Raw genomic sequence first — 70,482 nt, forward strand, 5'->3', positions numbered from 1 at the left:
GAAAGGGAGAACGAGAGGTTTTCTAATCGTACGTTCTATCTGTCAGCTACTTCAAGCTTAAGTAACCTCAAATAAAACCTAGTGCTCGGGGTCCCGAAAATACCCCTAGGGACATTATAGTGAAAACCTCTGAAATTTCACCCTGATCTCAAATATTCCCAATTTATCATCAAATAAACATTTCTATTACCCCAAAATTGACCCCGTTATGACAAAACCGCTAATCCATTATATATGACTGTCTCATGCCGAATAGCTCGAATATATCTCCATAATAATGGAATCTCATTCACAAATCACATTATGCACCCAAATACACATATTCACCCTCAATGGGCCAATTATCAAAATAGCATAATTATTCAAATGTGGACCCACATGCACGCATATAACATCATATCATAATATATTCACATATACATGCATAATATCATTTAATGGCATAATTAAACAAGTATGGCCCTCCCGGCCTACTAATCCCGCCATTAAACCATATCGGAGAATTCGAGGCATTACATTCACGTCCCGTTCAGCTTCGGCACCAGAACGGGGTTGGCCAGCCACACGGGGTACATAGCCTCACGAATGAAGTTGATTGATGACAGCTTCTCTACCTCCAGCTTGAGGGCCTCGGCCCTCTCCGTTCCCAAGGGCCTTCATCTTTTACGGACCGGGGTCACATTCGGGTTGATGTTCAATGCATGGCAGATGACGTTGCGATCGATCCTCATCATATCTGAGTGAGACCAGGTCAGAATATCATGGTTCTCCTTAACTTAGGCGATTATGGCGGCTCGGACCTCTGCCGGCAGATTTTTTCCGACTTGGATTACCCTGGTCGGATCGGTATCACTAATGCACACCTCCTCAATCTCGTCCATGGGCTCTAGGACGTGATCATCTCCTATCCTCGGGTCCAAATCATCTTCTTCCCAGATCACTCTCCCAATGGGGGGAGGAAGAACCGGGTCGATGACTTCCTCGAAGGGTTCTTCCCAGACCATGTATATTGGTCGGGCGGACACGTGGTAGCACTTTCGGGCGCTCTTCTGATCCCCTCGGACTGTCCCCACCCCTCTGTTGTCGCAAGGGAACTTCATGCAAAGATGACGGATGGAGGTGATCGCCCCGAACTCGACTAGTGCGGGCCGGCAGAAAATGACATTGTAAGCAGTGGGGCAATCCACCACTACGAATGTGTAGAACTTGAACGAGTGCTGCAACTCGCTCAACAATGTTACGGGCAACTGGATCTTTCCCATGGGGAGTAACGCGTCTCCGTTGAAGTCGTAGATCTAGGTTGGACACGATGCCAGATCTGCTTCGGTCAGGCCAATCGCGGCAAAGGCGGGTTTGAACAAGATGTTGACGGAGCTTCTGTCGTCCACCAGCACCTGGGACACCAGCTTGTTAGCGATCTGGGCGTCTATGACCAGCGGGTCATGGTGCGGGAAATGGACGTTGCGAGCATTGTCCTCCGTGAAGGTGATAAGGAGGTTCATCAGTTTCGGGCGCTGAGCCGGGGCCTGGACCAGAGTGCTTACCTCCTGATCGTGGTCGAGCTCGCTCAGGTAGCGCTTCTGATCATTCCTGGATGGCCCTCCCAGGTGAGGCTCGCCCGAAATGATGGCCATATGCCCATCCACGCGAGGGGGTGCCGTCTCGCATGGATAGGGAATTCCGGGGCCAGGTGTTTGCGTGATGAGGACCCCCTAAGGGGTTTGCACCGCCGGGCCCTGTGCATATCCTCCCTGATGCGGATATGCTCTGGCGGCACCCGAGACCGCGGGTTGTCCGGGACCTTCTGACAGGCCCGGGACTCCCACGGGCATCCTGACCCACTGGTGGAGATGCCCAGCTTGATCAGATTCTTGATCTCATCTTTGAGCTACCGGCACTCGTCAGTCGTGTGGCCCACGTCCTTGTGGTAAGCGCACCGTTTGTTGGTATCTCGCGGATTCCTCCCTCCTTTGAACATGGGGGCAGGCTTCCAGTAGTGAACCGCCATTTCTGTGGCCAAGAAGATGTTCTCCATGGTGTCCACTAGATTGGTGTATTCTAAATATTGGGGTTCGTAGCCCCTTTTGCCTTTCTTAGCCGGCTCAGAGCGATTTTGGCCTTTGCCAGATCTCTTCCCTCGGGAGGGGTTTACACTTGCCTATGTTCCCCCCCCCCCCCCGCCTGCGACTGCTGGGCCCTGACGGGGGCAACGCTGTGACCCGCTAGCGCGGCTCCATATCCGGAGAAGGGAGCGGACTGGACCGTGGCATACCCTGAAGAGGCAGGACCGTACACCGTAGGGGTGTAGGTAACCCCGGGCGTAACCGCCAAACCTGGGACAACCGGGGGAGTGACGTAGGGCTGCGCTGGGAATTGCACCCCGTACCCCGGGAACGCGTGGGTACTGGGCTGAGGCACCAGAGGCCATCCGAACGCCTGGATCTGAGCCTCCTCCCAGTTGATAAAACCCTGGGCCCTCCTTATGAATTCTTCTAAAGTAGCCGCCTTGCTACGCTGCATGTCATCCTAGAGGGGGGACCCGGCCCAGATCCCAGATTGCAATGCCACCAGGCGCTGCCCATCGTCCACCTTGGTTTTGGAGGCCTCCTCGATAAAACGTTGGATGTAGGCCCTCAGTGTCTCTGTGGAGAGCTGTTTAAGGTTAGCGAGGGCACTGATTTGCATGTCCTTCCTCATGGCGGCCACGAACTATTTGCGAAACGCCGACTGTAGCCCTGACCAGGATTGGATGGATCCGGGCTTAAGTATTTTCCACCATTCCTCGGCGGGACCCCCTAGGGTGATCGAAAAACAGAGGCACTTGCCGTTATCACTAACGTGGGCCACGGTCATAAGCCGGTTGTACCAGGACAGATGATCCCTGGGGTCGGTGTTCCCGGTATAGGCAGTGAGGCTCGGCATCTTGAACCCCTTGGGGAGCACAGCGTCCAGGATGTGCCTCGCATAGGGCTCTTTGTCCTCTTCGTTGGAGTCGGTATCCGCTCCTTCCTGCTTGCGGACCAAATGGTCCGTGACCTTTTTCAAAGCGGCCAGCTGCTCCATGAGTTGCCTGGCCGTGCCATCCTCCAGGGGGATTCTTTCGTTCCTCCTGTCGTTGATGTTGTTCCTATGGTCGCCACCCCGAGGGAGGATCTTCTCCTTACGGGCCCGTTCTTTTTTAGCGTTCAGTCCGTCGCGCAGGTCTACCCGGGATGTGTCGTCCCCGAAACTAAGGGCGTGATGCTCCTCGCTACGTGGGCATTCGCGGCGATTTTTGTTAACTGAGGCACTGGGGTGCAAAGACCTTTCCCGTCCATCTTGCCCTGGGGCATACCGGGACCTAGCGTCCCGCGGCCGCGTCCCTTACGGATTGGTCGGGTGGCCCTGTCCTGGGACGGGGCGCACCTTCCCTTTCCTAGGGAGCGGCCGTGGACGGGTCCCGATTTTCGGAACGGGGGTATGTTTTTCTCGGTTCTTTCCCCCGACCTTCATTTTCTCCCGGTCCGGGTTTCCTGGGACTGGCTCAGTAAATTGCTCCGGGGGAGGGGCCGACCTCACATCTTCGGGGGCTCCGGTTCTGGCCTGCGGAGCGGGCTGTTGCGCTCCCGGAAGTGGGCCAGTGGGGAGATTGGTCACCAGACCCTGCGCGACTATGAATGCCTGCAAGGCTTGGAGGGACTCATGCATCCGCCGAGATGCCTCTGCCTGCTCAGCGATCCTGGCCTCCTGGTCTAGGACTTGCTGCCTCAGTCTAGTCACCTCCAGATCCTCCTCGTTGGGGTCCACTCCGGGGATCTCAGGATCCGCAGCTTCGTCGCGGTATTCCCCCTCATTCCCCTCCTCCTCTTCTTCGTAATAGTCCTCCTCGTATTATGTTCCGCCTTCGTAGTCTTGTGACTCGTCAGGGTGGGACGTCTGATGAGGGGTGGCCTTAGGTGGACTTTAAGGAAGAGGTTAGGAGGGCAGGCAGTGGCTCTCCATTGCCTTGCTCTGAGTTAGTAGGGTCGAAAGTGGTGTGTCTTGTGATAGACCCAAAATGGGTATGTTTTAAACATTTATAACTCGCAAGTGCACGAATCGTATATGGAATATAGTGTTCGTGTAAGCACGAGGTCGAACCCAAAGGAGTTGTCTAAAATCGAAAAGGAAACTATTTTAAACCAAAATTAATAAATTCTAGCCTAGCTCCAAAGATTGATGCAAATTTGTAACAAAAAAAATAAAATAAAAGACAATAATAAATATATTAAAGACAATATATATAACATAGATTAATAATAGAAATGAAGATAGTAAAATAAGATTATTAAGGATTAGAATCCACATAATATAAGTTCAATAATATTTATAAGTACATTGATTCCCAAGTTTTAGTGATAGTTAAGATAAATCAAACTATCATTTTCTAAATAGATTTATAATTTTAAGCACAAATTTCTTCCAAAAAGATAAGATTTTTCTTCACTTTTCAAAGTTATAATTTCAAAGCATTTAGTGTAAATCAATCTAATGAAATAACAAATAAATCAATGAACATTATTTATAAGGCAAAACATAATATTTTTGTTCTAAGCATGGATGTGTACAATTTAATGACACATCTTACACAAAGAATATTATGTTTTTGCACTAATGAAGAACAAAGTGTAAATATGTGCTAACAATCCAAAATACATGATATTTAAGACGAAAGAAGATATTTGAAGAAGAAAATTCCATAAACTTTGTTGCACAAAATGGGAAATCAACATACAAAATAAATACTATCTAGTTACAAATTGTTTCGTCATCACCTTAATAATCTTAAAAAGATTAGAAACACATAACTAGAATAGCAAATACACACTAAAAATTACAAACATAAATAGGAAAATTTGGAGGAGAAACCCCCAAATTTTTCCTCTAAAAATACATAGAAAATAACCAAAAAGAAAAAGAAGATGAAGAGAATTGAGAGGTTTTGAAATGTGTAGAATTTTGTGTAGTGTGGTAACCTCTCCCCTTTAAAATGACACCCCAAATCCCTTATTTATAGCCAAAAATGATGATTAAAATAATCAATTTAAATTAATTAAATTGATTAAATTAATTATAATATAGCAAATAGGGGTAAAATATAGGGTGTAATAATGATGTTTTGGGGTAAAATGTGTAGAAAGTGGGGTAAAAATGTGGTATTTTTGGACAATGGGACAAAGGGTACACTTAAGTTATTTATGGGCTCAAGAAAAAATTCAAAGGTGGCTATGGGGGCTCGGAGAGGAGAGTTGTGGGCGGTTGGCATATGTGGCTGAAGAGGGAAAGGAAGATGGGCTGGTGACTTCGTGGGCCTGGCTTGATGAAGCAGGCGGCCCAGATGGCTGGGCAGGCGTGGGCCATGGCATAATGGGCTGAGGAGAATTGGCCATGGCTGTGAGGGAGATGCTTGGGGCGTGAGGTGGCAGGAGCTTCATTGATGCTGGAGGCTGGTGGAGTTGAACGTGCTGGGTGATTGGCATATGTGGCTGTTAGAGGCAGCTGGGTGCAAGGCATTAGGCCTGGGCCGAATTGGTGGGCTGGCTGTGGGCCTTTGAAAAATGCCAAAATCTCTTTGCTTTTTCTACAAAAATGCCACAAATGAAATAATTCTCCTACAAAATAAATTATAAACTAAATTAAAATTAAATATTTTCATTAATAAAATATACCATATAACTCCCATGAAAACATTAATTAAAATTTAATTTACATAACATTCACTTTTCAATAAAATCATATTTTTAACATTCAAACTAACAATACTAATTTTAACTAATTCAATTACAACATAACACAATAAAATATCTATAAAAACATATAAAAATCTAGAAAATTACAATAAGACTAATAAATTCAAAATTACTTAAAAACTTAATAAATCAATTAAGAACTCAAGAACTAAGCAACAATTAGCACATAAAAAGTGGTAAAATAACTCTATTTTGTAGAGTTATCATCTTGTATTCACCATTGTTGTAGAGGTTTGATGTTAGCACTAGCTTTCTCATGCTCTCAATGAAAGCACCAAAATGTTTACCGAGATTTTCGGAAACTATATTAATGAAAATTAAGCGAGATTAATGATAAGGGATTTAGAAGATATAAACAAGATTTTTTCGTGGTTGGGGCGTTAATGAGCCTTAGTCCACGAGACAGTTGTATTAGAGCTTGGAAAGTCTATAACAATGGAGTTTTTCTCTTTGTTTTAGCAGAGTAACTGTATACAAGCCAAAAAGAGATCCCTTCCCCAATACTCTGTCACATGTACTTATAGGCTCACAGGAGCACTGGGCTTGGGTCGAGCTGACCGGGGCCCAACAAAGGTATAAATACCACTGGCTTCTCTATCGAAAGCACAATACAAAGGATAAAAACATAAAAGACAATCAGTAACTGGAGCCCACTGGACCAGCCCAAAGCCCATTCGTCACCCGACAAATTGGGGCTTTTGGTCTGGGCACTTCGAGTTACGAGGCAGATTCAGGGGACAAGATCGGTCAAAGTAATGGCGGCGCAGGTTTGAACCAGCGGCGTACAATCCCGAGGTGGCCTTTTCCGTAGGCGAGACGTGGGGACAACTCCCACGCTTCATGGGGCGGAGTCAGGGTCACGGATGCTTTATCCTGCCAACCCTGATGACTTGACCCGGGTTCGTTTACCTCTGTCCCTCTTCGTTTATCGTAAGCCCGGATCATCTACCTAGAGCCTGGATCGTTTACCAGGCTCCGGGACCGTTTGCATACATCTCGACCGTAACTCCAAACAGCTATACGTCTCCCGGATGATCGTCCCGGATCATTCTTCCAGGACACCGTCCGGGTCTGGACCCACACTTAGGCCGTCGATGTCAATCACTTCCTGCCAAACGGGCCTGGGCTTGGCCCAAACCCAATTGCCCAGTTAGTGCGCCTGGACCACCGTCCCGGGCCCAAGGCAGGAAATGGGGATAACAATATATATATATAGAAAAAGTCTAGAATGAATCATCTATATTTAATTCAGCCAAAATGAATATTTTGGTATCATCCCATTTTCTTAATCTTCCAAAAAAGAAGATTTCATAGAGACTGATTGTTTGGTTTTAGTCTCTCATTTCTCTAAGAGATCATATTGTATGCTAATGAGTTAGGTTCTTTGTTAGAGCATATAGCACGTTTATTATTCAGTTTTCCTGAGGCATCCTTAATTCATGTTCACCGTTCGACTAATAAGGTCGCTCAATGATTAGCTGCACAAACTTCAGGGTGGATGGTGAACTTGTATGAATGGAATTGTATTACACTCTAATTATTTTCAACTAAATGTTTCATTATTAAAAAAAAATCTTCCAAAAGGAGTACAAATAATATAAAAATGGGTAAAAAAAATAATACTTTAATACATAAAGGAGATAAAGTCTTACTACTACAATCTGGACATCAGACATCGGCCATGAGAGGTCGGTTCCGCTTAAACTGACTTACTGCATGTTTATAAGTCGGTTTACACAGAACCGACCTATCATGTATAACAAAGGTAGGCATGGGAGGCCGGTTACACAGGAACCGACCTCCCATGCTTGAAGATGTCATGGTAGGTCGGTTCCTGCAAAACCGACCTCCCATGTTAATCATGGCAGGTTAATTCTTTGTGGACCGACTTACCATGTCCTACATTTCTAACACGGTAGGTCGGTACTATATGAACCGACTTATCATGTCACATTTTTATTTATTTTACATTATTTGAATTTTAAAATAAAATAATTTATTTAGTAGTGTATGAAATAAATGTAAAAATTTTATATTTATTAATCTACATTATAATAGTTTGAAATATAAATAGATTAATCAAATTACTCAATTATTTATAATATAAAAAAATAATTATATTTTATAATGAAAAAATATTTTAATTGAATAGTATTTATAATTTAAAATAAAAAACTTTATAAATATTTTAATGTATTTAATTAATATTTTTTTAAATGACATGGTAGGTCGGTTGTATGGGAACTGACTTTTCATGTGATATGGATCAAATTAATCAATTATTTATAATATAAAAAAATAATTATATTTTATAATGAAAAAATATTTTAATTGAATAGTACGTATTTATAATTTAAAATAAAAAGGTTTATAAATATTTTAATGTATTTAATTAATATTTTTTTAAATGACATGGTAGGTCGGTTGTGTGGGAACTGACTTTTCATGTGACATGGTAGGTCGGTTCTATGGACTGACCTATCATGTCATAAAAATATATTGTTAAAGATAGTCTAATTTGTTTTTGTATTATTTGAATTTTAAAATATATTACTTTATTAAACATTACATATATAATTGATTTGTGAATGCAATAAGTATAAAAAAAAAATTATTAATACTATATATATTATAATTTTAAAATATTAATTAATTAATTATTCGGAATTAAAAAATAATAATTTAGTTTTTAATAAGAAAATATTTTAATTTATACATGACATATTTATAAATATTAGAAAAAAAATAAACTAAATAAGTTGGAGATTTATAATTTTAAAATAAAATATCAACATATTAAAGTTATATATTTTTTAATTTTAACATCATAAGTCGGTTCTAGAACAGACATATCATGCTGCATCATAGTTCGATTGCTAATAAACTGACTTACCATGTTAAAATTATATATATTTAGTTTTAACAGCATAAGTCAGTTCTAGAAATGACTTATGATGCTACATCATATGTCAGTTGCTATTAGACTGACATATCATGTTAGGTAAAAAAAAAGCACAAATAAAATGAAGTATCCGCGCATTCTTTTATTCTTTACTGTACAAATAATATAAAACAGGGTAAAAAAAAATTATACTATATATAATACCTGAAGGAGATAAAGTCTATTACTTTAATACAACTTTGATATCAAGGCTTTCCCTCATTAACATAATGCTGGTCGAATTCCCTCCTTAAAATGAATATTTTGTTATCATCCCATTTTCTTAATAATAATAGAAAAATGTGTTAAAAAATGAAAGAAGACAAAGTTTATTACTTGCTGACCAAGTTCTAATACTTTTATTATAGTCTCACTCACTGACATAAGTTCTAGTTGAATTCCCACTAGCATTTATCTTATTATAATAATACTATGTCAAACCATGTGTATTAGATCTAACATCTTCTGCAATCTAAGAACTTGTTTAGTAATCAAATCAAAATATGTCTCTCTTGCCCCAAAATTCTCCTTACATTCCCATATTGATTTCCATCTTTCTGATCATCATTATAGCTTTTTCAAGGAAGAAATTCAAAGCCTCCCAAAACAACATAGCTCCAGGACCATGGAAGCTGCCAATAATAGGAAACTTACACCAGTTGATAGGTCCATTACCCCATCGATTGTTATCAAACTTGGCCAACCAATATGGTCCCATTATGCATCTTCAACTAGGAGAGGTATCAGCCATTGTAATCTCTTCCCCAGAAGCAGCCAAAGAAATCCTCAAAACTCACGATCTCAGCTTTGCAAACCGGCCTAATGTCGTTGCTGCTGATATCATGTCGTATGGTAATTTAGGCATCGGTTTCACACCTTATGGAGACTACTGGAGACAGATGAGGAAGATTTGTATGTTGGAGCTTTTGAGTGGTAAGCGAGTCATGTCGTTTAGATCAATAAGAGAAGAAGAGGTGTGGAGTTTCGTTGACTCTTTAACTCAGTCATCTCATCTTGGTGTTGCTGTAAATCTCAGCCAGAAGCTATTTTCATTGACAAACGACATCGTAGCTAGAGCAGCGTTTGGGAAGAAGTGTAAAGATCAAGACGAGTTGATGTCGTTGGTGAACGAGGTGAGGAAGGTCTCTGGTGGGTTTGATATTCCTGATGTGTTCCCTTCACTTAAGTTTCTTGGCTTTGTGACTGGGATGGTCCCGGCCCTGAAAAAGATTCATAGGAAACTTGACAAGAATCTTGACAACATTGTAAATGATCACAAAGCTGCTAAACTACTACTGAGCTCGGATTGTTCCACTTCCCCCAATGGTGTTGAGGAGGACATAATCGATTTACTTCTCAAGCTTGGGGAGTCTGGTGAGATTGAGTTCGACATCACAACCACTCACATCAAAGCTGTTGCTATGGTAAGTAACATTCGGATGTCGGTCTTATTATATAACTTTGTTTTATAATAATTGTATGCAAAGTAGTATTATTTGAGTATAAGGCTATTCTTGAGGTTTGTTTCAGTAGAGTATTGCTAAGGGGCACTAGTGGTGTCCAACACCACAAAGAGGTGAAATACTGTTATTAGTGCAATTTATGAGGTACTGCTAACTAATCATAGGATGTTATGTCACAATTTGTTTAGTTCTTACCCAGGGTTAGGGTTGTAACTTATTTCATGACTGGGTTGGGGTCTGGTTATGATTATAATATAGCTGAGGCCTCATTTTGGGAGCTTTGAGCTTTGGGGATCCTATCTAAGTACTGACGCCGACCCTGTCAAGTGTAGAATACAATATCGAGTAAAATCATTTTGTAAAATAACATTGAAAAATACATAGATTGCCAAAAGCTCATGTATAATAATTATTATGTTATTTTACAAGAATTACGGGTTTCGTCTATAAACCAATTTGTCGAGTTACACATGTTCTTATTAATGATTCAATATTTTTATACTTATTCCATATGGGACACCATAGTCTAATATCCCTTCAAGATGGTAGCGATTTTTCGCTTACTAATCTTGAATCACCTTATCACAATTGGCCATTTTCATCAGCTCGTTTATTTTTTTGGATCTCAAGTGTCTTTTCGCACGCGTGCGATCTGACTTACTCTTTGGATCAGTGTTGATCGAATACTCGCTAGGGAATTGACTTATGACACTGTGAGAAAAACCAAAAACAGAAGAAGAAATTAATAGCTACAGATTCAAAGAATATATAGAAGATTTATATATACAAGTCTGTTACAAAACATAACCAACTGATTCAACAAACTCTATAACAGAGAACAAATCTGTATAAGTAACTAACTCTCAACATTATTTAATATTGCCGAGTTTGGAACAATATGTTGTGCTATGTAATATTGTGGTCTGTTTTTCCAGGATATATTTTCAGCTGGGAGTGAGACTTCAGCAACCACAATAGAATGGGCAATAACAGAGTTGTTAAGACACCCAAGAGTGATAAAAAAGGCACAAGCAGAGGTCAGAAAAGTCATGCAAGGAAAGAGCAAACTGGAAGAGAAGGAGATAGAGAATAAGCTAACTTATTTGAAATCAGTCATCAAAGAAACTCTAAGGATTCACCCTCCAGTGACTTTGATCCCAAGAGAGTCAAGAGAAGAATGTGAAATCAATGGATACAAAATACCCAATAAAACAAAACTACTAATCAATGCATGGGCAATTGGGAGAGACCCTAGTCACTGGGGTGAAGATGTTGAGTCATTTAGGCCAGAGAGATTTGAAAGCAACTCCATTGATTTCAAAGGGAATAGCTTTGAGTTGGTCCCATTTGGAGGAGGTAGGAGAATATGCCCTGGCATTTCATTTGGTGTGGCTGTGGTTGAGCTTGTTCTTTCTCAATTGATTTATCATTTTGATTGGGAGGTAGTGGAAAGTAATAAACAAGTTGATGCTGTTGAGTCTTTTGGAATAACTTGTAGAAGAAAGAATGATTTGATTTTGATTCCCACCATTCCATTCTCTGTAGATATATAGAGAAAGAAAATGGTACTTATTAATTAGTACAATATTGTATTCTATTTTGGGATAAGATTTTAATGATAAATTGTACTTATTTAAAGACATTTCTTTACCTAATTTTGTAATTTTATTTCCCATTATTCATCTAAAAAATCGGCAGAAAATATAAACATAAACTGTGCAAATATAGAAGTTAAGATTAATGCCTCTAGCTATATATATATATATATATATATATATGCAAAGATATTCATAGTAAAAAAAATTGAAAGGGATATTTATAATAATTTATTTTGTAAAGTTACAATTTGAGGTAAAATTGTTGGTATTAATCTATTTTTTTTTAAATTGTTGGCATTGAATGGTAAACACCAACTGATATAATACCTTTTATAACACACTGACAGTGGTTTCTCTATCTCATCATATTCATGCATAAATGTCGTGAAATGTGCCATTATTATTAAGATAAGACACTATGAAAATATATTTAAGACTACTTTACATTTTAAATAAATAAATAAATCCTTATAAATTTAACAAACTATATAAATTCATATGCATTTTCCTACCTAATTTTGTTTCTTCACACTAGAAAGAAAATGAGAGAAATTTTGTAAAAAAAAATATGAATTTACTAAATTAATTTTACATTTCAAATTTTAAGATAATAATTTAACAATAATAAAATAAGTTTAAATAAGTTAATTTTCTTTTCTCATCATATACTAAACAATTTAAAAACTTTTCTTTCATTTTTTTTCTTTCTCACTTTCTTTCTATCAAATTATCTTTATCGTTGAGATAATTTACTAATATAATAATAATTGAGATTGGACATATAATAAAAAGGAAAATTTTTGCATCCCAATTGAATTCTCATATGAGTTAATTTGATAATTTTTCATTGGTACAATAAATTAAAAAATTGTAGTTTGTTATATTTTTTTCAAAATATCCAATTGCAAAAAAGTCAGTTGGTCTATGATTGTGCTCGTCGTCGAGACGTATAGCACAACTCTAAACAGGAAAATATTTTGCATTTCGATTGAATTCTCACCCGAACTGATTTGGCAACTTTCCATTGGTACAATAAATTAAAAAATTGAAGAATTCTTTTTCAAATTATCCAATTGTAAAGGGGGCAGTTGCCCACAATTGTCCTCGTCGTCGCGACGAATAGCATAGCTCAATGAACATGAAATATAACTAAGTAATTATCTTTTCCTAAACCATATCACTTTCACCAAACTAGACTTGTCTTCTATAATTTACCACAAATATTCATACCCATCATGTTATTAATTTAATAGTACACCTTTCATTAATTATTAGTCATATCACTATGAATGAAAATTATATTAAAAAAAAATGTTACATTAAATTTTTCTTTTTTTATTGGTTATACTTAACAAAAGCTAGAACCGGCATTGCTGACGTCAGCAGCCAGAGGAATGGCGAAATGCCAGAGCCTCCCGATTGCGTTAACTCTGAACTTCCCACATAGGAACTCCTCGGCGAACATCTTCTCCACCCTCCTATTCACGTCGTGAACGAACACGTGTGTCACTCCCGCCCCCACTCTCGCACGTGCCATAACCGCCGCAGAGTATATCGCCGCCATTCTTCCCGGCGCCGCGGGAAAATAACCCCTCGGCGCGTCGATCATTATCAAGTCCCACTCCGTATCGTACACCTCACTAGGCAGCTCCGTCAGCGCCAGTCTACATCGGCTATTGGGGCTGAGCCGCGCCGTCGACGGTGAGCAGTCCGGGTCGTCTTTGTAGCTCGAAATGAGCTCGTCGGCTTGGGATAACCGAGTCCGGTATTTGACCGGGTGGGCTCTTAGAATCGGGGCATCTCGGAGCACCGTTTTGACCCAACTCGGATCCTCCTCGAGGAACAAGGTGGCGCCACGTGGATTGAGCGAGGCCCACATCAGGGAGTCGCGTCCGACGCCGAAGACGAGGAAGTTGCAGGGTCCGACGGCGCGGAGCACGTCGAACGACACGCGGATCTCGTCGATCGACTGCTGCGGAACGACGGAGGACGTGGCGTAGTGGACTATGGCGAGGAGCTGAGTCGGCTTCGCCGCGAACTCGGCCGCCTTCGCAATCGCAACCGGGTCGGGCGGAGGGCAGGGCTTGAGGAATGATGAGACGTTGTTGTAGTTGAAGTTGGTCATGGTTTTGGTGATGGCGAGTGTGATGAACACGGTGGTGATGACGACGGCAAGTAGGCACGGCCGTAAGCGGTGGAGCCGGTGACTGTGACTGTGAGCAGTACCACTACTACTAGTACGCTTCATGGCTTCCTTCATGGAAAATTGATTTTGGGTTACATTTGATGAGTATTTATATAATTATGGGGTTATTTCCACGTGGCAGAAACGAGGATTGAGATGGTGTCCACGTGTGTAGTTTTATGGGCTCTTATCCAATGTACGAATGAAACATAAGGTTTTCTTTACTAAATGCCGACAGACAGTATATTTATATTTCATAATGTCAATAATAATAATAATAATAATAATAATAGTTTATACTTATTATAAATAAGAGTAAGAACAGATAGAGAAAGTTAAATTACATAGCAATAGGATTTTATTTATTTTTACTAAATTTATTATACTCTCTTCAATAGGGGTACACACGGGTCAAGTTTTCAGTTTCAAGTGCATCGGGTTCAGGTTTTACGGGTTTCGGGTAGAGGAAAGTAGTACCGAATTAAGTTCGAAATTTCGGGTTTTGAGGTGATTTTGGGTTTGGTCAAGTCAGGTTTGGTCAGGTTTCAAGTGGGATTGGGCCGAAAATTGGCCTTGGTAAAAAACTTTCAAAAATACAATTTTTGACACTTTTTTATTTTTTATTTTTTTGCTTTTCACATGTTTTTTTTAATTTTGTTGTTAGTTTGGTAATGTTGTTTTTGTTTTTACAAATTGGGCCTTAGTCATTTTTTTTTTTAAAATCATTAATTTTTTTGAAAATTATTATTTGTTTAATTATGTTCAGGATCGGGTGTCGGGTTCGGACCGGATTTCACTTGAAGTCGGCGGATTTCGCAAAAAAATTGGGTTTTTGGGTTGCAAGCCGAACGAATTTTTTGGTTTTTCGGGTCAAATGTTCACCCTAGTATTCAAATCAAATAGATAACTGCCACTTTCTTTGGATGAAATAAATGAAAAATAATGAGTAATGTTTAAAAGGAAGGGGAACTTAGGTTGAGCTCTAGTTGCATATCTATGTTAGGGGTGGCAATTGGGTCACGACACGACACGACACGGTTAAGGTAAACACGAACACGACACGTTTAATAATCGTGTCGTTTTCGTGTTTGAGTTTTTGACACGTTTAATAATCGTGTCGTGTTCGTGTTTACCTTAATCGTGTCGTGTCATAATCGTGTTGACCCATTTAATAATCGTGTCGTGTCATAATCGTGTCAGACACGATAACACGAATCATTTACATAGGTTTTATGATTTTTTTCATATATTTATGATTAATCGTGTCATAATCGTGTTCGTGTCGTGTTGACCCATTTAATAATCGTGTCGTGTTCGTGTTCGTATTTTTGACACGTTTAATAATCGTGTCGTGTTCGTGTTTACCTAATCGTGTTATCGTGTCATAATCGTGTCGACACGAATCTGACACGTTTACACGAATTGCCAGTCCTAATCTATGTAGGAAAAGAGAAATCATTGTCTAACATATTGGTGGCTTTTGGTAAAATTTTTGTTTTTAAGTAACTTAAATTTAAACTATTTAGAATTAAGTAATTTAAATTTAACTATGTCATAAGATTTGTTTTAGATATTTTCACATAATAGTCAAACTCAAATAAATTACATGTAGTACCCAAATTAAGTTAATCCCTTCTATTTTTACCCAAAACCTTAAAATTATTAATTAATACCTATTTTTTTAATCATAATGCCTATTTTATCCTCTATAGGTTTTGAAATGTAAATCACAATTAGTTGAAATGTAAACTAATTGACTTTGAAATGTAAACTACAAACCGAAAATATAAATCACACGTTCATAAGTATAAATTACAAACATAAAAATGTAAACAATGATATTTTAGTCACTCTGTTTCTAAATGTGGGTATTATTCATAAAAATAAAATATGTGGCTATTTATAGTTAATGAATGATAAAAGTGTTAGTTTTCAAAAAACCCCAATATTTATATCACTTCATTAAACATTTGTGATGCTAAGTCTCTACCACATATTTTCCCATAAAAAAAGGCCCTAATAGAGCTTAATTTTTTTCTCGCAGGGACTGAAATAGAGGGAGAACCTCCTCGCTAATTGCTCGCTTTGTTTCCATACCTAATCCCTATAGGTGCCAAGTTTGAATTTATCTCTTCATCTTAGATAGGTTAGTTGATAGCAGCCAACAAATCTGCAAGACTTTTGGCATGATGCATCTTTTCATCTCTACTAAACTAGGGGTAGACTAGTTTCAGTGTTTTGTTCCTAACTTAATCGATTCCTTGGAGAAGACAAACAAGCACTCATGAAGTGATCATTTTCAAGAACATACGTGGAAACAATCCTATTTCGAAAATTTCCATTTTCCCAATGATAGATGCATGGAAAGGCTAACTTTTCACATTAGAACAACTCTATTGGAGGTAATAAAAAGGAGACATTTTCTAGATCGCTGAAGAATGCCATTAGCTGAATGCATACTTCATACCAAACAAGTTTTCCTTTAAAAGGCTTGAAACACTTATTAGATCTTTTAACCAGAGATCATTGTTAACTCTTTGAAATAAAGTTATTTTCATTACTTTTTTTAAGGATTTTGATTAGTTTAGTGAGTTTTAGGTTTTTTTTTTTCTTATTTTGATTGTAAATAATTAATTTGATGTTAATGATGGAAAATCTAAGGAAAAATATGAAGTTTGAGGTTAATTTAAGATTTCAAGTTCAAGTATTGTATTAACTCAGTACGTGTTGCGTAAAATTGGAACTTCAACCTTGATTTTGGCCATTTCCTCGTCACTTTTTGGAGAAAAGCTCTTGAAATAAAAGTTATAGATTTCTTTCTCATCTTTCTAAATAGTTTTGAATCATCTCATTTAGAGTTCAGATGAGAAACTTATGCGAGTTTGTCTAAGAGGAGTCGAATCAAGAAAAATGTTTTAGCCAACTTGATTTCCAATTCTAATTTTGTATATGATTGAGATCACCCTGGTCATTAGTATTTAGCAAAAGCTTTATGTATGATGAGATAAGATGAAATTTTTTAAATTACCACTATAGAACTTATTTTGAAAATATATCGAGGCAAAATCATAGGTTACATAAAATTAGAGAGATGATTTAGGCCATTTTTTTATCGTTTAGGTCTTTCAATCTATTCTTGATCATTTTTATACGTAGTTACCCCTTTTGAGCCTAATAATTTATATACTTTTCTTTGTTTACCTATATGCCATATCTTAGCCTAAACTTAATAAAAAATTCTTTGTCCTATTTTAGACCATAAGCATATATTGAAAACTTAGTTGGATTGTGGTGTGAAAATGGGTAAAGAAAGTGACTTGTGATGCTATATGTTTTTTAAAGAAAAAAAAGTGTTTAGGAGAAAGAGAAAAATGGTAGCACGCCTTGTGAAAGAAGGGTAGGTAACCATTTGGTAACCTGTGTTTTTGCAAAGTATCATCTTGGTACCCTGTGTTTACAAATAATGCTCATTTGATACCCTGCATTTTGAAATCGTACATATTTGGTACCATGTATTATCTTGAGAAGGAAAAATCTGCATTGGAGTATTTCGAATTTTATGCAATCGAACAGGTTCCCCGAGAACGAAACTCAAATGCAGATGCCTTAGCTCGACTCGCCACCTCCGTCGAAAATGAAGAGCTGAATGTTGTACCCATAGAACACCTGTTAACACCCAGCATTACTGAGCCAGACGAGGAAGATGTGTGCATGATTGAGACGGAGCCGACCTGGATGAGTCCGATAGTTGACTATCTCGAGAATGGGATTCTTCCAAAAGATCGAAATCAGGCTCGAAAGTTGATGTATCAACTCCCTCGTTACACCATTTTGGACGGAAAGCTATACAGAAGAGGATATTCCATGCCGCTGCTTAGATGTGTAACCCCTCCCGAAGCAAAGAAGATCATTGAAGAAATTCATGAAGGGTTCTGCGGAGACGACACCGGGGGGCATAGCCTGTCCAAGAAGATCATACGACAAGGATATTTCTGGCCAACCATTAAAACAGATTCTTTCGAGTATGTGAAGAAGTGTGACAAATGCCAGAGATTCGCCACGATACCCCGAGCTCCACCATCCGAACTGACCATGTTGACATCCCCATGGCCTTTCGCAGTATGGGGCATCGACCTCATAGGCTCTCTCCCGACTGGCAAAGGCGGAGTAAAATATGTTGTAGTCGTCGTTGATTACTTCACGAAATGGACGGAGGCTGAACCATTGGCGACCATAACTTCAAAAAAGATCCTTGATTTCGTGGTAAAGAACATTGTATGCCGATACGGAGTGCCGAGAAAAATCGTATCCGATAACGGAACCCAGTTCGATTGCGACTTGTTCACCAGCTTTTGCGAAAAGAACGGCATAATAAAGAGTTTTTCATCTATGGCTCACCCTCAAGCGAATGGTCAGGTCGAGGCCGTTAACAAAACTCTCAAGAGTTCTCTGAAGAAAAAGTTGGAAGAAGCAAAGGGACGATGGCCTGAGGAATTACCCCAAGTCCTTTGGGGGTATAAGACCACAGCTCGGACCTCAACAGGGCATACCCCGTTCTCTTTAGCATACGGATGCGAGGCAATGTTGCCCATCGAGGTCGAAATCCCAACGATTCGAACTCAGATTTACGACCAAAGTTCCAATCACATTCAGCTCGAAGAAACCCTAGACTTGATTGAAGAAAAAAGAGAAGAGGCTCAGCTGAGGAATGCTGCTTACCAGCAACGAACTACAAGATATTTCAATAAGAGGGTTCGAGATCGAAAGTTCGGAATGGGAGATCTGGTATTGAGACGCATATTCTTGGCAACCCGAGATCCAGCAGCTGGAGTGCTCGGGCCAAACTGGGAAGGACCATACCAGATAGAGTTAGTCATCCAACCTGGTGTGTACAAACTTGCGAGATTGGATGGGAGCCTGATACCGCGAGCATGGAATGGCGAACACCTTAGACCTTACTATCAATAGTGTAGGAAAAGTTTTGCCTGTAACCATGATTTTCTATCTGTACTAGTTTGTTTGTTTTTGAATTTGATCAAATAAAAGGTCTATTTTGTTCACTATGTAATTCCTTTTTATTTTTGCAATCTCTCTTAATTTAATAACCTATGGTCACACTCATAGGATACTAAGGGGGCATCATTGGTATATATACCATCAGCTTAAAAAATAAAAATATATATATAAAGTATTTGGATATAACCAAGTATGCGAGCATAGATAGGTCGGACATAAACCGAATTATCAAAAATATATAAAGTATTTGGATGTAACCAAGTACGCGAGCATAGATAGGTCGGACATAACCGAACTATCAAAAACTTAAAACGTTTGGAGTTAACCAGATGTGCAAACTGAACAGGTTTGGAACAAACCAGCCAAAAAATTAATCGATGATAAGTTGGAACCTAAAACTACTTCGAGATGGGTCAACATCGAGGCTGGAATATCTTAAAGAAAATAGTTTCGAACTCTCAACCTCGGAGCAAAAACTGAGGATGAGGAAAAGTGACTAAGCAAAAAGATATAACCAAATCACTCACATTACATGCCATATAAGTACTTTTGAGTTCATGGTTAAAGTAATATCTGACCTTGATAAATAACGAGGTCGGAAGCGGATAATTCGAATAAACTATGCATGAATGCATCGAATTTCGAGCCTAAATCCAAACTATGTTTGTATGAATAAATAAACATAACTGGTTCATCAATATAAAAATATGCAAAATATTTCGAGCCAAGAAATGTAAAAGCATATAAAAGAATGGTAAAAGAAATTGTATCAGCCCCGTGGGCATAAGTTAAAATAATTACAAAATAGGGGGAAGCAGCCCCAATAAATGATCTCCCCGAGATCAGATTCAAGGAAGAGAATTCTCCTTGGCCTTCTCAGCATCAGCTGCACCGGACCCCCCAGGACGACTAGCATGACTATCCTCCAGAGCTTCCTTCGAAACGGTGCCCGGAGTAGCCTTTTCCTTCTCGAGCTGCTCAGCCTTCTCCTTCTCAAGCTGTTCAGCCTCTTCCTTCTCAAGCCGAGCATTCCATCGTTCAAGAAGCGGCGCCTCGTGGGGACCTAAGAAGCTGGTGTCCAGATCTTCATTATAAGCCCACATCCGGTACATGTCTGAGTCGACCGCCTTTTCCTTCTTTTCTTTGTACTCGGCAAGAAGGCGAGTTTTAGCATCCTCTATGATGTCGAAGGTGGCGGCCTTGTCCTCTTTGAGCTTCTTATTGGTCTCCCGAAGCTGGGTGTTATCTTTCTTTTGCTCCTCGAGTTCAGCTCTCAGTTTTCCGAGCTCCTTGGCCATGTCCTCACGCTCCTTAACCACTGCCTCGAGCTTAGCATTCGCCGTCTTCAGATCGTCGTTCGCTCTAAGGTGGAGGTCCTTCGCCTCTTGAGCATGAGTCCTGCTCGAATGGATCTCGTTGTTCAGCTCGTAAATGAGCTGGGCAGTGAAGGTAAGAGCCTGAAAAAAGGAAGAAACCACCATTAGCCTCAGGTCAGTATGAATGTAAGCAAAATGAATATAGAAGAATACTTGACGCAGCAGTGTGTTCGATACTCTTCTCGTAAAGAACAGTGCAGTCTCGGGTGCCGGTTAAGCACTGCCACTGGGGAGCTTCGAAACTGCCATAGCTCTGGCCGATCCGGGACATGACATCCGAGATCAGCGTAGATCCGTGAGGTCCAGCAGCATTGTCCACCACATATGAGTCCATATGGGTGGAGATTGTTAGCTTCTGAACTCGAGAAGCAGAAGACGTTTCACCCACCACAGGAGGTTGGGACTCAACAATGGCAGGGGCACCAACCAGCGAAGTCGGTGCAACCGCGGAGGCGACGGCCTGCGAGGATGGCATTGTCGTGGAGGCACTGGCTTGGACAGTTGACACAGCAACAGAGCTCGAAGCCGGCGGGGCAAGAGGAGGTGTCTTCTTGGATCTCTTGGAGCCTTTGCCCGGCTGGCCGGTCTTCAGTGACCCCGCCCTAAGGCATTTGCTCCTCTTGGCGCCCGCATTGTCGATAAGGGTGTCAAGGTCGGAGTCCATCTCGCCTGCACAAGTCACAACACAGTGAGTCAGTAAAAGAGAAGTGTACATCAAGTTATTTCAGTATCACAGACATAGAGTGATGTTAGAAGAAACATAACTGGAACTCTCCCCCGAGCTCGAGCTTGGGGACCATGAAATTCCCCCGTCTTCAGAGGAGGCGGGGGGAGTGCCTTCCCTATAAGTAATCGATAACCTCGAAAGGTCCCTATAATCATTGGTCCCGTACTGCACAGCTATCCCATTCCACACCTCGTCTATGGTGTACATGGTATCGTATTTCCCAAGCCCACTATCGAACCTATGGACACAGTCATCTACCCAACTCCATATGTAGAAGTGGTATCTATCCTGTGGGCACGAGACTAACCTATTAGGCCTGTGTTCTAGTAATGTGGGGGACCACATCCTCGAGGTAGGGAGGACTTTACCTTCATCTGAGTCCGAGCTCGAGGCTTCATCATTGGCCTCATTCCCGGACCGCGGACTCCTCAGACGAACTGGGAGTGATGGCCTCCTTTCTCTCCTCGGAGGAAGGGCGCCTATGGGCAGTGGCACCTCCTCCCAATGTTCATATTTTTTGCTGGACCAGTCAGAGGTTGACTGGCCCTCTCCCAACAGCCCACAGGCTCGGAGCTTGCCCTCATGTAATAGGTACGAGAGAGACCTCCTGCCATAAGGAAGTTGGAGCAAGGTCTCTCTGTGCCTCTTCATCGCTTCATTAGGGGTGGGACGTTGAAAGTTAGCTGAAAAACGAAACACATTTCAACTAAATGTGGATTTAAGAACTAAAGTCTCGAGCTCAGGAATAAAAGTAACGAGAATACTTACGAATCCGCCTGAACGAATAATGTCGAGACGGGGACAGACCATCTGTCCAGAAGAAGGCCCTCTTGAAATCAGGCGGGTGGTTGGGAAGATCCCCAAAATCCTTCGTCTCTTTGGGGTAGCTCGAGAGATAGTAAAAACCATCCCCTCCCCGAGCTCGGGAGGGGTTACTTTTCAAACAAAAGAGATATAAAATCTCTTGAGGTGAAGGTCCTTCCCACCCCAGCTCGTGGAACAAGGACCTCAGGGCAGACAGCACCCTGTACGAATTGGTATTGAGTTGGAACGGAGCCAACCCAACGAAATCAGTAAAGTCTTTGAAAAAAGACTTCAAGGGCAGCAGTGCTCCTGCCCTCATATGTTCTTGGCTCCATGCCGCATATTTCACTGTGGCATCACGGCCGCCAGGGGCGAAGCAGCTCCGTTCTTGACCAGTCGGAGCTCAACACTTCAAGGTGCCTGACAAATGAAGGCCATGGAAGGCCAGTATTTCAGATATTTGGCTGGTTGTGGTAACCGTGCTCCAGTATAGCTCGGCCTCGAACATCTCTCTCCTCGGCTGTGAGGAGGAAGGTTCCCCCATTAAGGAAAACTGGAGTTCCCCTGGATGATATGCAACAGTGACCCTTAGCGCAGGGTCGAGGGGAATTGGCCTAGGTCCTGAATTGAGCTCCGGATAGAGGGCCTCCCGAAGAACTCTTCTCTTCTTTTCAATGACATCGTCTATCTGGCGGCGGTAGTGGGCTCGAACGTCTTCCTGCTCGCGTGCAAGCTCGTATTCTCTTATCCGACGTTGGTTCCGGGCGAAGAGCGATTCTGGGCTCGGAGATTTTGGCTCGTAAGGGATTGCCAGCAATGACCCCCACCATCTTTCCAGATTCTGTGACATCTAACGAGAAAGAAAATATGGTGAGGGCCATGCATGCAAGAATCACGAGCTCGATGGAATGAGCTCGGAAGTTTAGGAACGAAACACTAAATACTAAGATCCTTATTGAAGAGTCAGGGGCGTGTATTCCACGAAAAAGAAAAGGAGCGTGGATAATTTTTTGAAAATCCCGAAGTTCAAGGGAAAGAAGAGTGGCGGTTAACCAGGAAAAGCATTTTTGGGTTTCGTGCATTTGTCAAAGCCCATGTTTTTATCCGAAAACTTAATGTACAAGAAACGCTGCCTAAAAATTTCAAAACCCAGAAAATGGGAACCACACTCAAACGTCAAAACTGGGTATTAACCAGAGACGAACATCCGGAATGAAAATCTAGAAAGCATAAAAGCCTATCGGATCAAAACCTCCTATCGTATCATGCTAAGAACGTAAACTAGCATACACAGCAAGAACATTTTAAATGGAAAACAAAAATGGCATACTTACACAGTAATGGCGATTGCAGAGAGATCGTCGATTGAAGAAGAGGTTGCAGGAAAGAACTCACTGACTCGAACAAACCAGGATTCCTTTGCTTCTTTGGTCGAGAAAACATGCACAGAATAGGAATTTTGCAAAGGGGTCTCTGAGTTTGTTTTTCTTTTTTGCTTATGGCGAATGAAGGTAAAAGTGAAGAAGAAGATGAAGAGTGGGGTCTTGTATATATAAGTGGGGAAAATGAATTAATCAGGAGCGTCGAGTGAAATCCTCACTAGATCGAACGGATGGGGATCAATGACAAGAAGGCGCCGAAAAGTTGTCAGACGGACGATCGTGGGCGTGTTTCCAAGGCACTCGAGTACCAAAAGTGAGCAATACCCAGCTGACGCGTGTCCATTTTCAAAGGTGTGACGGTACAGTTCTCAAGGAAAGTAGTTCAAAAGTTTCCTTCTCTTAGGATTCGAACAAATACTTTTGAGGGGGCAAAATGTTATACCCAGATTTCGAGCCATGTTAATTATGACCTCGAAAGTTGGATTCGCAAATAAGTGGACTCATAAGGTTGGAAGCAAGCTCCAGGATCATATGTCGAGCTTGCAGGATATGGACGATCTCGAGTATGGTGACCTCGAAGAGTTCATGATCTCGAAAGATAGCTCCGGGAACACATTCATCTTCGGAGACAACTTCGGATCAGGGTTCCCGAGCTCGACGCGCATACGATCTCGAACAGGTTGAGTGATCTCGGACTAGGCAGATTTAACTGCTGAACCACGTAAAAATCGTGTGTTTGATTTGTTTTATTGTATTTGGCCGTTATCTATTATTGTTTTTGTGCTTTTCTTTCATTGTTTGACGAAAAACGGCGTCAACACCGTGAAAGAAAGAAAAAAAAGTATTGAATGAAACAAGTTTTGGGGAGTGTTACTTAATTGAAAAAAACAAAGGTGAACTCTATGAAAAGAAATAAAGAATGGATAGTGAAGGAGAAACTTTTTAAGATGTTGTTTGAAGGTTTGTATGTTTATGGCGTGAATTAAGCTTATATTTCATTTTTCATCCATGATAACTCTACAAAATAGAGTTATTTTACCATCTTTTATATGCTAATTGTTGCATAATTCTTGAGTTTTTAATTAATTTATTAAGTTTTTAAGTAATTTTGAATTTATTGGGTTTATTTTGATTTTAAATATTTTTGTGTGTTTTTATAGTTATTTTGTTGTAAAATGATGTAGTTAATTATTTGAATTATTGTAGTTGAATTTGAGGTAAAAAATGTTGTATTATTGAATTTAAATGTTAAATATAAATTAAGTTATAATTAATATTTTAAAAGAATTAAATTGATTTATTTTATAGTTGAAAATATTTTATTATGATTTATTTTATAGGTGTTATACCCAAAAATTGGAGATCAAGGACGTGGCAATAAATGTGACAAATGGCAGTGCATGGTCAGTAAAAGACACGTTAATAGTCAATAAATACATTGACTCCTCAAAGTTGTGAGAAAGTGACTCGGTAGACTGACGAAGAATTTGGACTGCTTGAAAGATGTCATAGCCAAGCCAAGTGCACCTTGATCCTAGGAGGCTAAAGAGGATGCATTCTAGGAAAGCTAAGGGGAGTGCATCCTAGGAGAGCTAAGGGGGGTGTATCGAGGAGAACTCAAGAAAGTGGTCTTAGGAGACCCCAAGGAGAAAGTGGTCCTAGGAGACCCCAAGGAGAAAGTCAAGGAGAAAGTGGTCTTAGGAGACCCCAAGGAGAAAGTGGTCCTAGGAGACCCCAAGGAGGATGTGGTCCTAGGAGACCCCAAGGGTGTGTCCGAGGTAAGCCTCCCAAGGTTTCCTAAGTGTTGGCTCGAACATGTCCAAGGTAAGTAGCTAAGGAGAAGGAGTCCCATGCAACCAAGAATTGAGACTTAGATTTTGACAAGGGGAGTGCCTCGGGCTTGTACAAGGTGAGATGCCAAGAAGGATGCCTCGGACCACCTTGGTCCGAGGAGAAGGCAAGAGAAGGTGCCTCAGAGCACCTTGGTCCGAGGAGAAGGCCATTATGTCCGATCGGACATGCCATGGAGAAGGATGCCTCAAAGTTTTCTGAGGTGAGAAACAAGAGAATTGCCTCGGACCTACCCGAGGTGAGGTGCCAAGGGAATTGGCTCGGACCACCTTTGGTCAAAGGAGAGCCATGCATATACCACCTTTGGTCCAAGGAAAGCTTGAAGGAGTAATCAACATGCATGTTACGTCAAAGTCTCCAGAACGACTCTAGCAAGAATTGGTCTAGGCACCCGGGAATCTCTCACTCCTCACTCAAATTGAGGAATCAGTTGTATTTTAAACATTTATTGTAATATAAATATAAGATGAATAATAAAATATCCCTATCGAAAGGGGATATCAGTTGAGGATCCTAGGCCTATAAATAGAGGGCTTATGGGATGAGAGAGGGGCTTCCTCTGCTTCTTCTTTCTAGAGAGAGAAAATTGGGTCTGAGTATTCTAGAGAGAGAAACTGCTGAAATAAGAGAGAATTCTTGTATTTTTGTAATCTGTACTGAAGAAACTCAGTTAGCTCAATCCATCTGATCTTGAGTATAGGTCTATAAATCACAACTCTAAGTGGATTAGGCTATTACCGATAATCGGGGCTGAACCACTATAAAAATCTCCAGTGTTATTTACTTTTCTTGTTTAAACCGTCTGTGTCGTTTTTATTTCTCTTCAAGGCTTGTCGTATTTGACGTTCTCACGTCGTTGGCTAAAAATGCAGTCAACAATAGGGATATTATTGTATTTTTATGTTTAGAAAAATGATAAAAAGCTGAAAAAGAAGTAGAAAATGGTATTTTTTAAATACTTTCAGCCATAAGGCCCAAGTCTCCAGGCCCACAAAGCCATTTGATGCTCTAGCCATCATCCCACATCCAGCACCTCCTTGCACATGAGAAGTCACCTCTCCAGCAGCTTTCGGACCAGCACCCCCTAGCCAACCAAAGCACCTCAACTGTCACGCCCGAGCCATCACCTCCCCTGCCGAAGCCCACCGTGGGCCTGCCTTCCCAGCCGCCTAGTCCCCTGCCACAGCCCACCTAGCCACTTTTCCTTGTTCCCTTGTATACCCAAAAATGCTAACTTTTTACCTATTTTCTACACATTTTTCACCACAACATCATCATTACACTCTATAATTTACTTCTACATACCATATTTATTTTATTTAATTAATTTAAATTGATTATTTTAATAATCTCATTTTGGCTATAAATATGAAATTTCAAAACCATTTTTAGGGTGCTTAATTTTTTGTTACCATCTTCTTTTCTCCCATTTTCTCTCTACCATTCTCCCTTCTATTTTGGGTTTTTCAAGAGCATTTTCAAGTATGTATGTTATTTATTTTGTAATTTCTACTATAGTTATGTGCTTATAATCTTTTTCATAAGATTATTAAGATCATGATGAAGCAACTTGTAACTAGGTAATATTTATGTTGTATGTTGATTTCCCTTGTAATGCAACAAAGTTTATAGATTTTTCTTCTTCATAGTTGTCTTTCATCTTTAATATCTCATATTTTGGATTGTTAGATAATATGCACTTTGTTCTTCATTTTGCAAAAAAACATAATATTTTTTGTGTAAGATGTGTCATTAAATTATACACATCCATGCTTAGAACAAAAATATTATGTTTTGCCTTATAAATAATTTTATTTGATTTTTTTTTTGTTTCATTAGGTTGATTCACATTAAATACTTTGAAATTATAATTTTTGAAAAGTGAAGAAAAATCATATCTTTTTAGAAGTAACTTGTGCTTAAAATTATAAATCTATTTGAAAAATGATAGTTTGAATTATTTTAACTATCACTAAAACTTGGGAATCAATATACTAATAAATATTATTAAACTTACATTTTGTGGATTCTAGTACCTTAATAATCTTTTCTTTTAACACTTATTTTCAAATCATGATTGGTTTATTTTTATTCTCTTAAATAGCTTTATTTTCAATCTTTTATTTTATGTTCATAACATTAAAAATCATCAATCTTTGGAGCTAAGTTAGAATTTATTAATTTTGGTTTAAGATAGTTTTCTTTTTTATTTTAGACAACTCATTTGGGTTCGATCTCGTGCTTACACGAACACTATATTCCATATACGATTTGTGCGCTTGCGAGTATTAAATATTTAAAACATACCCGTTTTGGGTACATCAATCCACCCTAACCTTAGTCCTTCCTTACAAGGCTAATAAATCATATTGCTAGGTACAAGTGATTGGGTGAGAATTGATTGCACACGCACATGGAAATCGAGTTTGAGACATGATCATGGTTTGAGTTGAAATTCTAATAGTTGTGGAATCTAGTTGTTTATTTTTTCTATAATTATATAAATGTGTGAGCTTTGAGGGCAGTAATAGTTTTGAATAAATCATGGCTCATGTTAGTGTTAGTGTTGTTAGTTTGTTTTCATGTTTGTTAGGGACTAGCAAAATCTTAAGCTTCAGGGTGTGTTCATAATGAAATAAAATTACTTTTCATTACTTTTTCTAAGGATTTTGATTAGTTTAGTGTGTTTTAGGTTTATTTTCTTTAAGTTTTATTGTTAATAGTTAATTTGAGAATCATGATGGAAAATCTTAGGAAAAATATGAAGTTTAATTTAAGATTTCATGTTAAAGTTTTATATTAGCTTGGTACGTGTTGCACAAAGCTATAACTTCAACCTTAATTTTGACCATGTTTTCGTCATTTTATGGAGAAAGTTCTTGAAATATAAGTTGTGTATCTCTTTCTTAGCATTCTAAATCATTTTAAATAATTTTATTTGGAGTTTTATGGGAAAGTTATGCGATTTTTACTGAGACGAGTTGAATTGGGAAAAATATTTTAAACAACAAGCTCAACTTGGGCTCAACAGCAAGAGACGTGGTCTCGTGGATAAATTGTAACTCTATTTTTTTATATGATAATTTATGGTATAGTTACAAAGGATCTCCCATTAATTTTAAGAAAATTTCGAATAATTTAAGATGTCAAAATCAGGATTTCAACGACTTGTTTACACGATTATTTATTTTGTAATAGGCTATTTGAACATAATTTTGGTATTCTAAAATATTTGAAATTTTTTTAAAACTTCCCTCTATAATAATATTATACATTTTCATATAAAAAAAAAGTTGTAACTTATTCCGGTATCAAAGTACATCTAGATAATAATTAAAAACAATCCACACTATATAATAGTATAGTATAGATATAAATCAAGAATATGCATGTAAGGTCATCTCCCATATTGTTTCAATTATGTATATTAACTAGTGAATAGATATGTACAAATGTTTATTATAAATCTTAAATTTTTATTTAATTTAATAAATTTAAGCATTTTGTTGTACTTAAATTACATGTTAAAGTAATTTTAAAATTATTTATCAATTACTAAAATAAATATATTTGATTATAAAAATAATGCTACCAAATTATTTAATACCCAATTATATTTTATGTCATTATTATTTAATTATTTTATGCCATTTTGCTATCAAAATTTGGTAAAATATTTTTATTGGACAAATTTTTTATATGTCCGATTTTAATAATATATATATTTTTTGCAGGAATATAAATATATATTTTAGAACAATAGAAACCCTAGAGTATATAAAGCCCTAAATCGCTCTTCTCTCGTTGCTTCCCTCTTTCGCAGAGCCGCTCTCTCTTTCTCGCACATTCTCTCATCTCAATCTCCTTCTCTCCGCCTCCGGTCTCCAGGTGAGTTTTTTCTTCTCTTAGTCTTTGTTATGTTTTTCTTTTACTGTTTCAATTTTGTGTTCATTTTTGTACAAATCTGAGCTTGAGTTTAATGGGTATGAGATTGGGGATTTTTTTATTGTAATTTTGTCTCTGCTGTTTTAGTTTCAAGATTATTTTTGTTTTGTTCATAATTTTTTAACAAAAATATGGATGCTTATACATTGTTCGACCATCTGTGTTCAGTTTTATTCCTTCTAAGAATTAAAATCTGAATAGTTTCATTTCGTGTGATTTTTTTGTTGAATAATGACGTTTGTTTTTAATCTTTAACTTATTCAGTCACTGATCATAAAAATAAAATACATATTCTATTTGTTTACATTGTGCGTATAAACTGGAACTATGATTTCTAAGTAGTGATTTTTGCTTTTGGACTGACTATGTACTGGAATCTGGATTATGCTTTTCCTTTTGTTATTTTGGTTCAATGGACTGGACTGTAACTATGAATTTATTAGTTTTGGACACTCAATGGATTGGAATTGATTGGATTGTAAGTTGTAACTATGGTATATGGATTTATTATTATAATTTAGGCCTAAAGTGAGGGACTTGCGAAAATGGTGAAGTTCTTGAAGCAGAACAAGGCCGTAATCGTCTTACAAGGGCGTTACGCCGGACGCAAGGCTGTCATCGTTCGCAACTTCGATGATGGTACCCGCGATCGCGCATATGGCCACTGTCTGGTTGCCGGGATCAACAAGTACCCCAGCAAGGTTATCCGCAAGGACTCGGCCAAGAAGACGGCCAAGAAGTCTCGGGTTAAGGCCTTTGTCAAGTTGGTTAACTACCAGCACCTGATGCCTACTCGCTACACCCTCGATGTTGATCTCAAGGATGTCGTCAATGTTGATGTTCTCCAGTCCAAGGACAAGAAGGTCACGGCATTGAAGGAGACCAAGAAGCGTTTCGAGGAGAGGTTCAAGACCGGAAAGAACAGATGGTTCTTCACCAAGCTCAGGTTTTGAGTCTCAGTGCAACACCAAATGCTTTTTACATTTTGGGTATTTTCCAAAGAGATGTTACTGTTTTTTGTTTCCTGTTTCTATGGATATTTTTGAGTTAAAAAAACTTATTAGGTTTTTGTTTCCTGTTTATCTTGAACTGATTTAGATTTAAAAATATATATTTATTATGAATTTTTTTTGGCTAATATGTGTGTCAGCATTAGCAAATGTATAAACATGAGAGATCTGAGCTTTAGGAAAATTGGATACAAGTTGTGGAATGTCTAATAACAAAGAGTGAAACTCAGTACAACTAAGAAAAAATAAATTTCAATGAAATGAACAGGAAGTTGAAACTCCACCAACTACTGATACTCTCAATCAAAGCCAGAGCTTCATAACTTCAGATTTAAAACAGCCTATGATAGGTTTTGACATAGCAGTTGGTTGTGTATTATTGAACTTGAACAAAATGAATCAAGACTTAGAGAGGTCGAACGCCTAATGAGGCCCAAAAGCCCAAGATTTTATTTTTTGTTACTTAAAAAAAATGGCAAATAAAACTTCAATTAAATGAAGAACTCCCTCCTCCCCCCAGATCCACGTTCTCTAAAAACAACTTTTACATAATTATAAAAAATAGAAAATTTAGAAAACAACTTAAACATGTTTTCAATATTCTCAGAGAAATCCTTTTTTGCCAAGAAAAATTATTCAAATCCGAGAAAAATCTATGAATTTATAAAATAAATGAGTCTCCAGCTTCTAATATGGCTTTCAATTCAGTTCAGGATTGATCTCATTTCTTTTTGGGGTCCTTTTTGCATTTTTAGTATAAAAACTACCCTTGTTCTAATTATTTGGTAGCTCATTTAAGTTAATATTCAATTAACTTTTTTTGGCTCGTTGCTGTACTTAGATGATTAACCATTACATTTGAAATTTTGATTCAAAATGGGGAAAAATGGGAGTAGTTCTTTTATTTTTATGGGAGTTTTGATCACTGCAGACCATATATTTGTAATAATGCTACAATGAGATTTTGAAAAACAGGGTAGAAGAAGAGGTATGATTCCCTTTTCCAACACTTTATGATTGTTACACAGCAAAGTATATGTACGTATTATTTGTCACGTTGAATTGTTGAGCTTGGTATTATTAGGTGGTAAAGCTATTCTCCGAAATCAATATTATGTCACTAAGATGAGTTTCTTTTCTGGAGTAAATGTAATATGCATTATAGTCAATCATTTTCTCTGTCATACTTAGAATATTAATATTTTTGTATTCTTTTTCATCCGCATAATCAAAAATATTTTTATAAAAAAAAAGGTAAAAAGGCCTAGTTGCCAAATTTAGGAACATCTCTTAGCAACAATCTGACTTGGGAACTCACATTCTAACTTAGGGACTCACAAATGGCTTTGGCAACCCCTCTAGCATTTGCATTAGAGATGCTCTTAACTTTCCAATTGACAAAGTGATTATTTCCAATTAATTTATATTGTGTGTAAATCTCATTGAACTACTAACACATCAGGGTATCTTTTTATTGATAGTATATAACTCAATCCACAAAAGATATTTTGGTATTGGTTCAACACCAAAGAACCAACATCAAAATAGTAAAATTTGTGCATAATACTAAAAGTTACACAAATAAGTATATTCATTATTATTATATTATTTTACCTTATAAATAAAATAATATAAATATATTTATTTATAAAATATTAATATAAAAAATAAAAAGCAAAAAAAAAAAATCATCCCATTGGAATTGAATTGGTGTGAATTTCACACCAAAATGCATATACGCCGTTGAGTTAGAGAAGCTCTTAGGGCAACTCCAACCACAAAAATCATTTTGGTGTTGACAAAATAGTTTTTAGCATCATATTTTTTTTTCATTCCAACCATAACACTAAATTTTACACAAAAAATATATTATTTTATCTTATAAATAAAATAATATAACTATACATTTATTTATAAAATATTAATATAAAAAGCAAAAAGAAAGAAAAAAAAAAGACATTTTGCAATTGCTATAGTATTCCACCCCCACCATATATGGTGGAACACTTTAACATTCCACCAAAATGATATTATGTTTCTCGTCCCATTAGAATTGATTTTGTGAATTTCACACCAAAATGCATATATGTTGTCTCATTGGAGAAGCTCTTAGAGAATTACCAATAAAATGTTAATATCTTTTTTCTCCAAGAATTGGAGTGAAGGCTAGAGCTAGGGTTGATAAGTGCTCAAAAAGCAATATCATTATTTCACTTTTCATATTCTTCAACGAACACAATATGATCATATGTTTAGAAAATAGGATGAAAAATAATTTGAGTGTGAAGACAACATAGAAGAAGTTACCAACAATGCATCAAGATATGAAGTGAATTTATGTGATGAATCTACTAGAGCAATGGCAAGTTGTCGAGATCATATTGATTAAGTTATATAGACTGATTATAATAATAAGGATTAGTCAATTATATATTAATATTAAATTAAAATAATGTTTATATGAATGTAGTGTAGAATGATGATAATTTTTTTAATTATATAAGTTTTCAAGTATTTTAATATTTTATTAACTTATATAAAATTAATATTAACATAATTAATTCATAGTAAATAAATATTTGAGATATTTATATTTGTTCTTATTTTGAGTTAAAAGATAAAATTAAAAATTGTGATTGAAGAATAAAAAATCTTATTTTTTTCAATGAGTGCCAAAAATATTTTAATTTTTTAAAATAATGAATATTTATAGAGGTGGAATTTAAATTTAATTTACTAAATATGGGTAATTTTGTACTAAACTTTTTCTAGAAAGTGTGAAAAGAAATTTTAAAAATTTGCATTTTAAAAAAAATTAAAATTTATGAGGTGTTTATTAAAAAAAAAGAGTGAGTGGAAAGAGAGAGAAAAAAAAAGGCTTTTATTAATTGGAACATAACTAAAATTCTAATAAAAAAAATATTACTAGCTACTTTTACACCTAAACTTTTTATATTGATACACCCACAAATTTATAAAACATAGTCATCTATTGTTTTTTTTTTTTAAAAAAAAAGCTAAATATAATTTAATACCATAATATTAATTTTCTATGTTTCAATTACTTGGCTTAAAAAAAATAAAAGTAAATTCAAAAAATGAGATGTCTAAATAAGTTTTGAAGGTGCATATAACATCACACAATTCTCTATGCATTGGTCGTTGAGTATTTTGGCCCCAAAGAATCAATTATGAGAATTTTGGCATAATTAGATGGACAGCTGACAGAAGTGGTTCCTCGCAGGCCTCGCTCTCTGATACTCTTTGATGAGATTTAAAAGGCTCAAACATACATTTTTAACATTCTTCTTCAGACTTTGAAGGACGACAGACTCACAAATGGTTTAAAGGGGATTTAAAATTGTCATTATTAAAGGGGAAAATTTTGGTTTTGGGCAAGTGAAGATGGCAGTTGCAGATGAACTCAGGAAAAAAATTCAGGCCTGAGTTCTTGAATAGGCTTGATGGTGTTTAAGCTACTTGAAGATGCTCAGCTGAAACAGATAGTGAATATTATGCTGAAAGAAGTTATTCAAAGACTTAAAGAAAAATAATATTATCCTGGTGATGGGGTCTGAGTTCGAAGAGAAGTTGGCTAAAGAAGAAAATAATCCATCTATGGGGCTAGGCCATTGAGAAGACCAATTGTGAGACTCTTTAAAGATAGCTTGGCTGAGAGGATTCTGAGGGAAGACATTAAAGAAGGTGACACAGTAACTGTGAGTCTTGTCAAATGAGTCTTTACTGAATTATTATTATCATGAACTTATTTGAATCCTCAAATTAAATGACTTTCTTTTATCAACTTCCTTCAAAAGAAGCCTTCTTTGTTTTTTATGTGATTTTATGACAGCAAGTGAAAACAGAATGAGGAAAAACGAACAAGTTCATTAACCACAAGACTAGAATTTGTTTTGAGACAGACCACAAAAGTTAGAGATGGCCTGAAAATGTTTGCAGCCGAACAAATACACTGATTCACTGCATTTTTACAAGTTTCTGATCTACCTTGGCTTGTATACAGGCGAGACCCTCCGCCGAACAATATCCTGAATCTGCTCTGCTGACAAAACTGATACCTCAAAATCAAAGTCAGCATTTTCCATCTGCTGATGCAACTGTAATCAACACAAGACTGGCTTTAGAGAAAAGTCCTTTGCCATTTAAATCCCAACTAAACTATTTAAAAACAAATATATGACCTTCTCCAGAATTGTAGATTGATCATCAAGGTCAAACTTGCGCATAAGCTTCAGCATCTCAAGTTGCTGGAATAAGAATCACTCAACTTCAGAAAAACCAATCATTTTTATCAGTGTAGATTTTGTGATAATCAGACAAGTTTACCTGCTCTTGTAGTAGTTCTTGACGACGCATTCTTTCAGCATATTCATCTGGTCCAAGCTGTGCTTCATCACAGACCATTTCTTCCCTGTTATTTCATTGATTAGTAGTTTAGTATTGCTAGCAAAAGTGCTATAAATCACAAACTTTCTTCTCCTTTTGATCGTTCAAAAGTGTAACATGGACATTCCCAATTGTAAAATTAGCCTTAGCTCATAAAACTAAAGTTGGGAATTTTTCTCTTGGACATACCGATTGAATATGATAGTTGACCAAATGATAAACACTTGAAAAGAGTGTACAGGCACAAATTTCATCTTCTCAAATACAAATTTTAGCTAAGAGAAAGAGCTTACTCACTTTGCAACGAATTTATAAAACTGAATCATCAATTCTTGATCACTTTCATATGTCATATTCACCTTGCCCAGGCATGATATGCCGAAACTAGGATCTGCAATAAACAAAGCTTAAACACTCAATAACAAGCTTTCTGGATACTAAAACTGTTGCTTGTTATTCTTCCATGAAAATATATTAAACAGGCCAAGAATCTAAAGACTAAAGTAAACGAATTTTTAGACATGAACAAGAATTTTACCAACTCCCATTTCCAAAAATATCTCTTCCTGTATGGTGGTGGTTACAGCTACAGCTTCCTGCAGATTTGCCCAAAAATTACTGACTATAAATCAAATCAATTGACAGAGTAACATTTTTGGCAAAAAAATGTTTAAGATATACAAAAAAACGTCACAACCCTTGTATCAATTTCAAACTAGTGAATGAGTTTGACAAGAAAGATTACACATTTACAACTACCCTATAACTGTTTTACATAATCTTCTCCAGATCTGAAATGGCATAATTTTTAAACTTGGTTAATTTTAATAATGTTCCCCTTAATGGGTACAGAAAAAAGAATAACTTCCATTAAAAACGAGTCACATTTTGAAAACTTCATTAGACAATGATAGCAGTTTCAATAAATAAATTAAAAGCAAATTTGGAGAAGAGATTAACCTGCTGGTCTTGAACAGCCTCTGCAATCCTTTTCTTAACATCTGAAAATGATTACAATACCAAATAAAATATTAAAAATAAAAACATGGGCAGTAAAGAAATCAATTTGAAATGGGAAAAAATAAAATAAAAATTAGTACCAGGCTGAGAAGTGAGGTAAGAGAAGCGATTGAAGAGATGGAGCAACTGTTCTCTCGACAACATTCTGGTGTGTTATCAATTCTATATTTTGAATTCTGACACTAAATGTCTTATCTTTTTAACAAACCCTTAAAAATAATATCTACCTCTTTCTCCTTTGTTTAATAAAAATCTCACCAAACAGCCTTTTTTATTTTTTTAATAAAAGACTTAAAGGGGTATCGAGTACTGTGCAAGTAGACTCTTTTCAAGTTAAATTTCCAAAAAATGACATTTTTACCTATTCTCTAATCTTTTGGCTCTTTCAATGTGGTCAATTTTTACTTGCAAGAAAAGCCAAAAGATAAAAAAGCAAAATTTATGGTCCAAACAATAAAACCAAAGAAGATAACACTGATTTTATTTCCTTTTTTTTTCCCTTAAATATCTCAAAGCAACAAGTACCGAAAAAAAAGATAGTAATATATATGATAAAATTTGAAACACTAAACTAAAAAATTAACACATATTTCACAAACGGATTACAAATTAGATATAATGATCATCATCAGCAGCATAAACCCAGATCAGAAATCCTCGTCGAGCTTGAACACATGGTTACCGCCATCGCCATTGATGCTGTACATCACAGAGGCCTTTTGGTACTCTCCAACCCTCTTCTCAAAGAAGTTGGTCTTACCCTGCAACGATATCAGCTCCATCCAATCAAAGGGGTTCTGGGCATTGTAGATCTTGGCGTAACCCAACGCATCCATCAATCGATCAGCCACGAACTCGATATACTTGCACATAAGATCACCGTTCATACCCACCAACGCACAAGGCAGAGCATCACAGACGAACTCCCTCTCGATATCAACGGCATCGCGGATGATTCCCCTGACTCGCTCCTCGCTCAGCTTCTTCTTCAGAAGCGTGTAAAGCAAACACGCGAAATCGCAGTGTAACCCTTCATCTCGCGATATCAACTCGTTAGAGAACGTGAGACCCGGCATCAACCCGCGTTTCTTTAGCCAAAATATCGCGCAGAAACTTCCGGAGAAGAAGATCCCCTCGACGCAGGCGAACGCGATCAACCGCTCCGCGAAAGATTCTGAGCCGTCGATCCACCTCATGGCCCACTGAGCCTTCTTGGCCACACAAGGAATGGTCTCGATGGCGTGAAAGAGGCGGTTCTTCTCGGCCGGGTCTTTAATGTAAGTCTCCAACAAGAGACTGTACATCTCAGAGTGAATATTCTCAATAGCGATCTGGAACCCATAAAAGGCACGCGCCTCCGCGACTTGAATCTCCTTCATGAACCTTCCGGCGAGATTCTCCAAAACGATGCCGTCTGAGGCGGCAAAGAAAGCAAGAACATGGGAAATGAAGTGCTTCTCATCGGGGGTCATGTTCTCCCATTGGGTATTGTCTTGGGAGAGATCCACCTCCTCCGCCGTCCAGAACGAGGCCTCGGCCTTCTTGTACATCTCCCAAATCTCCGGGTACTGAATTGGGAACATGCAGAACCTATCGGGGTTGGGAGCGAGCAGTGGCTCTTCTGGGTAAGCAGGCATCTTCGATTGGAAATGAAGAAAGATTGGAAATGTTGAATTGGGAATTAGGTCTTTCTCTGAAGGTTTTGGCTATGGAGGCTGAGTGAGTTTGTGTGGATATATATAAGGGTTTTTCTCTGTCAAAGAAAGGGTTTTTTTGAATATTGAATTGGGGCGCGCGTAATCTAAAATTTTGAGAAGCTTACGGGAGACTGAACTAGTAGAAGGGTAATTTGGGTATTTTGGAGAATAATTTATTGTGTTTGACAGTGTGGTCCCTGGTAGCGCCTGTGAAAGTATTTGCAGAGAATGACATAACCGTCATTTCGGTGATGGTAGGTGTGTAATTATGGTGAACCTGTGAGGGCTTTTTGGGTAATTTGATTGTTTTAAAGAAGAAGCTTGAGAGGGAAGCTTTTGGTTTTAAATGGCGGGAATTTTTAGTAGCGCGCGTCAGTTGAAAAAAGCAGTGCCAGCTTTCAATTTTTTTTTTTTTTTAAATATTGAAAATTTATCAAATTTTTCAAAATTACAGGGATTTTTTTTTTTGTTTTTTTTTTTGCAATTTGTAAATTTGAAAAAATAGACTTAACACGAGTTTAATGAACGATTCAGAGGGAAGGCACACACGTGACACACTCTACCACGTGTGCTCTACAAGAATCCACCATGCTTATAATATCTTCTCTTCCTCTTTTTAAGCAAGTTTTCTTTATAGTTTCTTTTCTACAATTTTCTATCTATTTTATATTTTCAATAAATTAACTTTTGTTCTTTTTCCTATAAAGTATATTTTTAGAATTAAAATATTTACAAAATTATTCATTCTCCACACAGCTTTTCATTGAGAAAATGGCACATTTACCAACAAATGTAATTTTTATAAGAGTAATTTCAATATGATTAACTATTTCTATTAAAATTTCCAAATAGACTATCCTGAATTTTATATTTGTTGCCAAACATATAATTTAAGATTAATTATAAAGTTTTGTTTTTCATTTAATTTTTTCAAATAGCTTACACATCTACCTTGGAAGATAGCTCATTTATTTCATTTTTTTGGTACATAAAATGGGAGGAGGGGGCTACTAGTGTGGCTCCCATCTTTCGGCGTTACCATGAAAGTTCCAACCCCACTAAGAAATGTTTGCCAAAACCCTATTCGACTAGGGATGTGCAAAATATTTTGCAACACGCCTAACCCAAATAAACTACCAAAATCAATCCAAAAAAATGCAACTTGAAAAACTTGAGTAAAATTTAACCCACCTAATCTGTGAACTGGGTGAGTTGAAAAATAGGTCCAACCCGCCCAATTAAAAATGACCCGCTCAATTATACTTTTTATTTTTTTAATATTCTAATTGTTGAATTTATATTTACAAAATAAATTAAATACATTTAAAAAACAAAAAAACCCTAAGTTTACCTCGTATCTCACTCCTTCTCGTTTATTTCTCAGTTTCTCCCCACTCTACCACCACCTCCCTCTGCAGCCCTGCCCCAAACTCGATCTACCTATTCCTTCATCTCACAGTCTCAGTGGTGGTTCTCTTCTCCCTCCACGAGCTGATGGCAGTGCTTTTCTCTCTTAGCGAGTCGATGATGAGTCTGATTTTAGCATAGTTTTTAACATGTGTTTAGGGTAAGTTTGAGTCATTTTGGTGGAGTGTTATGTGGTATTATGCTTGTTTTGGTATGTTTGCAGGAAATAGGAGAAGGAAATGTGAAGTTTGAGAAATGGCTGAAAAATCAGCTTAATTTGTGAAATTTATGCTAAAAGTTTACAAGAAGAAAGTTGAGGATTCATTTGTAGATATAATTGCTCGTTTTGGAGTTTTGGAACAAGTTTTTGGGGAAATGCGAGAGGCTATGGCGCTTGAATGAAGAGCTGCAGTGCAAGGAAAAAAGTAGAGAATGCCAATTTTCTGGAGTTATGAAGGGCCGCGACGCATGTGGGAAGGGCCGCGGCGCTTGCTGAAAACAGAGAGCAGGCTGCGCAAATCCAATGAGGCGCGCCGCGGCGCTTGAATGCCAGGGCCGCGGCGCGTGTGTTTATACGTGGCTATCAGAAGGGCGAAAACTGTTAAACATTTTTAGGGTTTCATTTAAAATACGTTTTTAAGAGTTAATTAGGGGGGGTTTAATTTTTTATGTGGAGAAGTTATTAGAGACTTGGGAGAACATTGAAGACCTAGAGTTTGATTTCTTAATTTCTTCTGTATTTTCTTTTCTGGAGTTTATGTATATATTTAATTTGATTGATTCCATTATGTTTGCTTTGAACTAATCTTGTTATTAGGGTGTTACTGAATTCTTCTTGAAGCTTTTGATTCCTTAATGAAATTTTTCTGAATTTCTTTCTTCTGCTGTGGATTATTTATCTCAGCTTAATGCTTGTAAATGTTTTATCATCATTTACATGTTTATATGATTTTAACCTATGCTCTGAAAAGAGAAGGCTAATTATGCTATAGGTAAATAATCACAATTTTATATTAGACGAAAGTACTTCTATGAATTGTGTAGTTTAGGGATTATGTGTTTAAAGCCTGCAATATATTGATTTACCACAAAGATGTAGGAAATAATATATTGTAGAGAATTATAGAGATCCTAGCAAGACTATAATATATAATTGTAATATGCTATCACAATAGAATTAAGAAATATTGAAAATTGGTTAGAAATCATAAGTGGATGGTTGATGAAACTAAAGCCCTAACTTTTACATCCATTGAATTAATTCAAATTTTTATCTCTGCATTGCTCTAAGTGCTTAATAGTTTTCTTAATTTTTAGTAATAATTATTTTATTTTTAATTCTGAAATTATTATTTAAATCAATTAGAATTAGAGGTTAATTATCATATACTTAAATTATTATCATATATCAGTCTTCGTGGGATCGACACTTTACTTATCATATACTACTTGATTTGACCACGTATACTTGCGTGTTAATTTTTAGAGATCAGTCGGCGGCGATGCTCTTCTCTCTCGGGTGGGCTCTTTATCTCCCTTCTCCTCTGGTCTAAGTCAATAAGTATATTATGTATATTATAATATATATTCTATATGATATATATTCTCTCCGGTGTGCTCTTCTGTATGTATATTATAACAAGTTCTATCAATGATATATTGGAAATACATATTGCAGGATCTTTATTTATTTTCATGTAATTTGCATATTATAAAAAAACATGCAAATTCCTATAACATGCTCCTATGAAATTGATACAAATACAGAGTAAAGTAAAAACTTACATTACGCAGCGGAACTATAACAACTCATTCATTCAATCTCTCTAACACTTGATTCATTTCTGTAGCAGAGTATTATCAAGAGATTGAACTAGATCAGCAACACAGTCTTCCTCACCAAGCATTTGATCAACCTATAACTAGTGTGGGCTGGTTCTCAACACATGAGATAGATATCTGTAAGAGAAGAAGAAGATTGAGTGGCCAATAAAGGATTACACTGTCTAAGTTTTCACTTACCCAATGAATCAATTGAGACTTCCTCATAAAAACCATTGATATCATATTTCTTATATAGGCAACTTAATGGGCTTTGTTTAAATTTAAATTAATTAAAATAATAAACAAAAATATAAAAGCCTTAGGCTAACACAAATGGCATTGGGCTCAATTTCTTTGTTTTGAATTTAAATCTCAATTGGACCTAAATTCAAACATTTTATTTGTTTTTTTAATTACTTAATTAAATCATTGTTCAAATTAACTAATTATAATTTGAAACTTGAATTAATATTATTTATTTATATTGACACAAATTTATCAATATTGATACATTTACCAAAAGATTATCTTTTATTCTCTAAATCAACTTTGAAAATCCTAATTGATAATTAAATCAATTAATTGAGACATTCTAGATGATTTACTCAAAGGTGATGTGGGGACCATGGATCCATGAAATCAAGTTCCAATAAGTTACCGTGAATTTATTTTTGAATAATTTCATTACCTTATTAATTCCTCGTGACTCCACTATAGACTTGGAATTGAATTCTTGAATTCATAGAACGTATTTTCCAAACCATAAATACGTTATCCATTGTATTACCATTACAGTCAGTCAATCTTCTATCGATGACTTACTAACGAAATAGGTGAAAATTACCATTTTACCTCTCTTTAGTATTTTATCATTAACTCCCACTAAGTTCCTTATAAATGATATATTTCCGCGAACTTAATCACATAAATGAGATCTCAATCATTTAACCTTTTGAACAAAACAATTAAGGAAATCATATTTTCACTTCTCATACAAAAATTGTAGATTTCATATCTATTTATAATATTCCCACTTAATTACACTACTAAATCTTCAAAATGTAAGTATGGGCTAGACCGTAGGGTAAGCTGGTAACGAACAAGTCAAAAGATTTAAATAATATAATTAGCAGAATATTATCACTCAGAATTAAGATCGACTTAACATATGGTCAACGATGTGACATTGATTAGATTCGATGACAACGATACTATTATATTATTTTATAATTGTTATCCCCGTTTCCTGTCAAGCGCCGAGACCCGCGTTTCAGGCCCACGGGTTGGCCCAATAAGTTTGGGCCCAGCCCAGGCCCGTTTGGCAGGAAGTATAATGGATACCGACGACCCGATTCCAGGCGAGGCTCGAAGGGCGTCCGGAGAGTACTGTCCGGACGGTCATCCGAGAAGTGGTATGTTTGGCTTCCGGATAGCAGTCGGGATCAACGTGGGTGATCCCGAAGCCCGGTAAACGGTCCGGGCTCCTGGTAAATGGTCCGGGTCCTTGGTAAACGGTACGGGACCTCAACAAACGGAAAAGGACCTGGGTAAACGAACCCGGGTCTGTTCTCCAAGGTTGGCAGGATAAAGCATCCGCGATCCTGACTGTGTAGCAGGAAGCGTGGGAGTTGTCCCCTACAGAAAATACCACTTCGAGATTGTACGCCGTTGGTTCGGACCTGTGCCGCCACTACTCTGATCAATCTTGTCCCCTGAATCTGCCTCGTAACTCAAGATGCCCAGACCAAAGCTCCATTTTGTCGCATGATAGATATGGTTTGGGCTGGCCCAGTGGGCTCAGATTAATGTATTTCTTTTATGTTTTAGCCCTTTGTATTGGGCTTCCGATAGAGAAGCCATCAGTATTTATACCTTTATTGGGCCCGGGTCAGCCCGACCCAAGCCCAATGCACCTGTGAACCTATAAATACATGTAACAGAGCACTGGAGAATGGATCTCTTTTTAGCGTGTATACAGTTACTCTATTAAAACTTGTAGAAAACTCCATTGTTTTAGATTCTCTAAGCTCTAATACAACTGTCTTGTGGACTAAGGCTCATTAACGCCCCAACCACGTAAAAAATTGGCTTACAACTTCTAAACCCTTTCTTTCCAGTCTCTCTTATCTTTTATTGTTCTAGTTTCCGAAAAACTCGGTAAACAATAATATAATGTAATATTATTATATTATAATATAATGTTTTAGATTAAATAAGTGTGACAAAGAGTGTCACATATTGTAACATATAATAGAGAGTTACAATATTTAGATATATGAGATATATCCAAATAATGTAACATATTTGGTGTTACAAATTTGTAACTTCGAAATATTACCCTTTATTGTGTAAATTTGGTGTTACACAATATTGAGATGAAGTTCATAAAGTCATATGTGAAATGGTTGTTAGATATATGATTTTAACCACAATAATGTGTTTTGGGGGTTACAAAATCATTTGGGAGGGTTTGGAACTGTTTGGAAAAACAACACAATTTTAAGTGTTGAAAATGGTCAATGGCCGCGCCCTGTGGGACAGAGAGTAGTGGTTGCAGCCACTAATGTCTCTAGCCGCGGCCACAGGCCAAAACTGACCATTTTTTCAGTTTTTTCAATCTTTGTTGAACGACTCAAAAAATCCAAATAACTCCCAAATCTCATTTTTAATTCCATATTAATCCAATTAAACATTGGTAACAGCCATGGGGGTTGGTGGAATTTGAAATTCAAAAGGTCTCTCTAAACTCTATAAATAGGAGCCTATAACTTACTTGAAAGACACAACATTTCTATCAATTAGAGCACTTTGTTAGAAACAGAGGCTTGATAATTTCAGAAAGCATTTCCAATATCTGAGAGAGATCCCTTAGTGTTTGGGTTAGGGGGAAATAAGCTTTTGGACAAAGGTTTTAAACCTTGCTCAAGTTGGTGATCCCCAACCCTCTTCACTTAGGTTGTGTAAGTGATAGTTTACTTTTGTTTCTGTTCTTACATTTTATTCTATTGCTTTATTCTTATTCTATTGTTCTATTTACTTGTATATTTTGTTTAAGAGTTGTAATCTTCTCTTTTGTTTCAAACACTTTTACTTTACTTGTAATATTTTGCTTAGAGTTGTATTCCCACTATTCTCTTCTTCTTCATCATTTTCTTCCATTTCTTTGTTTATTTGTAATTTTCAGTTATAGAGTTGTAACTTTATTTAATCAATCAATATTTACTTGTAATATTATTGCATAGAGTTGTATTATCTTACCATTTCCATTGAGGCAATCTATGTTTTCCTAACAGATACTTATATATCAATCAATAATCAATATCGGTCCTAGTCCAATGTATCAATTTACATTCGATCTTATCTACTTGGTCAATGTCTTGGATAAGATATCACACCCTGAATGTGTAAGTAGATCATATCGTAGATTGCCTAATCAGTGAAAATCCAATGCATTGATGTAATATTAGGACTCGTTCTTTTGAACATATAATTACAACTATAATCCACTATGACCTAGTCACTATAATTGTAACTATTCATAAGTTCGAGATTTTATAAATGTTTGTATTATTTCAATAATCATGTAATAAATCAAGCAAACAACATAGTTGTCAAACTAAATGATTTCTACTACTTTTATTGACAATATAAAATCGCATTACATGTCCAGCATGGTTTTATAAGGGCATAAAACCCAACATTATACAAATTCTATCAATGATACATATATATATTCTATATGAACTTTGTTTTGTGTTGATGCCATCTTTTATTGCAGCAACTATAGTGGTGAATTGGCTTGGCAAATTGCAGCAACTATAATGGTGAATTGGCTTGGCAAATTGCAACAACTATAAAGGAATTACATAAAGAAACTTTCAATAAATATAGTTCTTATTTCAACTTATTTTTTTATATCATATTAATGTATTATAATTAATTGTTCTCAGATTGTCATTATTGGAATTTATGTTCCTTAATTTATTTATTTTCATGAGATAAAATAGCTCACATTGTGTTGTGATATGCTTATCATGTACACTTAGTTTGGAATGTGTATCCTATATTGTTTTGCAGGTAATTATATATGGAAGCTGAAGATGAAAATGTGGATGCTATGGTGGAGGAATGGATTAAATATGTAGAAAATGAAGAAGTGTGTTGGTGAAATTGTACGACCCCATAAATTTTTAGAAGCTACAAAAAATTTGAAGCTTGATATTTAATATTACATTTTTAAATAAATTTGATCACTAACAGTAAATTGTAAAAATAAAAAATAGTTTGGGCTGTACCCTCCCAAGCGTTAGAAATTTTTGGCTAGTAAGTATTCCTAAAAATACTATATATTCTGCAATAAAACCGCTCATGCCCGGTAATGCACTGAAAGTTGTAAATATTTTTGGAATTGTGATAGCCATTCTGCCCATTTCATCGAGATAAACAAGACGTACGGGTTAATTTTTATTTATTTTTTTCTTTTATTTGGAAAGAATATAAATTAGGTGACCAAACCGATTATAACATAAACTGATTTGAAATTCTTATAACTTGCCCAATCCACCCAATGTACAACCCTATACTCGACGAGTCTCCCCCACCTACGATGGGGTGCGTCACTTGAGTCCTATCAAACAACTAATGTTAAATGGATCCCGAAGCAGAGGGCAAAGGTGATTGAGCTAGCGCACATAATGGTCACATTTAAGACTTTATGGACTATCCCTCCACGTTGAGATAGAGAGTCACCAAAATTTGAACCCTTGACATCTAGGACCTCAAACATGCCACTTTATCACTAGGCACTTGGTTGGTGGTTACATACCATGTGTGAACAAGTGACTCAAATTTATTGAAAAAATAACATATGTCGTTCATTACTTTGTTTTTCTCCAAACGAGATATTTGTTTTTGTTCATAGCCAAACGACATGTAGTTCATCAACGAACTTTTACCGAACTGAATGATTTGGCGCCCAAAAGTGCTTTCTTTAAAGCCCTTAAACACACTTCTTCGACTAAGGCAAAGCACGTAAAGAAAACCAAGAACGACTCTCTCCCATTCCCATGGCCACTTCTCTCTTCTTCTTCCTCTTCTCCATCTTCTCATCCACCGCTTTTGGCTCATGCTTGACCCTCTTGAACGCCGCCGAGATTCTCTCAAACTCCGGCTACCTCTCCATGTCCTTGACCCTTAAAATCGCCTCTGAAGCCATTAAACATGAATCTCCGACCGCCACCGTCTTTGCTCCAGCCGACCAAGCTTTCGTCAAGTCAGGCCAACCTTCCCTGCTTCTGCTTCGCCGCCACGTGTCCCCCATAAAACTCTCCTTCGAAACACTCAAGTCTCTTCCTCGTGGCTCAAGAATACCCACCATGGTCCCCGACCATTCTCTGGTCGTCACTGCTTCTCTCGCCATCGATGGCTTCATCTCCATAAACAACGTCAGGATCAATGAGAAGGCCGTTTTCGGCGATGGGTTCGTAGCTTTGTACGGTATCGACGAGTTCATTAACTCGTCTTTCGTTCAGACTGAGCCTGGCCAACCGGCCCCAGCTCCGGCTTCGCTCCATGGCTCGACAGAGTCTTTTGCTCCTGTTGCTCAGTTTCTCAGGTCCAGAGGCTATCATATAATGGCCACGCTTCTTGACGCCCAACTAACCGGGCTCAGGGACCAGACCAAGTTGACCATCTTCGCTCCGGTCGACCGAACGTTCGATTACTATGCATCGAATATCAGCGATTACGCGTTGATTTTCCGGCGGCATGTTGTACCGAGATTGCTAACGTGGCAGGATTTGATTGGAAGCGAATTGGTGGGGACAAAGCTTCCGACGTTTTCAAGGGGTTTTATGATCGACTTGAGGGTGTCCAGTGATGGTATCCCTATGCTTAACGATGCACCAGTTGTGTTCCAAGATATATATCAAAGTGATAGGTTCATTGTGCATGGCCTTAATGGGTTGCTAAAGCCTTTCACTGATCAAGAATGGATTCAAGATTCTTTCTCGGATGGATTTGTTGGTGATGAGTCTCATGGCTAATATTCACTAGGTTGTTCTTTCTCGTCCTGTTTTCTTTGTTTTGCATTGTAGAATTCATGATATCTAGTAAAAATTTCATCAGACATTGAATTCGAACTGTCTGTTGTTAGATACCATAATATTCGAATGAGAAAAGATTGTCTCCAAAGTTGATTGTTTCATGGTGTTAGTATGGCCGTTGATTGATCAGTTAAGGTTATTTATTAAGAAAGTTTCGATTTTGGTCATGATTGACCGTTAAGTTAGTTACTCGTGCTTCTTTCTAGACATGACTCTGTATCATTCATGTAACTAAGAGATTTTTGTACAAGAAACTCATTTCACAGAGAAATAAAAAAATTGCTAGAGTGCTTGAGATGTCTTGTGAGTGTGCAGGTGTGTGTGTGTGTATGTGATCAAGGAGTTTGCATATCAGATGGATTGTATATTGAGCTAAAAGGTTTCAGAAGAGACAACATTGTGGACTCTGCAGAAACTTTGTGAATCACTGAATCTTAAGAATTCTATACAATAGAACTCATTTTTTTAGACAAATTAAGATCGCTATTCACTACCTATATGTATAGCTAGTGCTAGCTTCCTTACCACTTGAGTCTCCTGCAAAACTAGCCCTTGCCAAGGCCCTTAACTTCTTCATCTCATTCTTTGACTCTTGCTCGTATCCCTTTGGCTGTTTTCCCTCTCCTGTTCTCTGCAAGCCAATATTTCTCTCTGCAGTCGGGCATGGTGAGCCAGGACTAAGCATGGGTACTACCGTTGCTGTCATGGCACCAATTGGGTCAGAAAATGGTGCTCTCCTGTCTCTTATTCTCAATTCGGTGTCTGGACTTAGAGGAAGGCCGGAAACTTGGCCTGTTTTGGGTTGAGATGAACTTGGTGTGACTCCAGACCAGTGCTTTCTTGAGAGGAAGGGAAGAACAAGACCTTTGGCAGCAAACTTCAATCCATGCTTGAGAGAATTTTTCTGAGGATGTGATAGTCTTAACAAAGAACTTATAAGCGCATACCACTCGTTTATAATGTGAGAAACAAAGGTGATGAAGAGGAGAGCCAGCATAACAAATCCCAACTTCTGTGTTTCCATTGGATTTGTGTTAGTCAAACTGATAGATATACCAAAAATACCCATCTCACACAGAAGAGAAACACTTTCAACCAGGTGGACTCCCTTACTAATGAATGGTTTCATTATAAACAGAAACATAAACTGTGCTAGTGTGATTGTTAATGCTAAGATACTTTGGCTTGGCTTCTTTGAGGAGTATGCTCCAGATATAATTCCTAAACTGACCCTTCTTATAAGATCAATGACTATGTACGACGATCTAGTGCAGCCTAAAAGTCTTCTTGGTAAGGGAATATCAGTTTCTTCATTGCTGTCATCTGAGCTCACAGTACATATTCTCCCAATCCCATTACGGCCACTTTCGCCCCATTTTCGTGTCGTGTTTGAATCATTTTGATCGACAAAGACAAACATTGTAGGACCTTTCAGACTCTCAAAGAGAATCCCAAAACGTGAAAGGAAAGATGAAGGAATGCCTCCTCTATAAAACCACTTTCCTTTTACAGTCCTAGTTGTGAAAAAGAACCATAGCTTTGCAAAACATGGTTCTGTATCAACAACATGCTTGATTTCCTTGTACTGAACCAAAGTTCCTGAGAATACTGCAATTATGAGAAAAAGGATAATTGATAAAATAAAGGCTGCTGGGATTGCTAACAACAGAGCTCCAGTGATTATTCCACCTGTTGTACCACCTGCAATTTAGACTAAGTTTTAGAATTCATGACAAATGCAACTAGAATTTGAAAAGAGATTATCAAATTATTTACCTCTTATTACAAAAGCTGATGACTGGGAGATGCAAGGTAGCATAAGAATCAAAAGAAAAAGCTCGAATCGAGGTACTGACAGTATACCATGAACTGGTGTGCCAGTTCTCCATTTAAGGAAAAGTAATAAGAGAATATGTGCTATAACTAGACTTCCTCCTCCCACCCCAAGCCAGAACAAGTTCATCTCCAAGTCCTGCCACCTGAAAATAATGAACATAGTTTAGTTCTTTGCAAAGGAGAGAGTGTAATATTGTTTTGCCAAACTTTAGAGACAAAGAAAATTGTAGCTACCCTTTGTAATTCTCCATTCTCTTGACAACATCTCTAGCTGACAGCGGCTCTCCTCTCTACAAAGCAAATTCTTCAACTGTGAAAGGTTCTTATTCAAACACAAGTGCACTGGCTCACAGAAATTAGATACTCACCAAAAAATAAATGAAATATTCTTTGGAATCAAGAGCTAGTCCATAAGGTTCCTTTTGCATGCGAATGTTGTAATGCCCACGAAGCCAACCAGGATTTGGTTTAATGTCATTTAGTCCTGCAAATGATATATTGCTCAAGCAAGCGTCTATTGCATAGTTATTAGCTTTCTTATTTGAAGGCCATCCTAGAGAAATGGTGCTAAGTTTCATCCCAAGCTCCCCTTCTGATAAGTAGATATGACTGGGCCAGACTGAAGCACTATCCTTTTTCCATGGAAGTTTTTGATGAGGTATAAGCCACCTTAGACCTTTAGCAGTCTCAGAAAATTCAACTGGTTGGTTAACTGAGAGCCAATCTGAAAGGACAAACACTTGTAGATGTCCGACCATACCCTGCATGAAGATTAATCAGATATTTATAATAGAAAAATGGCAAATAAACAACATGGATTTCGATACTGCTGAGTACTTCAAAAACTTACATGAAGATTCCTTGTGGTGTCATAAGCAATAATATTGGTACTCCCAGAAGCAAGAGTATCTAATGCTCCAAGATTTGCAAGAGAAAGTGAAAGAACAGCAGTTGCAAATGATGTTGCCAATATTCCAGCAGTCACAAAAGAGTGTAAGGCTACTGATAGTGAAGGGACTGAATCTGTCTCAGAAAGAAAATTATATTTTAGTACTCAAAATGGAAAAAAAAGATTGAGAAAAGAAAGAAACTATATTCATGTTTTCATACAGTGCTTCACTTCAAGTTTGTTAGACTCCAAATTTAGATTTCCTGAAATGTCATTTACTTTCCCTGCAGGAATAATAACTGACACAACATTATGAGTTGCCAGGAGGACATCCATTGAGTACAGAGCTTTCGAAAGTTCCTTCAACCTTACAGGAAGAAAAGTAAAACGTCTTGGCATTAGTTGAGGTTTATACACTTTATTCTTCTTAGTATCAGGCTAGTATGAAGTGACTACTATCAAGCATATAATCACTACTTCAAGAGACTCCATAAGCACCTACCTCGTTATCTTACAGCCAGTCACTTCTACCATAGAAGCTTTAAACCCAAAAACAGGCTTTGTAAACTCAACTATTATATTAATGTTGGACTCCTTTGTAACATTTGGAGCACTGGTACTTAACCTTACACCAGGCTCCATTGAATCTGAGAAGAGAGAAAAAAAGAGAGATGATGATCCCACAAAGCTACTGATTTTTTTAATTTTTTTTTAATTGTGGAATGACATACCATAAACAAATGTAATTAAGTCAGCAGGTGAGACAGGAGTTCCTGTTCTACTAATTAGCAAATGGGATTGCAATTCAACTTTGACGATGACAGTTCTTACTGTAACATTCAGCTACAAAATCAAAAGTCACAATGTTTTGTTTACAAGTTATATCCAAAGTAAAATAGTTAAAAAGAAAAATGAAAGAGCATAAGAATGAAGTTTGTTGCTTACATGAAAAGCAAATCGGCGGTTCCCTTGATTAGTGCTATAAATAGGTACTAAGTTACCCATGCTCACTTGTAATACATTAAGAATCTGTTCTGTAGTATTTTCTATGGGAATTCTGAAGTCCAAAAAGATCTTCAAATCCTCTTTTTTGTTAGTTGCAAGGACAGTTCTTGGGACCCCATTAAGCACTAGCTCATAAGACGGAACTGCAGTCCAGAAATCCACCAGAACCGGCCCTCTATCTGTGAAATTTATCGACATATAAAGAGAAATTGGAGACATAATGAACCATATGATTAAAGTAAAAAGTGCTAAGGCTCACCAAAGTGAATGGTTAATGAGGAGCCATTTGTTCTTGTAAAGATATTCCCTGCCTGATCTGTACAAATATTCTCTGCCATTCTAACTACTACTCGTCCAAGTGTGCTTGCCATGGAAAAAATTATGTCAAGCTTGTAATGAATGTCTGGCTCGATAATACGCAAAGATTTTGGGTTTACATAGGCTGGTCCTTTCAGTATGACCTAGAAGAAGGAGAAAATACATGTATTAACTAAAGCATGGAGTTTACTGTGAACTTTTTTCAGACAAGTTTCAAACATTGCAATATACATCACAGTTTGATGAGGTCAAACACTTGAAGCCACCCCTTCCCATGCAAGCTTCACTGAATTTGACATCAATGGTTACTCTTCTAGCATTAGTGTAGTCCTGCTTACTGGAAATTGCTGCAGTTGGCGGTATCGTATCTACCACATAAACCAGCAATAACAAAGTAAGATTTTATCAGTAAAAGACTTGTGGAACATTACTGGTTTCTGAAAGTTGAAACTGAAATATGGATGAAAAGTGCTCACCAATGAACCAAGAATAAGCTAATGAGTTTCTCTTGCCATTCCAGGTTGTAACATTAAGACGAAATTTATGGTGATGGTTCACAGCTAAGTTCTTAAGTACCAACAGCTTAGCTGGACATGGACTCAAAACTTGGCCATCAAGCTGTTCACATACATAATTTAATCATATACTCCACTATATGGAACGACATTGCTACTAAATGTATGAATTTCAAGTCTATATTTTCAAATTTCCATAAAAAGAGAGTAAAACATTCTCTTAAATTGCAGCATTATAAATGCCTGAAACTTCCCACATTGTTAAATGGCATTAATGTAGAACCCAAAGAAGCTCATGAGTCAAGAACCATTTTAATATCTCTCCACACAGTATTTAGTTAATGGCCACTTAAAGAGCACAACAAGAACAGTACCTGGCAGTACACAGAACAGCTATTGTTGCGGCATGCATTTGAACCATCCAAATACTCAAAAGAGTATCGAAAAACTGCATAGGAGTGTCTTGACCTTGAAGGAGGAGCTTGAGCAAAACGAATGAGAACCTTCGAGTCCACTGAGTTAAGTAGTACATGTATTAGTATAAGAGCACCATAGGTATGCTGCAGTAAAACTTGAATCTTGAGTATACCCATTTTAGAGTGTAGCTAGAAGAACTTGACATTTAAAAACAAAATCTAGGAAAGAAGAAAACAAGAGAGAGGCTTTGTTGGGTTTTGCTTAAGAACCAAAGCAGAAAAAAGTGTGAGTCCACCAAGTGTGACATTAAATGTGCAATGTTTGAGTAAAATTTCAGGAGACAACCACCAAACCAACTTTTCTTGTCAGTCTCATAACTGCTCTTTTAAAGATGTTCACAAATCCCATTAACTGCCATCAGCCGACCTAGCTGTAATTTATTATTTTGGATAAATTTTCTTTACATATTTTTTCTTTTTTCAGTGAATAGTGATGTAATATTTTCTCTCTCTTTAATTTGACATGAATTATAAACAAGTAGTAATGATATTTGCACCCAAAATATGCACTCAAACATTACACACAATGACCGTGTCATTACTTTTTAAAACAGTAGGTCCTAGTTTTAATAGATGTGAAGTTTTAATAGATATGATTGACTATATTAAACTGTCACATCACTGTGTATAATATTTGAGTGTATATTTTGAGTACACGTATCATTAATCTATAAACCAATCTCTCTCTCTTGCCTTCATTCCACCAGAAATAATCTTGAAATTGATGCTCATAACTACGAGATGGATCATGAACAAGACCACTCATTCAAGAGGACAAAGATTGTTCCAATTCTCCCATTTGTATCTTCTCTACCAAACGACAATATGCTTCATAAACGACATGGTGGCAATATTAAACAAACCAAAATGTTTTAATGTTTCAAACGACTTGCGATTCTATTAAAAGAGGACAGTTATTTCAAATGAAAAAAAGTAGGAATATGTTTAGCTAAGCAACGTAAGGATTTTGCAACTGTGGATTAGGTAGCTGGCTACAGATATTTCTTGCAAGGCAAAGACTTTCAACAGTAATAGGCCTTCTCTGACCACACAACGAGTCAGATACTGAAAGTTTTGGGGCAAAAACTCTTGACCTGGTTGAACAGAACATTAACATAACTAATAACTGAGTAACCACCCTCTCCAATGAAAAGATAGCATCAATAATTAATTGCAAGCTGCAAAGACAATTCTTTAGCATTGAGAAGAAATCATATTTCTTGAATGGAAACATCACATGTGCACTAAAACCCTTTTGTCTTCTGGGGTTAAACTACAAGGTTTTCGACCGTTACAATATATTGACCAACCGTGTATTTACAATTTACACTTGTCTCTTTTTTTTTTCTTTTCCCCTGTACATGTGATGAATTTTTACACGGGGTTCATCAATATGAATGTTTTTAACTTCAAACACGCAGAGCAGAGATTGAAAAGGTGATCTATTGTTTTTATTCATCTGATTCATCGTAATCTTCTGTGGCCATCCACGATAGTTTGGGTCCCTGAAATAATATCACATGTAAGAAAACAGAAATGGTAGTTCTTTCGAACGATAATTCAAGATTTCAATGCAGCAAGAATGTTTAAAAAGTGATTTGAATTTGCTCCCACATCATGCGTTTTCCATCTTATGTTAAATTGAGCCAAGGGAGTAGCACCATCCCTTACTAATACAAACCCCGGCTTACCTTTCCTTGCCGAATGAGTTTGGGAGGGATCACTGTCATGTCAACTACAGTTGAGGGATCAGCCACTCTCAACCCAGCATCAATGACGAAATCCAGGCCCTGATAGAATTTTGAATCCACAACTTGAGAGCAATATTATGGAAATAATGATGAACATAAAAGGATCTATGGTCTAGGTATGATTTAGCAGTTCAAGACAGGTAATGAAATATGGTTGGAAAAATTAATAAAAGAAAAAAAATGAATCTTCTCTTCAAAATAAATAAGTTTCTTCATCCATTGTTATTATGGAAGTCAAGAAACACTGGATACTTTTTTAATGGAGGCCAGAAACATTTTTACATGATCTTTTATCCTTTTCTTTTCATGTCGCTCTTAGATAAGTAAGTTATATTATTTTAATACGAGAAAATACACAGATTAGCAAGATTCACATAACTAAAAATAAGCTAATTAGATAGTTTCAATGCAAAATACGAACTCCATATGATAGATATACCTCTGGTCTGTAGGTATCAGCTATAGCAACTGGATCTAGCATCCACTCATTCTCCTTCAAGCTCTTCACACTGGCACAAGCAGACCACATTCAGCAATCAGCACAAGAGGATAAGAGCATATGTGATACAAGAAAAAAGAGCTTAGTACTTCTCAAGCTCCATATCGTTATTTACAAATTACAATGATAGTGAAGAAACACATATCTAGTCTCCAACCTTTCTTTCCTATGTAAGAATATAAATGTATTAATTAGTCCTACCTTGTAGATATCAATGGTGCCTCCATCTTCTCTAGTATTGCTTGACATATTGCATCATCAGGTATACGAACACCTACATTTTTCCTTGAAGCATATTTTGCAGTTGTAGTCCCAAACCTTATGCACTGTTTAGGCAAACCTTTGCTGGCCGTTAGGATAAAGGTGTACTGTAACAAATAAAATTTCCCTAGATAATCAAAGTTTGCTATTTCAAAAGATCTAATGTACCAGAAATGCAACGACCAATTTACCCTACAAAATAAAATTAAAAAACAATAAAAGAACACACTTACAGGTCCAGGTAAGCAATGCTTAACAGCTCGGAATATGCTTGCGTGGCCTTGGCCATCACCTCGAGGGAATCCTGTTGTGTATGTATCTACGTCTCGAAAGGAGTGGCATAAAATGCTAAGGGGCTGCAAGAATTATATAGACCATGTCCATGAAAATATATATACAATGAGATAAAGGGCAACATACAACATTAAAATCCAAAAGTTATTATATTTTAACTATGCAGCATTACAAATTTGACTGCATATTTTAAACCGGTGTTAGGTTGAGCACCATGTTGGGGCATTTTTTCTAATACATATTAAAGGAAGCAAATGAAACTTGCCTTCAGAGGTTCTATGTTCTTGATTCTGCAAGGGAAAAACACACAAGAGCCTTGTCATGGGGGGCATTTAAAGTTAAAATAGTAAAGTGGCCTTACAAAAATTAGAGGATCAATCTGTCTTAGTGTCTTACTATAAGATCTACCTTCGAAGTCGCTCAATAGCAGAGGGGTTTCTCAAATCACAAACAAAGGCATACCTACAAACAAATATTTGCCACTCTAGTCAAGATCATATAAGAAAAACAGCAAAGCAAAAAATACATGAAAATAGGACTAAATTGCACAACAAGTCTGAATATGATCTTACACTCCACGTCTAATAACAGAAAACCGAAAATGAAAATCATATTTTGGGTCTGCCACAGATGAATAAAGGGCACCCAACTGTTGAAAGATATGAAAACAAAACCATTTCCAGTCCCCCATTATACATTTCTTTAAATAGTAAACAGAGTAAGTAAGCAAGAAAGTAACAGTTACAGGTATAACATACACAGTGTCAGTAGGAATGACCCCAACAGCACCCCCTTTTAAAAGATCAACGACTGGTTCTAGTTTCCAGCTATCAGCTCCTGATGGATCAACTTCAACATACAACAATTCATCCTCCTGAACAAGTTAATACACACAATGATAAAACACCCATTTTCTCTCCCAAATTCCAATTAAAAACGATGAGTCTTAACACAAAATATAGTTAACAAACATTGTGCAAACACTTGAGGGATTGATCAACGATCACTACAACGTGCTTTCTGAGTATTTCAAAACTGGACACTCGAAACTTTCTACGGCTCACTATTACATTAGTGATGTGAGAATTTGGAGCAAACACTAAATTGACAATGGTAGGGAGAGAGAGAGGACCTTGGTAAAGCGAGGAGTGGCATACTTGAGACGCTTAGGGCTTCTCTTAACAGAAAAGGCTAAGACTTGAAGGCGAGGGAGTTTCTTGGTGGAGAAGGATAGTTGAGTTGGGTTCGAGCGGAGACGGCGCGTGGAGAGCGTGCATAGGGAGGAGAACGATAAAGCTTCAGTGTGATTAAGAAAGTGCAATTGGGTTTCTAAAGCCATGTCCTTGCTCTTCTCTCTCCTTCGCTAAAGCTTTTGGCGCCAGAGTAGAGTAAAGCACAGGGCAATGACTCGACTCGACTCAACTCGGCTTCATCGCAGATTAAGATGATGACGATACTCATCCACGACCAGCAAGAATATTCGAGGATTTTCTTGGCTTAAAACGACGACGTTTTGAAGATGGAGAATGGAAAACGGGCTTTTAAATTGGGCCTCAATACTAGAGCCCAAGTTAATACAGTCCAGTCCACCAAGGTGTGTCCCTTCACTTTTGTCCTTAACAGCAATGGAATTTAAGGGTTGTTACCACTAATCACCTAATATAACTATTAAACAAGAGAACTCTATTATTAGTTGGTATATATGAGTACAAGTAGACATAATATGTCATTTAAGCCAAAAAAAAATGAATTCTATTTTATTAGTTTATAGTGATAGAACAAATAAATTAAAGAAAATAATTAGAGGCAAAAAAACACTAATTGAGTTTTTATTTGGGAAAATTATATACCATACTAATTTTCGCTAAAAAAATTAAGATGGAACATTTTTTTTAAAATTGTTTTCACGTTTTTTTAGAATTTTTTTTTTTTTTTGCATTTTCACATTATTTTTTAATTTTTTTTTTATGTTTAATTAGTCCAATGAGTTAATTTTTAGTTTTTTTTTCTTAAAAATAGTGTTGTTGTAATTATGAAACTTATAAAAATTATATTTTTAAAAAACTGAGTGCATATTTTTGAAGAAAATAAAATAAGAACTGTAAAAAAATGCTTATTTAAGAAAAATTCTCTTCTACTTTCAATAGATGCAGACCTCCCAAATGAATCGAAATTATCAAAATCTTATTCATAGTAGCACCATACACATTGGTGTTGATTAACAAGATATAATTTGTAACCATCATATTACTATTGAAAAATCAATATTTAAATATGGGAAATCCTGAATAATTTTATCAGTTACATGGTGAAAATCATTACTACGGTGAAAAATCTTGGAATCAACTGTGATTCTAAATTCTACATGCACTGTGGGGCTCAAAGCCTCAAAAAGCTCAAGAATGATGCTCAAATCTCCAAACTCTCTACCAAAGTGCCGAATGTAAAGCCCAAACAAATCCTTTGGCTTATCGCGGTGGCGGAGGAGGCACATGCGACTTTGCGAATCCTACCCACGCAACAACGCAAACAGCAAGGATTACCCATCCACATATATCATAATTGAGATCGCTGCTTTTCTTTTTCTTCGCGGTCTGCAAAATAAGAATTCGGATCAAGAATGCACCAAGAGACCCCTCTCCCAAAACAGAATTATAATACCAGCTTGAGGCCAAACAATGGTTTCAAGTATTACCTTAGCACCTGATGAAGAAGAAGAAGGTCCTGCGGCTCCAATTGCCTGTTGGCCAAAACCATGCTTATGGATTTCCATATGCAATTCTGGGGCCTAGATTGAATAATTAATCGTGAAGTTAACATATCAAGATTGCAAAAGGTTAGTATAACAAACAGACACAAAGTTGAGTTTGATATACTAAAACAAAATTTTCTCTCAAAAGCTCGAAACATGCACGTCAAAAAAGCAGTCCACGGCGAAAGATTGCAATAGTCCTTGGGGTAACAACTAAGGACATTCACTTGAATAGATGGTTCAAGTCATAGTCTGCAACTTTCAGCCTGCAACCCCTACCAAAAAACACTTTAGAGAATGACATTACAAGAGGCTAAATCTAGGTCCCAACCAGTTTGAAGATGTATGGCTTGCTGGCAGAACTGCTAATCATTCCTTTGTCAGTTATGGTACATAGTCAATAATAACAATTCCCCCAAAGTACCTTCCAAATCAAGAAGCATGGAAGGCCTACAGATTTGAAGATGTTAAAAGACAGAATCCTAATCCGTGTTAACCAAAGGAAAGGTTGACTAGGAAATCAAATGAACTACAAACATAAATCCTTATAAAGTGCCCCCAAACCATGGCTTGCCATGCCCAAATAGACAGAAAAATTACTTTTATTATTTTACCATCAACATTCAGCAACCTAAATAGCAACATCTGTCCAAAATTTAAGCCTATATGTTGGCTAATTGAAAAACAAGATCAAAAACATCCAAAATGAACCTTTGGCCTACACTGCCTATGATAAAAGCAACAACAACAAAAAAGTACAATCATACTCGTAAACAATAAGACATCTTATTTTTTCCCTACATATATACAGTCTATGACCTCAATATCTAATTCAATATGCCAAATGTTCTAAAATGGTAAGACATGACCCTCTGATCTCTTCAGCTACATTCTGGTATCTCTGCTAAATCAACAAGAATTAATGCCTATCAAGAATAAAATATAAACATTCCACTCTCATTGTCCTTTTGAAAAGAATAAAAATTTAAACGCCCATAAACAACAACGAAAAGCACAAGGAATTTCCCCAAGTACATAACAGCTGAGCGTACCTTAGCAGCCACTTCCAAAGACTTGCGATAAAGTTCATTCTCTGGTTCCTATTATTGAAAAACAACTCTATATTACAAACCCTTTATAAGAACTACAAGATACATGATAGCATTTGGCCGGAGAAAAACCTCGTCAACTGCTTTCTGAAAGTACACTGCAGCCTTATCGAAATAATCCTTTGCCTCATCGTGATCAGGGGTCAAAAATGCATTGGAAGTATGAGCATTTCCCAAGCACCAAAGGGCATCATGTTTCTTAGGATTAATCACCAATGCCTCATCAAGCTTTGTAATTGCATCTGGGCAATCAAAGTTCATTTCCCACAATCAGATAGATACTCAGTGATCAAATTTCAAAAAGTAATTAAAAAAAAAAAAACAAATCAGCAACCCTGTATTTGATTTCACTGAACTAAAAAAAGGCCCAAATCAGGAACGATGATCAAGAGCTATATTACAGACTAGTCGAGTAATTTTTCAATCTACAAATGCTTAAACGATCACACTACAGCAAGCTACAAAACAGGACAAATGAAATAGTAAACCTTGAATCATTTTCTTCGACTCCGGAACATTCTGAAACTGAGACAACTCCAGTAGAGCTCCAGCCCACCTAGTCAAGTTCTACATTCCCAAAAGAAAAACAGTGAGAAATGTCATATTATCCGTACAAATAACAATCGAAGCCTTGAAACTGTAAATTCTTTCCCAAAAACGAAAAATGTCAATCAGAAACAAAATTAAAAGATAAAAGACGATGAACAAGAAGGGAAGAGAACAGTGAGATACGAACATCGGCATCAAGAGGGTTCTGGCTGTAGGCAACTTCGGCGGTCTTACGAGCGTGCTCGAAGAAGAGAAGACGATCGAAGTCGCTCTGCTGTAAATCCATGGCCACCGATTCTCACTCTGTACGAACACCTCGACTTGTTGGTATGGCTTGGGTTCGGGGCTAGGGCTTTTGCTCCAGAGAGAGAGGAGGAAAAGAAAAAAGGGTTTGGCAGAGTGAGGCGGCTATATGAAACCCAAATAGAAACTGGACTATTTGCCCCGAATTCCAACCCGATTAGTATTCAAAGTCTTCTCTTTTTTTTCATTCTTCACTTGCCAATGCCATCACGCGCCAGCTTCGTGAATTTATTAATATTATAAAACATATTTTTTATTAGGAATTTCATATTATGAATTCCTGAGGTAATTTTCTTAGGTTTCTTTCAATTAATAAATAAAAAAAGTTATTAAAGATTTGAATAAATCATATAGCCAATAATAAATCCAATCCAGAGCCAATTTGGCTGAAAAACATAGGATTATAGTTACTAGTAACTCTCTCTCAAATTCTAAAGGTTGTTTCCACGTTGTTATAGATTTGATCATTTTATGTGATTTCTCCCCCTCAGCTGGGGTTACGGCATTCTATCACAGGGATCTGATGCGGTTATGGCTAAGAGGACATGCGGTTGTTCATAGGTGGTCAACGAGCTCCGATCTAGTCTGTGGTTTTCTTTATTTTCTATATTTCATTTGTATAATGGCTATTAAGTGAATAGAGTTAGCTTTAGTCTTTCAGTTACTGTCCAGCTGTTGTCTAGCTGTCAATTGGTTGTTTTCTAACTAATTCTGTTATTAGTTGTTATTCTTTCAGCTGCTTGTATTGTTAGAAGCTTGAGCTATATAAAACTCACTTCACTTGTATTTCATTCTGATCAATTCAATACATTCAGATTGATTATTTTCTTTCTCTTTTCCTCTCCTTCTTCTCTGTTTTTTACTTTGTAATATGGTATCAGCGCCCCCGATCGATTGAGGAACACTGTGGTTTGTGATCATGGCTCGTGGTGGAGCTCAGACTCGACGTTCAACTGAACAAGGAAATGGATCGGAGAATACAAATAGATTCTCAGTTCTTGAGCCTAATGACAGGCCCCTTGGAGAGAATCCTCGAAGTCCTTATTACATCTCCAGTGGAGATCAATCTGTGCTTAATCTTGTTCCTAAAATCCTCACTGGTTGTGAGAATTACAGTTCTTGGAGGAGATCGATGATAGTTGCACTTGCAGCAAGGAACAAGATTAAATTTGTTGATGGACGATTGCCATAACCTGAATATGATGATGAGGAATATGATGTCTGGTTCCGATGTAACAGCTTGGTGATTTCGTGGATTCTTCATGCTATTTCCAGTGAAATTGCAGATAGTGTCATGTATCTTGATAACGCAGCAAAGATTTGGTCTGAGCTACAGGAATGATATCATCAAAAGAATGCTCCTAGAGTATTCGAAGCTAAGCGATCCATGCAAGCCTTGGTTCAAGGATCGAATTCTGTTACTACATATTTCACTAAACTGAAATCTTTCTGGGATCTGATTCAGGAATTCAGGCCACAACCTGTTTGCAGCTGTGGAGCAATGAAGATCATCCAGGAATATCAAGATGAAGATCGTGCACTCGAGTTTCTCATTGGTCTGAATGAATCATACAGCAATGCACGATCTCAGATCTTGATGCAAGATCCATTTCCAAATATTAACAAGGCTTTTGCCTCAGTTGTACAGGAAGAAAGGCAGAGAGGAATCTCATCCAGTAATGTTGAGATGGATAAGTCTGCTGCATCATCATCTTCAAACTTGAACACATGGCAGTTTGCAGGGAGTGTGCAACCACACAAGCCTAAGACCGTTTGTCATCATTGTGGAATTGCAGGTCACATTATGGCAAAATGCTACAGGTTGCATGGCTATCCACCAGGACACAAGTTGTATGGAAAACTTCCTAACAGAAATGCACCAGGACCTGCTAAGTTCCTTGCTGCTAATTTTTCTGGTGCTCAGGAAGATGGAGAAACTAATGGAAATGGCCAGAATGTGGAACAGGACCTTTTGGCAACCTTTGCTCAGTGTCAAAAACTTATGAGTATGTTGTCTCAGAAAAATGTTGAACACCACAATTCTATTCAGTCTGGTCAACCATCAGTGTCACAAATCTCTGGTAAATTTCTTTCCAATTCTTCATCATCTTGGATTCTAGACACAGGTGCTACTCACCATGTGTGTTATAATTTGTCCTTGTTTCACAGTACTTATACAGATAATTCTATTTCTTGTGTCAACTTACCTAACAGAAGTTCTGTGAAAGTTGTTTGTCTTGGAACAGTCATAATTTCTCAAACTCTTACTCTGAAAAATGTCTTATATGTGCCAGACTTTCATCTTAATTTGCTCTCGGTTCCATCTTTACTTGAATCTGGTGATTGTGTTTTCACATTTCATTATGATCACTATCTGATTCAGGACATTTCGATGACCCAGCTGATTGGGATGGCTAAGAGACAAGGGAAACTTTTCTACTTAGATCTACCTAATGAGAAACATATTCCTTTTGCTTTCTCTTTCATTTCTGATTCCAAAATAAACAATGATACTGTATGGCACTACAGATTGGGTCATCCCTCTTGTATCAAATTTCATTCATTGAATAAAGAATTACAATTTCAGAATTCATCTTGTCCTAACTTTCACTGTTCTGTTTGTCACTATGCAAAATAAAGAAAGTTACCTTTTGTTTCTAATCACAATATTGCCAAAGCATGCTTTGATATTGTTCATGTTGATATATGGGGACCTTTTCATACACTTACTCTTGGGGGACATAAATACTTTATCACCATTGTTGATGATCATTCTAGGTATACTTGGGTGCATTTTATCAAAACTAAAGCCGAAGCACAAGCTGCAATCCCTAATTTCATTCAACTTATCAAAACTCAGTACTAAAAGACCATTAAAGTCATTAGGTCTGACAATGCCAAGGAGTTGCAGTTTGTTGATCTGTTTAGTTCTCTTGGGATAGTTCACCAACACTCTTGTGTTCATAGACCTCAACAAAACTCTGTTGTTGAGAGAAAGCATCAACACTTGTTGAATGTAGCTAGAGCACTTCTATTCCAATCCTATATTCCTTTGCCTTATTGGGATGAGTGTGTTGCTACTGCAGCATACTTAATAAATAGAACACCCACACCCAACCTGAAAAACATTTCTCCTTTTGAAATACTTCAATCTAAACCACCTAAGTATGACCATTTAAAGGCATTTGGATGTTTAGCCTATGCTTCTACCCTATCCACAAACAGAACCAAGTTCTCACCTAGAGCTGCCCCTTGTGTTTTTCTGGGGTATCCACCTGGCATGAAAGCATACAAATTGTTGGATATCAATTCCAACAAAGTTTTCTGTTCTAGAGATGTTCAGTTTTATGAAACTATTTTTCCTTTTCATAATGGTGATGTTCTCTCTGATGAGCATCAGAATTTTTTCTCCAAATCAGTTCCTGAGTTACACACACCCCATATTCAACATGAACATACTTTGGCACTTGCTTCTTTTTCTAATTCCAGACCTGTTAGAGTGACTCACAAACCATCTTACTTGCAGGATTATCACTGTTTTCTTGTTAATTCTGACTCTACTGGTTTGTCTCAGGATTCCTCTTCTGTTACTCCTTATCCTCTCTCTCAAGTTCTTGATTACAGCAGGTTGGCACCACAGTTCAAGGCCTCTATTCTGGCCATTTCAAGTCATTATGAACCAGAATTTTTCCATCAGGCTCACGGCATTTCAGAATGGGATAATGCCATGAACACAGAGATTGACGCACTTGAAAGAAACCATACTTGGATAGTGGTTTCCCTCCCTGATGATCATCGTGCTATAGGCTGTAGGTGGGTCTATAAAATCAAGTACAATGCAGATGGTTCAGTGGAGAGGTTTAAAGCCAGACTTGTGGCTAAAGGGTACAATCAGTAGGAGAGCATAGATTATACAGACACTTTTGCTCCAGTGACTAAATTGGTCACAGTTAAACTGGTTCTTGCTCTTGCAGCTATTAATGGATGGCATCTTCATCAACTTGATGTGAACAACGCCTTTTTGCATGGAGATTTACATGAAGATGTGTACATGACCTTACCTCTAGGGTATACTCCGAAGGGGGAGCTTCCACCTAATGCAGTTTGCAAGCTCAAGAAGTCATTGTATGGCTTGAAACAAGCATCAAGGCAATGGTTTGCCAAGTTTTCTAATGCTTTAATTGAGGAGGGTTTTCATCATTCAGCTACTGATCATTCTTTGTTTATAAGACAAAACAAAGACAGTTTTATTATTCTCCTCATTTATGTAGATGATGTTATTATGGCCAGCAACAATTTGGGTGCTTTGGAAGCCCTCAAAGTTCAATTGAATAGCAGGTTTCAACTTAAAGACTTAGGAAAACTCAAATACTTTCTTGGATTGGAAGTTGCTAGGTCTCCAAAAGGGATTTTCATTTCTCAAAAGCCTTATGCACTTCAATTGCTTGAAGATCTTGGATATTTGGGTTGCAAACCAGTGACTACACCTATGGAAGTCAACTTGCGGTTAAGTCAAGATGAAGAGGACAAGTTGGCCGATCCTACTTTGTACAGAAGGACTGTTGGTAAGCTTCAATATCTTACCATTATTAGGCCTGACATTTCCTTTTCTGTTAATAAGCTAAGTCAGTTTCTGGTTTCACCTAAGTCTAGACACATGAAAGCAGCTCAAAGAGTTCTCCAATATGTCAAAAACTGTCCTCGACAGGGGTTGTTCTTTCCTGCAACATCCGCAATTCAACTCAATGCTTACACTGATGCTGATTGGGCAGCTTGTCTAGATACTAGAAGGTCAACCACTGGTTTTTGTTTATTTCTTGGTAGTTCCTTGATTTCATGGAAGAGCAAGAAACAACAAGTTGTTTCTAGGTCCTCAGCTGAAGCCGAGTATAGGGCCATGGAAAATACCACCTGTGAACTTGTGTGGTTACTTTCTGTTCTTAAAGAACTCAATGTTGACCATTCAGGGTTTGCTTTGCTATATTGTGACAATAAGGCTGCTCAGCACATTGCAGCCAATCCTGTTTTCCATGAGAGGACAAAACATATCGAAATAGATTGCCATCTAGTTCGAGACAGAGTTCAGCAAGGCATCATCAAAACCAGTCATGTTTCATCCAAAGATCAGCTAGCTGATGTATTTACTAAGGCTCTCTTTCCTGCTCAGTTCAATATTTTCAAAGACAAGATGGGACTAATCAGTATTAGCTCTCCATCTTGAGAAGGAGTATTAAGTGAATAGAGTTAGCTTTAGTCTTTCAGTTACTGTCCAACTGTTGTCTAGCTGTCAATTGGTTGTTTTCTAACTAATTCTGTTATTAGTTGTTATTCTTTCAGCTGCTTGTATTGTTAGAAGCTTGAGCTATATAAAACTCACTTCACTTGTATTTCATTCTGATCAATTCAATACATTCAGATTGATTCTTTTCTTTCTCTTTTCCTCTCCTTCTTCTCTGTTTTTTACTTTGTAATAATGGCGTCATGGTGGCAACCTTCAACTCTTTCTAGTCTTTTTCGAAGTTCCAGCATCGAAAGGGTTGTGAGGCACAATGGAAGGAGGTTGGCTTCTTTTTTCGGTGGCCTAGGGTTGGAGTGGATGTGTTGCCTGGTGGGTGAGATCTCGAATCCGAAAATAACACTAAGGGTTTGGGGTCGAAGGGGGTTAGCAAGGGACAAGGTCGTTATATATTGTATGTTTTTATGCGTTTTTATTTTGGTTTTTTATGTGTTTTTATTAGAATCTGTACATAATATTCTATTTTAAGTATATATATATTCTACATTTATGTTTATAATAGGGTCAACTTTATCATAGCTATATTATAGCCATGATTTCAGGCTCTACACGTGAATATAGCCAAAAGTTTAGCTTGTATATTTTGTATATATATTGAATGAGAATCAGGAAAATCCACACGGGAAAAATCATATTTCTTACATGGTATCAAGAGAATAGGTTCACGTTCTTCCTCCATAGCTGTCATGGAGGAAGAACGTGAACCTATTCTCTTGATACCATGTAAGAAATATGATTTTTCCCGTGTGGATTTTCCTGATTCTCATTCAATATATATACAAAATATACAAGCTAAACTTTTGGCTATATTCACGTGTAGAGCCTGAAATCATGGCTATAATATAGCTATGATAAAGTTGACCCTATTATAAACATAAATGTAGAATATATATATACTTAAAATAGATGTACAGATTCTAATAGTTTTATTATTTTAGATTGTGTGGTTTGTTTGTTTAATTCTACCATCAAGAACCTTACTAATGGGGTTCGTGATTTTCATGATGGTTTTTTCCTGTTTGTATTTCAATCGAATCTGGATCTAGATAAACATGATATTGGTCCCTTGATTCGTGATCATTCATCATTTTACGCCAATCTTCACAAATTTGGTGGATCTTATTATATGATTATAGGTGTTTATTAAAAAAGGAAGCTTCTTTTACTTCATACTTATTTGATGTTAAATTACTGACGCCTATTAAATTTAGTTAAAGTTTTTATATGAGTTTTCTTTTCCTTAATTTTTTTTGAACTTATAATAAATTATGTCAAATTTGCTTTATTAATGAAAATTATCAAATTTCTTTCAAAAATATATATATGATAATTCTTTTTTAAAAAAATGAAATAATCAATGTCAATATACAATGTTAATCTAAAAATATTACAATTCTTTCATGGTACAATTGTAATATTGGTAGGAATGAGGTAAGCTATGTCTATTTTAGGATTATACCTCAATTAAAAAAAATATCCACACCTTATTTTATTATTTTTAACGGGTGGAGTACGAATTTAAACCATCTTTCAATTATCTCATTCTAATTACATATACAAATAATATGGATTGCATGAATTAATATAATTAATAATTTTTATGTATATATAAATTTTATAATTTATTATGTATTTTTATATCACTAGCATAACTCTCATGTGATTATATTTATCACTAACCAAAATAAATATGAAAACTAAAATTAAACGACAAAACTTGTTTGTCTCATTGAATAGATAGTTAGGAGTGGGGAAAGTGAAAGGAGCGTGGATAGTGATGAAAGTGGGGGAGCAACATCTCTAAACGTAGGGATGCCAAATGTACACGAGTTGACCTACTATCATGACACGTGTCTTCTATTTTTCTTCAATTTAGCACTTTTCTCCTTCAAGGTCCCACAATTTTTCTTTTTTCTTTTTTGAGTAAGATTATGTGCTGCATAATTTATTACATTTTTTTATAGGGTAGTTAATCATTTGATATTTTGTGTTTTTGTAAAGTATTATTTTGGTACTTTGTGTTTACAGTAATACTTATTTGATATTTTGTATTTTGAAATCGTACATATTTAGTATCTTGTATTATAAAATCGTACATATTTGATACCCTAAATTTAAATTTAATTAATAAAATTTTACAAATTTAATCAAAATATTTTCAATTATATGAATTTTAAATCTATATTTAATTAATTAATTACATATAACTAATGACAACTTTGTTATATTGAAAAAAAAATTATCTATCAAATCCAAATTTAGAGTAACAAATATGTATGATTTTAAAATATAAGATATCATATGAGCATTATTGAAAACAAATGGTACCAAAATAATACCTTATAAAATCACAACGTACCAAATGAGTAAATTCTTTTTTTTTTTTTAAATTATTGCATGTTACAATTCATAATGTATACATTATAACACAAAAATATGTTATCTTTCAATTTACAATAATAATCTCCAATCTGATAGAGTCTCACTAAAGAAAATACTTTAGTAACTGCACAACTTCCTTATCAGTTTGATCATGATCTCCACTCGAGGGACCAAATAATATCACTTGAAAGGAACAATATGTATATGTAAATAGATGTACTTATTTGGAGAGATTTGAACTCCCAACTTTGGATTTAATATGTATATGTATAATATTTTAGTATAAGTTATATATGTACATATAATTACTCCTTTAAATAGATGTTAAACGGAGCTTATATTATATCTCTTTCGTAATTTCTTAAATAAGGCCAACATCAACCGACCAGCATTATCCTATATATATAAATCTTCTATATAATAAGTGTGTAGATAACGAAAATTTTTGGTTTTAATAATTTTTATTTTTTTAATGTTAATTTTAACAAAATATTCTTATATTTAACGGTAGTTTTTAAATACTTAAACTTAAATAAAATAAAATTAAAAATTAAAAAATTAAAAAAATATATTTTTTTAGATATTTTACAATGATAATTATTTAAAAATAATAAATAATTAAACAATTTAAAATATGATATTTTTTTAGATATTTTACAATGATAATTGTTTTAAAATAATAAATAATTAAACAAATTAAAATATGATACTTTTGAGATATTTTACAATGATAATTATTTAAAAATAATAAAATTATACGTTTTATAACTTAAATAAAATTTAATTAAACTTAAACTCACTTATTATAATAATATAATATTAAACATATAATATAATCTACTGTGAATTAGCAACAAATTGTTTTTTTTTTTAAAAACTAGTAAGAAATTTAAATTTAAATTTCTCGTATAATATTAATATTACATTAAATATATAATATATAATCTCTTATTGTCGCTCTTAAATTCAAAAACTAGAACAAACATAAACTTAAACAAAAATAAATAAATTGTTTAATTAAAATAAGATATTTATTTCAAAATTTATATGAAATTAATATAAATTTAATAAAAATAATTAATAAATTCTATAAATAAAACTAAGCAAACGTGCATATTGCACGTTACTTGTACCTAATATATAATAACATATGAGTATTATTTGGGTCTATATTTTATGTTGGGTTTTTTAAATTATAAATACACATGTAATTTAATTTTCTAAATAAAATTTAAAATATTTCATAATTAATTTCTTATATAATTTATTTTAATTTGTGTATGAAAATTCTTACTCTACACTGTAAGAAAGTAAAATTAACATTGAAATTGAAATTGATTAAATATACAAAAGATAATTAAAATATTACAAACTTACATTCTAATATTAAAATCAAACACACCAAACATAAAACTACAAACAACAATATATATATATATAGAACACAAGACAAACTAAGATATACTTCTAATAATTTTAAAAATTATTCCCGGTTCCGCCAAGATAATCATAATATTGACTATAATCTTGTGAAAGATTATGAGATCATTGATGTTCATCTTTAGCTCCGACTCTTTATTCTTCTTCATATTGAGATCCTTGGAACTGATATGCTCGATATTGAGATCCTTCTCCTTGTTCTCCATGTTCGGATGTTTGTGCTCTTGATCTGTAAATTTTTCTATTTTTCGCTTTGAATAAATTGGTGAAACTCTGGATAGGATATAGAATTCAAATCTGTAAATAAAATTTTAGTCTCTTCTCTCATTCTAGCCACATCAACTGTTTGTCTTAGAAGTTCATTTATTTCAAAGTTACCCTTTTCTATAACGTTAACAAGTTTTTTACTTTGATCCATTAATTTCTTAAATTGTTCATCACTTTTTTGTTTTCCTTTTGCTTTTTTCACATCGATAAGTCTTTAAGATAAATTAATATGAACTTCCTCATCATTCATATTAAGATCAAATGAACTCATACCGGTGAGTGCAGATGTTGGTGATTCGAAGCCAGAATAACAAGATTGGGGGGAATTAAAACTACAACCTTGTTGTTAGAATCTAGCTGGTGAATTGGTGTTGTCATTTGTAAATTTCTCACAATCTTTAAGAATGGACCACACATGATCAAATTTGAATGCTCTTCTGTACTTTGGATCTTGTGCTAATAACATATTCACTTGATTTAACTCTTTAATAATAAATAAATGTTGTCAATAAAATTAAAAACAAGTTACTAACAAAAAATAAACTATAACAATCGTTGACACAGTTTTTCACCAACAGTAAATTATATGAATAAATAGGATGGATTAGTACTGATTGATAAACCATAATATGAAAATGATAATAATCGAGAATGTGGAAACTAATTGCAAAGAAAGATGGTCGCTCCTTTTTTAGGTGGTTCGGAGGTTAAAATCCACCTAGTCCACCAGTCAATATTATTGTTCTATCCTTACTATTTCTTACAAAGTATTTGCTTTACAAGAAGAATCCAACCTTTTGCATTATCCAGGGTTTCAGTATTTATAGGAGATTGATCCCTGGGTAAGGGTTGGGGTCATCCCGTGATCCTTTTGACCCCTCACATCATATCTCTTACATCAATAATTTATATTTACATTTTATATTATGGTGAAGTGTGGTCTAATCAATAGGTAAAGATGGGCAATGGGCCGCATGGCCCAAATCAGGTGTGGGATGTCTGAACACGCACATTTATATTGTGTATCCGAAAATTCAGGAATAAAACAGACACATGATGTCTGTTAGGATAAAATGTTTTGCCTCAATGAAAATGATTATAATATTACAACTCTATGCAATATATTACAAATAAATAATGATTGATTGAATAAGATTACAACTCTATAACTGAAAATACAAATAGACTAAAGAACAAGAAGAAGAGAAGAAGAATTGAATGGTGAAAATACAACTCAAAGCTAAATGTTACAAGTAAAGTAAAATGTTTGAAATAAGAAAAGAAGATTACAACCTTTGAACAAGAAATACAAGTAATAGGAACAAGAGAATAAGAAGAAAACAATGCAATAGAAAGAAGAACAGAAACACAATCAAACTCTCACTTACACAACCTAAGTGAAGAGGATTGGGGATCACCAACTTGAACAAGGTTTAAAACCTTTGTCCAAAAGCTTATTTCCCCCTAACTCAAGCACTAAGGGATCTCTCTCAGATATTGGAAAAGCTTTATGGAATTATCAAGCCTCAAGGTGTTTCTAGCCAAGTGCTCTAGTGGATAGAAATGTTGTGTCTTACAAGTGAGCTATAGGCTCCTATTTATAGAGTTTAGAGACACCCTTTGAATTTCAAATTCCACCAACCCCCATGGCTGTTACCAATGTTTAATTGGATTAATATGGAATTAAAAAATAGATTTGGGAGTTATTTGGGTTTTTTGAGCCGTTCAACAAAGATTGAAAAAACTGAAAATTTTGTCAGTTTTTGGCCTGTGGCCGCGGCCACTGACCAATTTCAGCACAAAAAATTGTGCTGTTTTTCCAAACGGTTCCAAACCCTCCCAAATGATTTTGTAACTCCCAAAACACATTATTGGGGTTAAAATCATATCTCTAACAGCCATATCACATATGGCTTTTATGAAATTCATCTCAATATTGTGTAACAACAATCTTACACAATAAAGGGTAATGTTTGGAAGTTACAAATTTGTAACACCAAATATGTTACATTATT

At 36.5% G+C, this 70,482-nt stretch overlaps 9 protein-coding genes across 9 annotated transcripts; 3 read left to right on the forward strand and 6 right to left on the reverse strand.

Moving 5' to 3' along the window:
- The first annotated feature begins 9,170 nt into the window (after positions 1-9,170).
- On the forward strand, positions 9,171-11,840 carry LOC133815799 (premnaspirodiene oxygenase-like). The gene is made up of 2 exons (XM_062248596.1): positions 9,171-10,133; positions 11,108-11,840. Exons 1-2 carry the CDS (start codon positions 9,213-9,215, stop codon positions 11,723-11,725), a joined length of 1,539 nt encoding a protein of 512 aa, XP_062104580.1. The 5' UTR covers positions 9,171-9,212; the 3' UTR covers positions 11,726-11,840.
- Positions 11,841-12,809: 969 nt separating this feature from the next.
- LOC133815800 (arabinogalactan O-methyltransferase 1-like) lies at positions 12,810-14,156 on the reverse strand. The gene has a single exon (XM_062248597.1). It carries the CDS (start codon positions 14,028-14,030, stop codon positions 13,119-13,121), a length of 912 nt encoding a protein of 303 aa, XP_062104581.1. The 5' UTR covers positions 14,031-14,156; the 3' UTR covers positions 12,810-13,118.
- Positions 14,157-28,848: 14,692 nt separating this feature from the next.
- On the forward strand, positions 28,849-30,194 carry LOC133817068 (large ribosomal subunit protein eL27). Its single transcript, XM_062249452.1, has 2 exons — positions 28,849-28,999; positions 29,578-30,194. Exon 2 carries the CDS (start codon positions 29,602-29,604, stop codon positions 30,007-30,009), a length of 408 nt encoding a protein of 135 aa, XP_062105436.1. The 5' UTR covers positions 28,849-28,999; positions 29,578-29,601; the 3' UTR covers positions 30,010-30,194.
- A 3,740-nt stretch (positions 30,195-33,934) lies between these two features.
- Positions 33,935-35,728, reverse strand: LOC133817070 (uncharacterized). The gene is made up of 7 exons (XM_062249454.1): positions 35,574-35,728; positions 35,434-35,474; positions 35,012-35,069; positions 34,771-34,864; positions 34,414-34,498; positions 34,269-34,334; positions 33,935-34,184 (listed from the first exon to the last, which is right to left on the reverse strand). Exons 1-7 carry the CDS (start codon positions 35,635-35,637, stop codon positions 34,071-34,073), a joined length of 522 nt encoding a protein of 173 aa, XP_062105438.1. The 5' UTR covers positions 35,638-35,728; the 3' UTR covers positions 33,935-34,070.
- A 221-nt stretch (positions 35,729-35,949) lies between these two features.
- On the reverse strand, positions 35,950-37,208 carry LOC133817069 (ribonucleoside-diphosphate reductase small chain). The gene has a single exon (XM_062249453.1). The coding sequence runs from the start codon at positions 37,128-37,130 to the stop codon at positions 36,141-36,143; it is 990 nt and encodes a 329-aa protein (XP_062105437.1). The 5' UTR covers positions 37,131-37,208; the 3' UTR covers positions 35,950-36,140.
- Positions 37,209-45,487: 8,279 nt separating this feature from the next.
- On the forward strand, positions 45,488-46,465 carry LOC133813857 (putative fasciclin-like arabinogalactan protein 20). Its single transcript, XM_062246893.1, has one exon. It carries the CDS (start codon positions 45,488-45,490, stop codon positions 46,463-46,465), a length of 978 nt encoding a protein of 325 aa, XP_062102877.1.
- Positions 46,466-46,874: 409 nt separating this feature from the next.
- On the reverse strand, positions 46,875-51,805 carry LOC133817071 (uncharacterized). Its single transcript, XM_062249455.1, has 13 exons — positions 51,463-51,805; positions 51,050-51,191; positions 50,805-50,941; positions 50,515-50,716; positions 50,196-50,434; positions 49,982-50,093; positions 49,753-49,897; positions 49,472-49,617; positions 49,212-49,384; positions 48,730-49,122; positions 48,596-48,651; positions 48,302-48,504; positions 46,875-48,226 (listed from the first exon to the last, which is right to left on the reverse strand). Exons 1-13 carry the CDS (start codon positions 51,679-51,681, stop codon positions 47,016-47,018), a joined length of 3,378 nt encoding a protein of 1,125 aa, XP_062105439.1. The 5' UTR covers positions 51,682-51,805; the 3' UTR covers positions 46,875-47,015.
- A 926-nt stretch (positions 51,806-52,731) lies between these two features.
- On the reverse strand, positions 52,732-55,832 carry LOC133817072 (uncharacterized). Its single transcript, XM_062249456.1, has 9 exons — positions 55,502-55,832; positions 55,128-55,243; positions 54,778-54,831; positions 54,635-54,659; positions 54,309-54,431; positions 54,016-54,182; positions 53,755-53,824; positions 53,256-53,354; positions 52,732-53,069 (listed from the first exon to the last, which is right to left on the reverse strand). The coding sequence occupies exons 1-9, from the start codon at positions 55,706-55,708 to the stop codon at positions 53,016-53,018; spliced, it is 915 nt and encodes a 304-aa protein (XP_062105440.1). The 5' UTR covers positions 55,709-55,832; the 3' UTR covers positions 52,732-53,015.
- Positions 55,833-56,532: 700 nt separating this feature from the next.
- Positions 56,533-59,174, reverse strand: LOC133817074 (mitochondrial import receptor subunit TOM20-like). The gene is made up of 6 exons (XM_062249457.1): positions 58,967-59,174; positions 58,719-58,797; positions 58,303-58,472; positions 58,174-58,221; positions 57,065-57,157; positions 56,533-56,963 (listed from the first exon to the last, which is right to left on the reverse strand). The coding sequence occupies exons 1-6, from the start codon at positions 59,063-59,065 to the stop codon at positions 56,838-56,840; spliced, it is 615 nt and encodes a 204-aa protein (XP_062105441.1). The 5' UTR covers positions 59,066-59,174; the 3' UTR covers positions 56,533-56,837.
- Between the last annotated feature and the right edge of the window lie 11,308 nt (positions 59,175-70,482).

The sequence above is a fragment of the Humulus lupulus genome, chromosome 2, assembly GCF_963169125.1.
Source record: "Humulus lupulus chromosome 2, drHumLupu1.1, whole genome shotgun sequence".
NCBI classification, from domain to species: Eukaryota; Viridiplantae; Streptophyta; class Magnoliopsida; order Rosales; family Cannabaceae; genus Humulus; species Humulus lupulus.

What these genes read in the sequence shown, in the direction of transcription:
- LOC133815800 (XM_062248597.1), bottom strand. Translation starts at nt 14,030, where the DNA reads ATGAAGGAAGCCATGAAGCGTACTAGTAGTAGTGGTACTGCTCACAGT.
- LOC133815799 (XM_062248596.1), top strand. Translation starts at nt 9,213, where the DNA reads ATGTCTCTCTTGCCCCAAAATTCTCCTTACATTCCCATATTGATTTCC. An exon ending in ACATCAAAGCTGTTGCTATG is followed by an intron (nt 10,134 to 11,107) that starts GTAAGTAACATT and finishes CTGTTTTTCCAG; the next exon opens with GATATATTTTCAGCTGGGAG.
- LOC133817071 (XM_062249455.1), bottom strand. Translation starts at nt 51,681, where the DNA reads ATGGGTATACTCAAGATTCAAGTTTTACTGCAGCATACCTATGGTGCT. An exon ending in AGAATGGAGAATTACAAAGG is followed by an intron (nt 48,505 to 48,595) that starts GTAGCTACAATT and finishes CATTATTTTCAG; the next exon opens with GTGGCAGGACTTGGAGATGA. An exon ending in ATCAGCTTTTGTAATAAGAG is followed by an intron (nt 48,227 to 48,301) that starts GTAAATAATTTG and finishes TCTAAATTGCAG; the next exon opens with GTGGTACAACAGGTGGAATA.
- LOC133813857 (XM_062246893.1), top strand. Translation starts at nt 45,488, where the DNA reads ATGGCCACTTCTCTCTTCTTCTTCCTCTTCTCCATCTTCTCATCCACC.
- LOC133817068 (XM_062249452.1), top strand. Translation starts at nt 29,602, where the DNA reads ATGGTGAAGTTCTTGAAGCAGAACAAGGCCGTAATCGTCTTACAAGGG.
- LOC133817069 (XM_062249453.1), bottom strand. Translation starts at nt 37,130, where the DNA reads ATGCCTGCTTACCCAGAAGAGCCACTGCTCGCTCCCAACCCCGATAGG.
- LOC133817072 (XM_062249456.1), bottom strand. Translation starts at nt 55,708, where the DNA reads ATGGCTTTAGAAACCCAATTGCACTTTCTTAATCACACTGAAGCTTTA. An exon ending in AGCATTGCTTACCTGGACCT is followed by an intron (nt 54,183 to 54,308) that starts GTAAGTGTGTTC and finishes TATTTGTTACAG; the next exon opens with TACACCTTTATCCTAACGGC. An exon ending in AACTCATTCGGCAAGGAAAG is followed by an intron (nt 53,070 to 53,255) that starts GTAAGCCGGGGT and finishes ATATTATTTCAG; the next exon opens with GGACCCAAACTATCGTGGAT.
- LOC133817070 (XM_062249454.1), bottom strand. Translation starts at nt 35,637, where the DNA reads ATGTTGTCGAGAGAACAGTTGCTCCATCTCTTCAATCGCTTCTCTTAC. An exon ending in AAGAACTACTACAAGAGCAG is followed by an intron (nt 34,335 to 34,413) that starts GTAAACTTGTCT and finishes TTCTTATTCCAG; the next exon opens with CAACTTGAGATGCTGAAGCT. An exon ending in AATCTACAATTCTGGAGAAG is followed by an intron (nt 34,185 to 34,268) that starts GTCATATATTTG and finishes TGTTGATTACAG; the next exon opens with TTGCATCAGCAGATGGAAAA.
- LOC133817074 (XM_062249457.1), bottom strand. Translation starts at nt 59,065, where the DNA reads ATGGATTTACAGCAGAGCGACTTCGATCGTCTTCTCTTCTTCGAGCAC. An exon ending in AGAACCCTCTTGATGCCGAT is followed by an intron (nt 58,798 to 58,966) that starts GTTCGTATCTCA and finishes TTGGGAATGTAG; the next exon opens with AACTTGACTAGGTGGGCTGG. An exon ending in GTCGAAGAAAATGATTCAAG is followed by an intron (nt 58,473 to 58,718) that starts GTTTACTATTTC and finishes TTGATTGCCCAG; the next exon opens with ATGCAATTACAAAGCTTGAT.